We start from the raw sequence: 69,931 nt of genomic DNA on the forward strand, positions 1-69,931 counted from the left end.
AATCACTACAGGATGTGAAGCAGGTGAACCCCAGGGCAGAGGTGTATGTGAGAAATCTTCCTATAACAGCAAATCTCAAGGGTTAGAACAACTTTGGTGCCAACCTCACTTCAGTGTCCTCATCTGAAAGATGGGGATGATGCTACTACTGGCGCTGACGTAAGGATTAACTGAGATAAGGTACCTTAGCTGTTTAGCACATTGCCCTGGCTAGGGTAAGGACTTCATAAATGCCAGCCATGGATATTATAACCAGGACCTAGGAGAGCTGGATCCAGAGTGCTGGACTGACACAATCCTACGCAAAAGACAGGGACCCCTGTTTCCCCCAAAGGTATTGGAGATTTAAGGAACTTGCTTCTTGAATCTAAGCTAATTGATTAACAATGTAAAACAAATATTCCTCTTTGAAGGCAGGGAGAAAGGAGGGAACAAGGGTGGCTTCACTTCTAGTGGGAAGGGGTTGGGGTGGGCATGTTGTCCCCCAAGGCCAAACCTCACACCCAATCCTTCCTGGGTGTTCACCACTTGTCTCTTTTGTTATGGTGGAGAGTTAGTTCTATGTGGATGGTTTGCACATGACATTTCCTGTTCATGTTGCACTTTCCATGTGGACAGTTCTGCCCCTCTCCCCTCTGGTTCCTATCTGGGTTGGTTGGGGAAGGGTCTGGGTCTCTCTCCAGTTCTTAATTTCCAGGAGAAGGGGAAGACTCCTACCTCTGCCTGTTTAACTGGGCCTGGTGTACACCAGCACCCCTTCCCTGAGGAAGTCACCATTGGGATCACCTAACTCATCTCCATTACAGCCTGCACCCCATTGGTCTTGCTCATCTGAGTTGGGGGGCAGAGGTCTCCCAAAAAAGTAGGCAATTAACAGTAATTCTCTAAACTGGAGCTACTACCCACCCACTCCTGTGGACACCAGCTTCTTTCAGATGTACAGACCTGATTCTGCACTGACCCTAGCCTTCAGGAACCCTGTAGGATTGAGCTTCATTTATTGTGTCCTAGTCCTCTGTGGCCTGCTAACTCCTGGATAACAGGTGTCCCCTCACCGTCTGTGCCTCAGCTTCCCCAGAAAAGGTAAATGGAGGTGGGCTAAGTGTTGGGAGATCCTGGAGCCTGTAGACCTGGGACGCTCCCTCTTTTTTCCTTGTATAGTCAGTGCCAACACAGTACCTGACACTCAGGTGGGGCCTAGAATGTCTGTCTTTAAGCCAGTTAGAGGTGATAACCTAGAGGTGTTCACTTATCTGAAAACTGTTCCCAGAGTAAGTATTTTGCTTTCACTCACATTGTGTGTTTGTTTGGTTTGGCTTTGAGGAAGGGTGCTGGGGAGGTGAGAAGAGAGGAGAGGACAGGAGAGGAGAGGCTGAACACCTACCCTACGGAACCATCCGTTGCATATATGGGGGTGCCAAAAAATGTATACACATGACTTGTATTCATCTTTTGTTATCGGTATATGTTATTACAATTTTAATACAGTTTTTTCCTTTCTTAAAATGTGTATACATTTTTTGGCACCCTCTGTAGTTAAGGGAGGACACTCTCAGCATCTGTAGAAGGAAGGGAGGGGGTGTCCATGATGTCTGGGGAGGGGTCATGCCCTGTGGGCTGGGAGGTCAGCAAGAGGGGTAGAGAGGCAACACATTCCAGATGAACTCTGCCCTTTAACACCTCCCTCATTCCCCTACCCCCTGGCTGGATCAAGGTCCCAAGGCCAAATTTAGAAGGCTTGGAGGGTGGGCAGCAGGGCTGCTAGCCAGAGACTCACCTCAAGGCCCCGGACTGCCTCAGAGACAAGCTGACTGCATGTGTAGAAGAGAGGAAGCAGCAACGTGGGAGCTGGTTTCGCTTCTCCCACCAGAAGCCGAGGCCGCACAAGTGGCTGGAGGCACCCCAGTCGCCACAGTTAACTCCCTGTTATCTGGGCCCCAATCGATCTAGGGCAGCAACGTTTAACTCTAGGCAGACTTCCCCAACCGCTCTGCTCTAACCCTCCACCCCATAGTCTCCGTCTGGGGGGCTGTGTTTTCTCTTCCTGGCAGAGGAAATACAAACCCACCCCCACGATTTCCACAGAATTGCAGAAACTTTCCATTTTGGGATTATCTGCAGTTTGGGATTACATTAGCCCAGGGTTTACTCTATGGGTCCCTAAAATGGCAAGATGAAGACATCCGCAGCCATAGTAGTATACGCCTAAGCTGGGCAGATGGAAGGGACATTGAGAGTGAGGACATGCGGGCCCAAATCTGTACCCACTGGGCTTTTGTTCTCTCTTTCACCCAGTGTCTGTTGAGCGATGCTCTATGCCAGGCATCGTTTCAGGCTCGGAGTTTACAGGCCACAGTCCCAGGACACCACAATATGAGAGTACCTTAGCCCCAGGACTCAGGGCTTGGACTGGTGCAGGCGTGGGACGCAAAATGTCCTTTTTCGGATCAGTTTCCTCATCTGTGAAATGGGGACAGGAATCTCCGCCCCTTTTCTCCCGGGCAACCAGAACCCACCGAATCCGGGAAAGCGCTCTGGGAGGGCTAAGGTCTTTCAACCCGTGTGTAGCTCCAAGAGCCCTTGGCTAGGAGATCCCGGCTGTACGCGCACCTGAGCTGAGAGGCGCGGCCAAACTCTCCCTATTGGTCCTCTTAGCTTCGCGGCCCGTTTAAGAGAGGGGGCAGTGGGACGGCGGATTTCAACATAAGGTGGGTGTCCAAGCCCATGCAGTTCTCACAAAACGGGGAAGGTCCTCTTATTTTTTTTTGTAAAGTTGCGGGAAAAGAGGTAAACGAGGCGCGCTGGGGAGCTGAGCCTGGCCGACCTCATCAGAGCGCGGGGAGCTGGAGGCGCAGTGGCTGCGGCTCCGGCCTCAGAGCCTGCGGCGTCCAAGTGGCCAGAGCTGCGCTGGGAGGCGGAGGGAGGAGGGAGGGGAGCCGAGGTGGAGGGCGGGGGGGGGGGGGGGAGGAGGAGGAGGAGGGAGCGGCGAGTCCGGTCCGGGTTTTGCCAGCAGCCCCCGGGCAGCGTTCAGAGCTCCTGCCCGGGCGGGCGCGCGGCGGCGGCGGCAGAGGCGGCGGAGCCTGAGCTGGGATGTAGAGGCGGCAGCACTGGCGGCAGCAGAGGCGGCGGCGGCGGCGAGAGCAGGCGCCCGAGCCCAGCAAGAAGAGCGGCCGAACCTTGCCCCCCGAAGCCGGGCCCCGCGTCCTAGCCCTGCCCAGTCCGCGCCCAGCCATGCGCGCCGCCTGCTGAGTCCGGGCGCCTCACGCTGCGCCCTCCGCCCGCCGCGCCGCGCTCCGCTCGGGGGTGATTAGTTGCTTTTTGTTGTTTTTTAATTTGGGCCGCGGGGAGGGGGAGGAGGGGCAGGTGCTGCAGGCTCCCCCCCCTCCCCGCCTCGGGCCAGCCGCGGCGGCGTGACTCCGGATCCGGACCCGAGCACGGCGGGCGGCGCGGCTGAAGCGGAGCGCGCGGTGGCGGCGGTGCCCAGAGCGGAGCGCAGCTCCCCGCCCCGCCCCTCCCCCTCGGCCTCACGGCGGCGGCGGCGGTGACGGCTAGGACGACTCAGAGCCGGTAGGTGTCGGGCCACGGCCCTCCCCCGACCCCCCCGGAGGCCGGCCCCCTCCCCTTCCCCGCCTACCTCCCTCTCCTCCCCCGGGGCCCGATGCGCGGCCGGGGCCGGAGTTCGCTGCAAGTCGGCGGAAAGTTTGGCGGCGCGGGCTCCCCCGAAGTTCAGGTGCGGAGAGCCAGGGACGGGGAAGGAGGGGTCCTTGTTGGGAGGGGCGGGGGACGCCCGCAGCCTCAGCCTCCGGAGCTCCGGAGACTGGGAGTCTACGCTCCGGTGATCGCTCGGTGGCCGCTGCTGTACCCAAGCCTCCCCAAGCCGCAGTCGGCTCGGTCTCAGATCACTGAGTTCAGACAAAAAGAGGGGTTTTAGGATCGGGGACTGCGGGTTGAGCGCCGTAGATTGGGACTGGGGCACTCTTTGCGGGGTACCGTCTCCTCCCCAAGTACTCGAGCTGTAAGGCGCTAGGGTGGCGGGAGCCCGGGTCCTCACATCTCGGTGTTGGGCGGGCGCTCCGCCTGCGGGGGCGGCTGATTGGAGATCCCCGGCGCGCACTCCCCCCATCAGACCCCATTCGCAGCCCAATGTTTTGGCGACGGTAACTGCTCTGAGTGCCCTGGACCACGCGTGGCTGAGTCTCCCCCTCCACTTGGAGGGGGCAACGACCACTTCTACATTTTTCCCTCCGGCTCTTCGCCCCCGCTGCCCGCTGGTTGCCTGGCGGGCTGATCAAGTTTGACCTTTTTTTCCCATCAAACTATCACGGCCCCCCTCCACACGCCCCGCGGCCTCTCTCTCCTTTCCTCCTCAGCCTTGGGGGGTCTTTCAGGCTGTCTCCCGAGCCCCGTGTAGCCAAACAGCGTGGAAAGCCCGGGAGGGAGAATGGGGTGTTCCTCTAGCTGCGGAGCTGTGGGAAGCGGGTGTCCCAGGCGTCCTCCTCGCGGCTCTGGCCTCACATTTACCCATGAAGTTCGGCCCCGATTCCCCTCTTCCCCCTGGGTTCCCCAGAGCGAGGGGCCGAACCGCCGCGAGAAGAATGTGTTAATTTTCTTGCTGGGGGAAGTTGTCCTCGCCCAGAATGGGCTGCTTTCCGGCGGGGAGCGCGGGGTGCGCCTGGCTTTGTTTATTTGTAGGATCGACCGAAAGTGAGTGACTCCAGTTTTTAAATGGGGGGCCGCCTCCGGGACCTGTCAGAAGAGCCTGAGGCGCCCAATGAGGGAGCAAGATCGCATTTTTTTTTTTCCCTTCAGGAGTCGGAAGGGGTGCGCAGAGTTGGGCTAGTGCCATGGGCTGCAAGGAGGCACCGGCAGATTGGGGGTGGGGGTGGGGGGTCTGTACAGACTCATCCGGAAAGACCCACTCTCTCCTCTTGTCTCTCGCGACAGGGGCTCTGTAGGCTTCGCAGCCACTGTCTACTTTGCCCCCTGGACCCTGGGTGGTCTGAGAGTCGCGTCTTCGGATTTGGGGGGCTGCAGGAGGTGGTCCGGCGAGCCAACCTCTAGACCTCCGCCTTTCCCCGCGCGGCGGGCGCTGTTGCGAGCGCTAGGTTTTGTGGCCGGCTCTGCTCCCCCACCCCACCCCCGCCTGCATTTGCGCAGGAAGCGCCAGGGAGGGGGGCATGTGTGATCGTTCGGCCCTCGCCCCCGCCCGAGCCGCCCCAGGGCGGCCAGCAAACAGAGTCCCTTTCAAGTTTTCCGCTGGGGCCGCCTGGCGGGGGCTGCGTGCGCGGTCGCTGCGGACTTGTTTGGAGCGCTATTTGAACGCCCGGCGCCACCTCAGCTGCCCTGGCCCGCGGGGGCGGGGGTGTCTGTCAGTGCAACTGAGAGCATTTAAATTAGACGTTTTTAGGGGGCATACTGGCCTCAGCTTGCCCTGATCGCCCTCCCGAAAGAACGCGGTACCCTGGGTTCCAACGGCCATGGGAAACCCAGGAACTGGGACCCGGAGCCTCCCAAACCCCTTTTTGAAGCGATGCGGAGAGACTGAGGCCAGCATTACCTACAACTGCGTAGTGTTGATTTAGCAGTTTCCCTGGATGAGACTCAAGCAAGAGCTGTGGAAGGGGGGGTAGTGGCCCGCTCTGCAGCTGTCACCCCCCTCCCAGAACGGAAATTGTTCTCTCCTTGGGGGTGGGGAGAGGGGTGATTTTTGCCCTGGGAAGAGGTGGGAACAGCTGAGGGAGGTTGGTCTCTGAGTCCAGCCCTCGAGATCTTGGTAGAAGCTCCTACCTCCCACCCCCCAATCCTGGCCAGGGCTGAAGCCTAATGGGAAGCCCCTAACCAGCCTTGCATCTCCCTCCCCCATGCCACCTCTTTCCAAGGTGAGGGCAGAGGTTCCTCTGCAGAAGACAGACCCTTGGCTGCCTGGCTGGCAGGCTGGCTGGCTGGCTGGCTGTCGTTGGCGCCTTATTTATGTGTGTGTATTTGGGACCGGCTGTTTTCTCGGCTCAGCAGGTGACCCTGGCCCGGGCCTCCTATCTCTCCCCCGACAGAGCCTGTTGACTTACCCGTGGGCCAGCGGCCTTGTCTATATCACGTGAGGCCTGGAATGTCCACCCGGCTGGGCTGGGCTGGGCTGGGTGGGGGAAGGGAGGGGAGGATTCTGCATTCAGGGCCCAGGCCAGCACAGGCCTATGTTCTGTGGGCTCCCACTGTGACCCCCAATTCGTGCTGCCTCTTTCCAGCTTTTTGCCTGCCTCCTACCCATTTGGCAAATGTGAAACTGAGTCTCATAGGAGAGTGGGGGTGGGAATTAAATACCCCACCTTCTCTAGGACCCCACCTATTTATTATGGGAGGGTAGGATGGAGATGGGGGTCACCTTGGGGGGTCAGCTGACTTTCCAGGGTATGAGATAGGGTGGAGGAATGGGGGATACTGATAAACCAGACCTAAGCCTGCTTTCCTAGAGCCCCTGTCTGGAGGGATGACCAGGAAGTCAGAATTCCCCAAGTGTGGTGCTCTGGAGCGTGCCTTAATTGACCAAGGATGGGGCAGGACTCACTCATTCTTGTTACTGTTAGTACCCACTCTATATGTAATTCACTTGTTCATTCATTGGCCCTATGTGTGTTTATTGAACACCTACTGTGTGTCAGGCCCCACCCTTCTGGCGGTGCAGAAATGACCATTGACTCCGCCCCTGCTCTGGAGGCAGGCCCAGGGTGGAAGCTCCGCCCTTTCCCTGCCTCCTGGGGGCCCTGATTGGGGCTTTTCCATTTTTTTCTTTTCTGAGGCTCTCCCTCTCTTATCCTCATCACCTGGTCTGGTCTCAGTCTATCCCCCTAGCCTGTATGTGTGTGTGTGAAGTGTCCTTGATTAAGTGTATTAATAGTTAAACTCTCACTCATAGCTGGAACGCACCAGACCACAAAAAGCCTCCCCAGTTACTCACGCGCTACTGCCCAACAAGAATATCCCACTCAAGTTTTTTTTTTTGTTTTTGTTTTGTTTTTCCTTTCTCTTACTTCCCCTTTTATTCCCCCCGACTGGTAGCCCACCTCCCAGGCTGCAGGCAATGAGAAAGAACTGCCCCCCTCAAAGACCCAGGAATCGCTAACCATTCCACCTGCCCCCCTAAAGCCAAAGCGGACAGCTGCTAGATGAGGTTGTGTGGGTTTAGTCTGTTGGCCTGGGATGTGGGAATCTGGGCAGTGTGTGTGCTTATGACTCAGGACATGTATATTTGTGAACCTGTGTGTTGAATGTGTGTCTGTCTTGGGGTGTGGGGGTCTGAGCATGTGTATCTGTGAATCTAGGAGTTGCGTGTGTCTGCATTGCATATGTACATGGGTATGAATCTGAGCGTGTATATCTGAAGTTGGATTTGTCCCTGTAAATCGGGAATATGTATATTCTGAGTTCTTTATGCTTAAAATTTTGTAGAGTGTATGTTCGTGTTTTGTGTATATCTGTGTTTTGTATAATCTGGGAGTGTCTGGCGCTCCCTGAGTGGTGTATCTGAATTAGGAAAGTGTGTGTGAACCAGGGAGTGGGCATGTCTGAGCTGTGCGGGCAGTGGTCTGTGTCCGTCTTTGGTAGCTGGTGTCTGTGTTCTTTTCTCTCTGTCACTGTTTGCCAGTCTGTCTTTCTGAGTTTCTCCCTCCCTGGTTGAGACCCTGAGTGTGATTGTGTGTAACATCGAACCTTTCCCACCTGGTCCTTCCCCTCCCCTGCCCTCTCTGGCAGTAACTGGGCAGCCTCCCCGTCTGCCTGCCTGCTGGGAGTTTTGGAAGCTGTGGAGGGAGACAGGCTGGGGCCAGGGTGACAGCGCGTATCCACGGCGATGGCAGCCTGTGATTACGGGAATAAAAGGATTTTAAGGTCATGGGTGTATTTTTTTTGTTTGTTTTGATTTGAATCCCCCCCCCCCCCCCCCGCTTTGGTAGAGCTGGTGGCAGCAAAGGGCCAGAGCTCTGTGTCTGCTGGTTGGGAGTCTGTCCCCGTGCAAGTGAACGTGGATATGCGGGGCTTTCCTGGGCACATGAACACATGTGTACATGCATGAGCAGAACCTGTTAGAGTGTGTTTTCTACCTGCCTGCTCCCTGTGTGAGAGTCCACAGGGCTCTTTCTGGGATAGAATTCCCAGGAAAACTTGAATCCGGGTGTTACATGGAGTTGAACCCTGTAGTCCTCTGTGTGCTGTGTCCCCAGTCCCCGTCTGCCATCCTCCTCCACCCTCCTAGTGGGGTGTCTCTGGCCAGAGACTGGCTAGGCCCAGTCACCTGGGCCAGGCCACATCTCAGGGTGTCAGTGCCCCTGGCCCCGCTCCAGCCCCTGTAATTGCATTCTGCCGCCTAATCCCCCGCCAGCTCAATTAGATCGCAAATTCTTCTTCATTTCCTGCCTCTGATGCTGGCCTCCCTCTGGGCCTGAAGGGCCTGGAAGGGAGGGAGGGAATCCTGCCCCCCCCCCTTCCGCCAACACTAGGGGCTCTTGGGAAGGTGAGATTAGTTCCTGGCATACTGGCCCTGTGGTGCAGGTTGGAACCCTGGGGGCCAATTGGGCAGGCTCTGCTGTCCCTTTTAGGACTAGCCTTAGTATCCCCACACTGGGGGAGGGGGTTTGTGTTATCTGGTACCCAGGCTCTAGGTAAAGCAGGCAGGTCACTCTGGCCAGGCCCCTGGGCAGTGCCCTCACTCCCAGCTCCCACAGTTCTCTTGTTCCCAGAGCAGTTGCTGGCCGTCCTCTAGCACAGCAATTGTGACCTTGTTTTTGACTTTTTCATGGTGTCAATAGGACCACTGAATTCCCCTCTACTGGGTCCTCCTAACTCCCTCCCTTTACCTCACCCAGACAGGTGTGTTTGAGCACCGGCTGTAGAGTCAGACCTGGCTCCAAATCCTGACCATGTATGTCACTGTCTAGCTGAATGTATGACCTTTGGGCGAGCTGTGTTCTCTCTGTGATCTTCCCTTATCCCTGAAATGGGTTAATAAGAGTGCCTGCTCCATAAGGCTGTTTCAGATGGACACAGGGATGGTTATGCAGTGTCCATCACCAGTGGCTAACCCATAGTCAGCATTCAATAAAAGTTGGCTTTTATGGTGACAAGGACTTCGTGTCCCCCAGTGAAAAGGAAGAAAAGAGCATGTGGCTCACACTTAGTGTTTCTGTCTCCATTCTGCTAATCATCAGGTGTGCGTCCTTGGGTGTATCACTCTGCCTCTCTGAGTTTCTCTTCCCCATCTGTAAAATGGGACTGATAATAGCCCTGACCTCACAGGGCCATGGGAGTGTTGTCTGCATGCAGGTGCTTGGTCCCAGCCGCCCCAGCAGGTTTTCAGTGTATTACTTGCCTTCTTTCTTTCCTGGGTGGGGTGGGGCTGGTGGGGTGGGGCTGGTGAAGACACAGGCTCAGGGACAAGGGGACTGACTGACCAAGGTCATGAGGCTGGTAATGGGGCTTGGGTGGGGTGGGGGAGCTAAGGGATGACCTGATGGCTTGCTTGCTTGTTTACCGTCTCAGCTGAGCTTTGAGGCATGGCCTTCCCTCCCCGCTGGTCTCTGTGGAAAGTGGTGGCTTGGCTGATTTTTTCCGGAAAGGAGAAGCTGGAAGTCTACCCCCTCCTTCCCCAGGAGGCACTGTGGCAGTGGCCATGCTGACAGGCCTCCTGGCCTTCTTGCTAGGGTGGCTGGCAGCTTTGGAAGGCTGGCTGCGCACAGATCAGCCAGAGAGAAAAGGGAACTGCAAAGGTCCCCTGCCACCACTAATCCCCACGGCCCCTCCCACTCTCAGCCTGTCCTCTTTATGGGTGGAAAGACAGAAAGGAGCCACAGCAGGAGAAAAGCTGGGGAGACTGGCTCTGCTGGAAGTGGTGGAGAGGGACTGGCTGTTGGGGGGGTGGGCAGAGGCAGGGTCCCCGTATCTCCCTGACTAGTCTCCGTATTTCTATGACCTCTGTCACTCATTGGCCTAGGCTCTTTAATATTTCATGGCCCTTAGAGCCGGCCCCCTACCCCAGTCCACAGGCCCCCTTTGTCTGCCTGCCGCTGAATTGCTGAATTACTGACCCGAGGCTGCCTCTGCCTTCCTCCAACTGGCCCTGACATCTTCCCTGTCCCTCCTGACCTGTCTGTGTGACACCTCTACTTGTCATACCCTCCATCTCTCATACCCATTCTCTCACATCTCTGACCATCTCTTTGCCCTTTTCCTCCATTTTCCTCTTTTGTTGGCCTCCTCCTTCCCAACGGAACAGAGAGGAACAGAAACCGTGGCAACTGGTCCGCCTGCCTGCCCCCCTCCTGGGTCCACCCCTTCCTGCCCCCTCCTCCCAGCTGTGCTGGCCGTGAGAGCTGGTTTTATTTATTTTTCTGTTTGTTTGGGAAGAGGGCAGTGGCAGTTCTGGGCCCTGGCTGCTGTGCTCTGCCTAGAGCAGCGGGCAGGCCGGCCGTGCTGGCCTCCCAGGAATGTGGCCGGGACGCCCCGCGCTATATTTACTCCCCTCCAGCTGCTGGCCCCAGCAGGGCAGAGCCAGGCCTGCCTGGTGGCCCCAGGGGAGCCCGATACCCACCCTCCCCTGTCCAGCAGACCCCCACATAGTCCTTGGGCCCCCTGTTCCCTCCCTTCCCTGTGACCTCTTCTGACCTCCTCGGACCTGCCCAGCCTGCCAGCAGGAGCACTCTGTGTGGTGCCAGTACAGGCATATAGTGTAGGCTCTAGGGCCTGATTTGTGTGGGGTAGCACCTGGTGGCCCCCACCCCCCACCCAGGGGCCTAGCCTAGGCCTGTAATCTGGTGGCCAGAACTATGTAAAGCATCCTTCCGGGCCTCTCCCCACCGGGCCTGGTCCTTGCTCTTGCCACATCCCCTTCAGCTCTGCTGTGATCCCTGGCAGCGCTGGGGTTGGGGCAGGGCGGGGGCTGGGCGGGGGCCTCACCCAGCAGAGCAGCTGTGTTCCCTGTACTGCTGTCCCACTCCCACATAACTTGCCCTCTGCTGGACCTCCCAGGTCCCACATGTGCACACTTAAGTGTTTGCACATACATGTGCAATATGCATGAGCACATGCTAGATTGTACCTTCCATGGAGGTAGGGCCATGCCTCCTGTCATTGACTCCCTCATTCATCAGATGCTTATGGGATTCTTTGAGCCTGCTCCTTGCCAGCTTTGCAATGGGATGTGGCAGTGATTCCTTCCTGTACCCCCGGTGCCTGGCACCAGCCAAGTGTTTGAAGAGCTCTAACAGCTGCTCTAATCAATTGCTGTCCCCCGATTATTACAATAATGATAATAATAAATAGTAATAAGTTGTTGTAACAATGGCAGTGGCTAACTGGCACTGTTTCTAGCCTTCGCTTTCTTTAATTCTCACAGTAGCCCAGTGAGTTGGGTGCTGTTAGCATCCCCATATACAGATGAGGAAACTGGGACTGGAGAGTTTGTGACGTGCGCCAGGACTTGCAACTGACAAGTGAGATGAAGTCCTGGCAGAGCCCTTTCCTGGCTGTGAACACCATGAGGACATCCATCGTGCAGGTTTTCCCTGCACCTTCCACAGTGCCTGGCACACAGCAGGAACTCCCCAAATGATTGTTGACTACAGACTTTACTCTCTTTCCTTCTTGAGGCCCCCATACCCCTGTCAAGGTTCCTGGCATGTGGTGGGGAGATGGGCTGATTAACCAGTTGGGTGAATGAAAGAATGAATTAATGAATGACCAGATGATTAGCTATGGGAATGAGTGGGACGGGGGGTGGGGGGGTGTGCTTGTGATCAGACTGGTATGTAGAAATCCACTGTTTCTGTAGAGGAGCCTAGGAAGTGAGGTGGGGGACAGGGCTGAGACATGTGGCCAGAGACCGAAAGGTTGCTCGGGTTGAGCCCTCGAGGCAGGTCACATCATCTCCTTGGACCTCAGTTTTTCCATCTATGGAATAGGCTTGGGAGCCTTGCCCTGGCTAGCTGCCAGCTGGCCTAGGCTGGGGCTGGCCTGGGTGCCTGAGAGGTGAGGGGAATGGTGGAAAGGAGGAAGCAGTGGGTGGTGAAGACAGGAAGATGAAGCGTGGAGCTTAGCTTGGAACCTGAGAAGCAGAGAGACCAGCCCTGACCTGACGCCCGTCCTCCCTCTGAGCTGCAGGGTGGGGGTGCAGGCTCACAAACCTTTAGCTACCCACTTTTGCTCTTGTGAGGGCTGAGCTTCCTGACATCTGTGGCATCGATGGCTGTGGTGCCCTGAGGAGCTGGCCTGTCCTGCAGGACTAGACCAGCTCTTCCCAGCACTGCCCCCCCCACCCCAGTCTCACGTCCAGTTCCTGTTGACCCTGGTGGGAGAGATCCAGCGCCTCACTTCCCCCAAAGCTAGATGGGAAATTGATTAGCTAGACCCATAGCAGGAAATGAGGGTGGACTTGGCCCCCTTTCTTCCTGGAGTGTCAGATCTTGGTGGCCTAGAATTTTTAGTCATAGGAGTCTAGAATTATAGAATACTTGGAGCAGAGGGATTCTCAAGTCAGGATTCCTATGCCTTTGGGATTCTAGAATCGCAGAACCATGGGTTTTACTGCTGGAGCGAGTGTGAATGGTCATGTTTCAATCATGTTCGACGCCAGGGGACATTGAGGATCTGAGGGGAGGGGCCTCCTTGTGGTACCCTCAGGTGACATGAGTACATACCTGAGACAGAAACCCAGTTCTACCACTGGTCTACTGCTCTTTGGTGATTTAGTCGGCGTGGGAGTGGGTTCTGTGGGCCGAGTGAGGCAGCAAGGGGATGTGGCTGGCCTGCAGGCACAGGAGGGGTCCTCTCGGGGTACCCGCCTGCCCAATGCCCACGCTTCCTGAGGCACCAGTATAAGGAGGAAATGCAGGCTGTTGGTTCCAGCGACAGCCGGCAGGGCCGGGCTGCTTCCCAGCTCCCCCTCTGATTCACGATCGCCTGCAGCTCCCCCCTCCCCTGGGGGCCTCAGCAGCCCCATCTGTGCAATGGGGAGAGGAGGCTCTACTCCATAGTCTAGTATCACAAAGACAAACAATTGGGATATTTTTCAAGACTGTTGTCACGCTGTGGGAGTGTTGAGAGCGTAGTCCGGAATAGCCAGCTGGACATTTGGACCCAAAGGACTGAGAAAAGCCCTGCTTGGAGTCCGCCTAATGCCTCCAGTAGCCTAGGAGAGCTGAATTGGTTGCTGGGGCAAAAAGTGTGGTGGAGGGTAAATGGATAGAGAAGGGACCTAGTCAGAGTCTCCTTCAGGAAGAGAGAGCAGTGGATGGGAGGTCTAGCTCTCTGGGCTCTCCTGACCACAATGTACCCATCTGTAAAATGGAGGGTGTTATTTCATGAGGTGATTCATTCATGGTCTACTCTGCGCCTGGATATATGTACTGGGTACTGTGGATACTGGGAATGTTGAAGCAAGTGGCAGAGTGGTAAGTCAGGAAGGGGGGCTCCTTGGCTGCAGACATGAGGTCGGAGTGTGATTTAGCTGAAGGAGTGGCTCTGGGAGAAGGAATGAGGTGGGGGCAGATAAGAAGCTGGTCAGTCAGGCATTGTCCAGCAGAAAATCCCAGCCGTTCTCAGGAAGTGTTTCCTCTACTGGTGTCCTGGAAGGGAGGCAAGGCACACAGGAAGGAGGGTAGCTGGTGGCCAACAAGGCCCCCCAGCCAGTCTAAGGGGAGACATCCCAGGCCTGGCACCTGGGCAGGCGTGCCCCTCACACCGGGGCAGGGTAGGGACGTACCCCTTACTCCCACGCTCTGAGGCTGAAATGAGGGTTGGGGCTGGGGTTCCAGGAGGGTCCAGGCCAGAGTCCAGATTTCAGAGCCTTCCCCAGGGGCCTCATGGTGCCCCTGCCCTGTCCTGAGCTGCCGCTGAGGGGGTGGCAGATGCTGTTTCATCGGCAGGGGCGAGTGGGAGGCCGCCGGAAGGTCCTCCTGGGAGGTTCCGGGGGGCAGCGGGGGCGTCAGCAGCTGCCTCCCAGCCAGAGCTGGCTCACAGTAGCCTCCCAGGTCCCTCGGTCCCCCCGGCCTGGGGGCCTGGGCTGGTGCTTCGGAATTGAGACTGGTCCCTCCTGCCTTTGCTCCCCCCACTGCCCACCAAGCTTCGTGGTTCTGGCCCCCTCCCTTCTCTGGCCGCGCGTCTGCAGAGCCCCCCGGGGAAGGCAGGGGAGGAGGAGGCACAGCGGGCTCAGAACAGCGGGTGCCCATGCAGCCAAGTATTTGCACGAGCTGTCAGAGACAGACAGGCATGTGGGGAATTTGGTGCGTGTGGGGCTGGGGGAAGCAGCCGGGTGGGTGGGCAAGCGGGAGGTGGGGAGCTGGGCTGCCTCCCCCGCCTGTTGAACCCTGCAGAGACCACCATTCTCCCAGCCCAGACCAGAAGGTATATATCCCTTCTTGCCTGTACCAGTACAGTATGGGGAGTGGGGCTATGACCCTGGCTGGGGTCTGATGACATTGGGGACAGGAGTGCCCCGTTGAGGGCTGGAGCCTGGGAGAGGCTGTCTGTCAGAGTATGGAGCCAGGCAGGAATCCGGGTTGTGCCCGACTGTGGCGTCCAGGAAATAGCAGCTGTCTTGCTCCCGTGTCCCCCCAACCCCCACCCCAAGCCTGGCACAACTTGTTTCCTGGCCAGGGTCTGACTGGGGCAGATTGGAGGAGCCTGGTATTGCCCAGCTTGGGCAAGGAACAGGCAGGGTGGAGAGGGCCATGTTTATAAGCCTAAAGGTACTTGGGCTGTTGGGGAGGGCCTCCCCCAGTTATTATTTTGCTGAAGCAGGTTGTAGTCACTTTGGACGAGGGAACCTCAGTCCTTATCTCCCTGGACAAAGACCCCAATTTAGTTACCTTTGTGGTCTGCTTTCCAGTAGTGCCTGTTAGGCAGGTCGGGGCCTAGAACTGAGGAATACTTGGTGTTTCGTAGCTGAGAGCCCAGAGAGGGGAAACACTGGCCCAAGGTCACACAGTGGACTCCCCAGCCTTCTTCCTACCCTCATGTGGGTGGAGCCAATGGGAAGAGGTGAACATTGGGGGTTTGTCGGGGTGGGGGGCTATATTTAGTCAGTCCTGCAGAGCCAGAGGGCCCCTGGGAGCAGCTGTTGGTGGTGGGGGTGCAGACAGAGGCCTGGAGCTGCATTTAGTCTGGACAGAAATATCCTCCCCCCACCCACCCACCCACTGCCTGGGCGGCCAGGCTGCGGGCTTGTCCCCTGAGGGGCAGCTTGCCTGGGCCTGGCGGCCGTCGGGACAGGCAAGATGACCCGATAGGCTTTTCCCAGCTCAGGTTTCGATGAAACAGGAACCGGAGCCGCAGCCTGGGCTGTGGGGGCCAGGGCAGCCGGAGCCTGGGGGGCCAGGGCTGCCTCCAACCCCCCCCCCCCCAACTCCCCCTCTTCTCCCCATGATGCAGCCTCCTCTTCTCAGAGGCCTGGGGAAGCAGCAAGTTATTTATCAAGCCAGCCTCCCTGCCGCGTCTGCCTGCGCACCCCCCACCTCTTGTAGTGGCGGCCATGAGCCCAGCAGAGCAGGGTGAGCTGGGCAGGCGGGCGGCGGGATGAGCTCAGGAGACGTGAGTCACCCCATCTCCAGCAGCCCCACGAGGCCCTGCGGCCTGGCAGGCAGAGCACACTCACGCCCTCCCCACGCGGCACACCCAGGGGCACACACTTGGGACAGACACAAGTCACTCAGCACACGCAGTTCCACACGACCTGCACACACAACTGACACGCGTCGTATGGGCTTAAAACACCTATGCCATGAACACTCCAGAAGCACACATGCTGGTACAGTCACAGCCCCGGCCTCTGGTGTGTACACATACTGGCACATATGTCAGAAATGAACATACACAGTCACACATGCTCCATAGGCAGTTAGTTGTGTGTCTGCCCTCTCCGGTCACAGGCTCAGGCAGTCGTCCTCAGGGCACATCTCATACCCAGATGGTGCCAGAGTTGGGTCGGAGCACATGCCCACAAACTGGTTGGGGCTCCTCTCACCCAAATGCCCCCGGTTTAGGCTCACAGAAAGGAGGCCTGACCCTCGTTCATGTAGAAGCAGCTGAGTTCTGTATGGTGGGCATGAGAAGGGAGGTGTTTTCCCCCATCTTTCAGGCTGACTGGCCCTCTTTGGGGAGGACGCACAAGTATCAGGCATGGAACTGTTAAACCTACCCGCCCTCCAGGGTGTGGACCCTAGCCCCTGGCAGAGCAGGTTGGGTTGTGGGTAGATTTGGAGGGATACAGAGGAGCCAGGAGGAGGAAAGCAAGGAGAAAGAAAGCTGTGGAAAAATCGATATTTCCAGGAGTGCCAAGTGGCCAACTGCTTCCCCCACTTGGGGTGCGGTCCTTGGGAGATTGGGGGTGCCAGAGATTGTGGGAGGAATGAGACCTCCTTGATTTAGTGGGTTGTACCCCAGGAGTCTGCTCACCTGGGCACCCACTTCCCTCTGTCCTCTTGGTTTCCAAGCTCCTCATTATCTCTCCTTGGTTCTTACTGGCCTGCAAAATGGTGCCGAGCTGTCCTGAGTACAAGGAGGGCTGCTGGGCTGGAGGGATACCTGTAAGCTTCTGCTGCCCATTGGGGCTAGGGCCTGCTTTCCTAGGACTGGGCAGAACTGGGGGCATACCCATTTTTCGTATACTGAACAACATACCGTTTTTCAGATGAGAGAATTAAGTCTGATGGGGATGGCTTCATGGTCATGAAGGGCTTTGGATGCAGTCACCTGACACCTAGACTACAGATCATTCTGGGCCCATGGGACTGAGGCAGCCCAACAGGGACCAGGGGGCAGGTGGCTATAAGGTCTAGGGCTCAGGCTGGCTTCCACCTCCTGGCCACACAGGTCTCTCCCATAAAGGCCTGGACAGAGGGAGGGAAGAGGGGCCCAAGCTCCTGAGGAAAACAAACAGCAGTGGCCAGTCAGGAGGACTCGATGTCCCCTGGGCCATGGACTCTGGAGTTGGACAGGCCTGGGCTCCAAACCTGTCTTGGTCACTGCGTGCTGTGTAATCATGCTCCAGTCTGCTAACCTCTTTGGCCTCACTTTTGCCATCTATAAAATGGGTATGAGCATTATCTCTGTGTCTCAAAGCTGCAGGACCTGAAGTAGATGGGTGTGGTTCTCACCATGTCATACCTGGATCAGCCTCCCCGCCACCCCCACCCCACCCCCGCCACCTGTTTGCCCCACTAAAGCTGACATTTTCCTGGGAGTGGTACCCCACAACACATACTCTTTAATTAGAATGTCTTGGATTTCACCTTCTCTAGAGCTGTTCTCAGAATGGTTGTTGAAGTGTGGGAATGGAGAGGCTGACCTTGGGGCCACAGGGACGGGGAGGGATGGGAACGGGTTGGACCCAGAGCAGAGGAACCTAGGTCTTCTTGGGTGTCTGGACATTCCTGGGGGCTTCACAATATGAGAGGAAACAGAGCCAAGACTTTCTCTGTCCCCCCATCCCCCCACCCCCAACACACAACGATGCCACAAATTAGCCTCAAACAGGGATTTCCAGGTGGCAAATGGGGCCTTTGCAGGGTAGTGAGGAGCTTGACACATGTGTGTGGAAGAGCTGTCAGGACTATTAGGAGACTGAAGTGCTGACAGAGAGCAGGCAGGGCTGGGGAGCCAGGGAGTGAGGAGGAAAGGTTGGCAGGAAGTATAGGTAGGTTCTTCCTGAGGCCAGAAAAGGAAGTGCAAGCCTGGACCCCTAAGTGCTGCCGTTCTTGTAGCCTTCAGACCCTTCCTGTGTGCTCATCTCCCCATGTCATTGCAGGTAAGCGGGCAAGGGGGGAATACTCTGGGGCTGGGGAAACTGAAGCACAAGGGATGGACTCAGACTTACAGGCAAACAGTGGCAGAACTGGGGTTACAACCTAGGTTCCCCAACACTCCTGGCTTGAGCTATCCTTGACACTCTTATATTGGTTAATGACAGTAAAAATGCTGTCATTTATTGAACGCCTACTGCTGGCCCTGCACTGAGAACTTCACATGTGTCCTCTCTAGGACCCTGATGGGGGTGGTCGCGTGCATGCATTTCACAGACCTGGGAATGGGCTCAAGAAGGTCAAGCAGGAAGATCTGAAGTCACCTAGGCTGGACCCTGCAGAGGGAGAGAGAAACTCTGACTCCAGAGCCCACGTGGACCCTTTCATGGTCTGCACTGTACCTCTGGGGGCTCCCACCCATCCCCCATAGTCACACACAATGAGTAATGTTCCTAGTTGGGCCAGCCCCCTCCCCACCTGTGCGCATGACTCCCCTGGGGTCCTCTGCTATCTCAGGGTACTCCTCAGGTTTGGATGCAAGGGACTTGGGGCTGCTGACCCCTTAGGCCTGGGGAGGGTGAGTCCTGTTGGCCTTGTTTCTTCAGGGGAAGTGGGTCACTAGGAGTGGGGTACGGGGCCAGAAATGCCCCGGGGAGCAGATTGCTGCCCCTTAGGGAGCTCCTCGTAAACAAGTTCTGGGAAACTCAGTCGTTAGGGTCACCTAAGCAACTGGTCAGGGTCACACACCACCCCCATCCCCTACCCCCCAACCTCCCACGTTCCTGGGGCCTCCTTTCCTCTTTCTGGGGAGCCCTGCAGGGAGTTATTGAAAGAGTGTCCTTGAGCTGGAGATACCTTTCTTTCTGTACACAGGGACCCACCCACCCTCTCCCCGATCTGTTAGCCAGAGAGCAGCAGGCACAGTGTGGCCCTGGGTTGGGGTCCCCCCAGTCACTAAAGGTCAGTGAGTTGGGCTTATGTTGGTGCTGGCCTCAAATAAAAAACAGACTCTGGGTTTGGGGCCCGGTGCTGTGTGGCAAGTAACTTTCCCTTTCTTTCACATCTGTGAAATGACTGAGTCTGCCCTGCTTGTTCTCTGAGGCAGGCGTTACGTCAGACAGACACACCCACATGCCCTTTGACGGGTATCCCCAGGTCTCCTAGGTTCCTGTAGCCCTCATGCTGCTACAGGATCCAGGGGAGAGCAGGGTGGGCTCCAGGGTTAGGCCAGTCTGGAGTTTCGTCTCACCTCCACCATCCACAACTGGGGTGACTTTGACCATTCCCTGCCCCAGTTGGCTCTGAACCTGTGTCCTCTGTGTAATGGGTGGACCATGGTGCCTGCCTCTTTGGGATGGCGTGGACAGAGCACCTGGCACAGACTCAGTCGGTGGTGGTGACAGTGTAAGCCCCCTCCCCCCAGCCTGTCCTGGTTGAAGTCCCCCCAGTCTTGGTCTCAGGGATTTGGGGATGGAAACAGTGCCAGTCTGCTGGCTCAGCCAGCTTGGCCACTGACCTTCAGAGCACCCAGGCTGTCAAGGCCGCCTGATTGCCTGCTGGGCAGGCGGGCAGACGGGGGAGCACCAGGCAGCTCCTCGCCTAACACTGCCTTCCCTGCTCCCACTCTCCTCTCCCTCTCTGCGCCTGTGTGTGAGCTAATTAATCTCAGCCCCTTTGGGAAATTAGAACGCCGCAGCCGAGTGCCTGTGCTGCTCCTGGGCCCTGCCAAGACCCACTGTGGTTTGGGGGCATGGGGTTGGGGATGGGGGCAGGAGGAACAGGGCCCGCCTGGGTCTGTCTCCCTGAGCCCCCCACCTCCTGGCTGGGGGGGTCTCTGACTTCTCAGCCCCCTCCTCTCCCAGACAGCATCCATAAGGACCCTGCTGAGGTGAAACCCCACCCCCAGTGCCTCTCTGACCTGGGGCTGGTGTGGTCACCCCTTCATCCCACATTCCATCTCATTGTGGGGTCCTCTTGCCTGCCCATCTTGGACTGACTGAGACAGATGTAATTACGGAATTTTGCTTGGGAAATTAATTCAAAAAAGTTAATTAATTGGCGGTTCCGGAGGTGGCGGGCTCCACGCCCAGCTGGTCCTACTGACGTCAGTGCTGACCCACCAGAGACATGCAGCTTCCTGGGCTGGCTGGGGAGCAGCGGCCCCAGTGACCTGGCTGGGCTGCCCTGGGACAGGCAGCAGATGCACAGTGAGGAGCAAAGTGTAGATCAGTGTCCTGACCCAGAGTGGGCACCTGGAAGGGGTTTATCAACTGGATTTGCTGAGAGGAACTTGGCATGCTGAGACTTCAGCCACTTGTTTGTATGTTCAACAAGCCATTGTCAAGCTTCTACCGTACACTGACCCCAGTGTCTGAAGTGCCCCCAGCCAACACAGGCCACTGAATGTTTTATCCAGTTCTTCCGAATCCCTTTTCTTAAGGAAAACCTCTAAACCTATACCTATAGGCTTTTCCAAAGTGCTCAAGGGACATTATTGGGCCCATTGTGCAGATGAAGCAACTGAGGCTCAGAGAGGCTGTGACTTGCCCAAGTCGTTTAGCTGTATCCTTCAGCAGGATGGAGTAAGGCGTATATAAAGCTTAGGCTTCTTCCCAAGGGATGAACGCTCCCAGAGGCAGCACCTTCCAAGTGTGGGTGACGGGCCTTGAAATTGACTCGGTTCCCCAAGGAGGGGGCCAGAGAACATGGCCAAACTGCTCCACCCTGGCAGCCCAGCACCATTGTGTCTCCTTCCCCTCACCCCATTCTCAGACATTTGTGGTACCATGTGTGCTTGTAGGAGGCCAGCAAGGTGAGGAACATGGGCTTTCAGAAGGTTTAGGCCTGGGTTGTGTGGCCTTGGGCAGGTCCCTTAGCTTCTTTGAGCCCCATGTTCCTCATCTGGGAAACAGGGATGATCATATATACCCCTCAGAGAGCTGCGCTGAGACACAGGGACATCTGACTGCTTGAAGCTTCTGGCCTTGGCACCAGGCTGGGTGGGAGAGCAGGGAGCTGATGGGACTGCGCTGGCTCCAGGGCCTGAGAATACGAGCTGGTTTGGGGAGAGGAGCCTGGTGATGTGCTTGAGACGGGACCTGACGGACACAAGAGGAGGTGATATTTGTGAGGCACCCAAGAGCCAACAGCTAGCAGCCCAGAGCCTGAGGCCTCTAGGGGGAGTCAGTCCATACAGTATCTGCTCCCGGATTTGTTTGGTGCATTCTCTCCTCTCCAGGATGTCTCCAGGCCCCAAGTGGGCCCTGCAGTGAATTGTGTAGGCCTTACCTCTCATAGTGGTTCAGAATAAAAGTGACCGTCATGGGCCGGCTGAGCTGAGCACTGCATCCCACATCACTCGGATATGGTCTGTAGTTACTTCAAGGACTGACCCCTAGACTTGGGTTTAAGTGGGCCACACCCACTCCCTGAGCATCCTTTGTGGACCCTGTCGGATCAAAGGGGAGAAGCTTCCTCTGCCCACCTCTCCTCCAGCCCTCCCTAGTACCACCCCCCAACCCCCCACCCCAGCATGTTAGGCCATTGGCTGAGAGCTCCGGGTTCCTGCACAGACTGTTAAACCTGTGTGTGTGTATGTGTGTGTGTCTGTCTCCATCTCCCCACTAGACTGGGAGCTCCTTGAGGGTGGTGTCCATGGCATGTCTCTGTATCCCATGCCCAGAGTGAATGCTGGACTGGGGTCATAGGGCTTCTCTTTTCCTATTTTACAGATGGCCCAGTTAAGACCCAGTGAGGTTGTTGCTCAGCCAAGGTCACACAGCCTTTTGAGGTCCAGAGCTAGCCTAGCCTAGGTGGGTGAGGGGTTGCTGGTGCCATCTGGGGTCGTCCTGCAGACCTCAGGACCTTTCCAGACTTCTTTGGGCCCTGCAGCTCCTGATGCACTTGGCAGGCAGTGTTCCAAGTGTCCAGTCTTGGAACCGTGTGCTCCTGAGAGCTTGTGGAGTGAAGAGATCTGCCCTCATTAGAGGGCAGGCCTTCGTCTCTCGCAGCCTCAGTTTCTTTATCTGTAAAATGGGAATCCTGGTATTTCTCCCTGGTAGTGCTTGGTGGGGAGGTGGTTAAAAGAAATAATGTATGCCTGGAATTTAGTAAGAACTCCTTAAGTGTTCACCATCATTATTATTACTATTATCACTGTTATTTTGTTACCATCACATTATTATTCACGCTCCCAGGGCCCCAGCAGCCTCAGCAGACGCAATGTCTCTGGGCCTGGGCAGAGCTCTGGTCTGCAGAGAAGTTGCAGTTTCTAATTAGTCACCACCCGCCCGAGGAGAGAGGGCCTGAGTCTTTATTTTTGCTGGAGGATTTCACCTGCCCAAGGCTTCCCCAGTCCGTCATCCATTGGGCTGGGACTGTGCCCACCACAGGTAGGGGGCCTGGCTCCAAGCAAAAGCCTCCCCAAATTTCCCCTGCCACTCCCTCCGCCTCCCAGACCTCCAGGGCCATGAATCATTTATGAGGCAAAAATGAAACCAATTAAGGACAAACTTTGAAAGCCTCTAATTGCTGCGCCTGGTGGCCCGAGGAATGAGGGGAGGCAAGCCTGCCCGGTGCGGAATCTCCTTGGCCCGGGCCTTCCCAGGCTGCCTGTCCTACCGCGTCCCAGGGCGCCACGGCCTCCCGGCTCCCCGCCGCCTCCCGGCCGGTCGCGGACATGACTGTGCGGCTCCAGCTGCTGCGTCTGCCACCCCGGCGCCCGCCGGCCCGGGTCCCAAGCCGACTAATTAGGGCCGGCTCCCCTCCCCTCCGCTCGCTCCAGGCCCGAGGTGATGGCGGCTGTTCCTGCCATTCTGGGGCCTGTGCCCCAGAGCTGGCCACATTTCTCAGGGCGGGAGCCAGCCCTGCTCGCCTGGCTTAACCCAGACAAGCCCAGGACGCCCTGTCCCTGAACTGGCAGGCGGGGGCTCCCTGCACCCCCGCCATGGGGTGTAGGCGTGGGTAGGCTCCCGGCACTACTGGGTACATGGCTTGGACAGTACCCATTCAGTCTCAGGGAGAGATGCTCATCCCAGCGAGAGTGGAAGAGGCTGGGAGAATGACTGATTAGAAGAAAGTTGGGGGGGATACAGGGGAAGGGAAAGGATGGGGTGTGGTGTGGGTGTTGAGCCCCTGAGGTGTCGCCTTGGTGTAAGGGGATCCAACTCTTCCTCTCAGCTTTGCCCAAAACACAGTGACATGCGGAATCCTTAGCCTCAGTTTCCCCATTTGTAAGCTATCAGGACTGACTAGCTTTCTCCTACATTTGGGATTCAAGGAGCTGGGTTTCATATGCCCCCCCATACCCTTCTCTTGGGGGCTGCTGAGGGAGTAGAGGTCAGGCCCTGGAGTATGAACCAGCAGGGCCTGCTTCCACTGCCAAGAGCCTTGTGCACCAGTGACCAGCTTGCTCACTGTGTTGAAGGCCAGGCAGGCCCTGGGCACTCAGGCACGTTGTTTGCTGAAACCGAATTTCTGTGCTTGTGTTTTTCCATAATTATATTAGCAGGTGGGATTTTTCCTCGGGGAAGCGGTGGGAGGGGGAGTGCCATGGCAGTGTCCCCGCCCGCTCTGAGCGTGAGCTCACACTCGGCTCTGCCTGCCCGCCTGCCGTAATGATTTTTTAATTATGCAGCCAGTGCTCAGAATTGCTAATCCACCTCCAGCCCAGCATCCCCTCCTGCAGCTCACACCCCAGCCCCTCACTGGTGTCCCCAGAGTGATGATGCCCAGGACCACCGCCACAGTGGGAGAGAGAGAGGATAGGCTAAGAAGGGCCTCAGGGGCACCTTCTCTGGCTGTGACAGAACTTGGTGGTGGTGGGGGCTGTGGCTGTCTTTGTTTCCCCCACCAACACCAACACTGGCCTTAGCACGGCTTGCACCTGCTAGGACAGATACAGCTCTGGAATGGGGCAGGGAAGTGATCAGTGCCTACCCAAGTGATGTGGCCACACCCCTTTCAGGGACATCAGCCTCTCTCTCTCCAGCCTTGTGTGACCCCCAAGGACGCACACACACAGAAGTGTGATCTTTGTCACACCCACACTCACACTTTGCTTCCCTTCCCCACACACACTCAGCCTCACAGGTACACAAGCACAATAGCATGCTGTGTGTGTTTCTCATACAGAGCCTCACCTGAGGGCCAGGGCACCCTCAGGAGACCCCATTGCTGCCTTCTGTGCCCTGCGGTAGCTGTAGAACTCTGTGTTGGCCCTGTCCCCACTCTCCTGTCTCCTTACCCTCCCACACCCACACCCCTCCCCCACCCCTGATGGGACACACTCAGGTCTCCCTGCTCCCACCTGGTGGGGTAGCTGCCTGTGGCTGGGGCCTGCCTGAACCTCCATCGACCTGGCCTGGGGGAGGTGGCGGGAGGTAGGTAGGGGGAGTTCTGCAGCACTATGGCAGCGGCTCCTCTCCAGGCGCCCAGCTGTGGCATCTGTCAAGGTCAGATAGCGACTCCGGAACCAGCCGGCTCGGCCCCATGGCCCCTCTCGCCTCATTATTTTTGTGTTCCGAGGCTGCAGCGACACCTCCCTCCCTCTCTCTCTCCCTCCCTTCTCAGCCTCCTGCCTCTTGCCTGCCTCCCCCACGCCTCTGCAGGGAGGATCTGCGGTCTGGGGGCTTTTGTTTTCCAGTTTTTTCCATGTTCAGGCTCAGGCTCAGGCCAGGCAAGCAGGTAGATGCTGGCCAGAGCTGTTGGGTCTTGAATGGCAGACAAGGCAGGTACCTCCCTCATGGCTGGGACAGGTTCTGGGCTAGTGGAACCCTGGGCTGGTTTTCAGGGACAAACTGAACCTGGGTGGAGCCTCGCCCCACCACAACCCCAGCACACCTGTGGGCAGCTTCCTGTTTCCATAGGGGCCCCAGCACCTGGCATCAGTTCCTGTCTGCACCATAACCATCCCAGTTGGGTCCCAGACTCAACATCCCAGAACCCCTCGGAGGCCCTGATACTATTCACAGTGCCTGCCTGTGCACACACACCACATATACTGGTATACACGTCGCAGAGATGTGTTGACCCTCACGGGCCAGAAGAACCCACAAACATCCAGCTACCATGTAAACCACCATACTTGTACATACATTCACTCTCGGGCAGACAGATACCTCACAGTACAGATAGACACACTCCACTTGTACACACAGGGAGGTCACACAAAGACCTCCACCTCCACTGGTATATAAGGCCCGTGTGTACATCAGTGCTCAAACCCACAGAGAGTGACATCTGAGACTGTACACGTGCACTTGGGCATACCCACAGCCCCCCAGACACATATTGACGCACATAGCATGCGTAGGTATCTGACACCTCCCAGGCGGACACACACCAGATAGACTTGTCCATAGTGCTGCTCCTCATGATACATACTCCAGCGTGAGCTCACTCCCTGGGGCCTAGTGTTCCTTGAGCACAGTTACACTACCCAAGGGGCTTTTGTCCCCTAAAATGCTGAAGTAAGCTTGAGTTGAGGCATCCCCCTTGATGCACTCTGTGTCCGGGGAACTTCTGGAGAGAGGGAAATGACGGTTGACAGATGGACTGCCCTTACCACCTTTCCTGCCTCTTTATATACACCACCCTGAGCCCAAGAGCACTGAGATGGAGTGGGATGGCGGGCTTCCGGGTAGGTCACAAGCGACTTGGTGGCCGCTGGCAGAGAGGGCAGGCTCAGGAGGGTGGCCTCTCAGGCAGTGTCTTTAGGTCCTTCTGCCCACCTCCAGGCCCTGGTTAGGGTGTGTAAGTGTTGGTGGGGGTGATATGTGGGCAGACTCCAGGCCCCCCAGGGTCTCTGGGGTAGCCCTGGCCATCCTCTCACTTCCTCCTCCAGCTGTGGACTGCTGTGACCGCCCCTGAGAGGGGGAGGTAGCTGGAGGTTTAGCAGTGGCAGGGCCCCCACCCCCCAGGAAACTCAAAACCCTGGGCCAGCCGCGGGTGGCGGGTTGGGGCAGGCACAAAGAGGGCCTCTGTGCGGCCTGGCTGGGCTGCCCACAGGATTCTGGGGGAGGAGGCAGGAGCCGGTTTCCGTCCCATTCTGCTTCCTGCGGAGGCCGCCGGAATGCCCGGAGCTCTAGCCCAGCCTGGCCCGTCCGGCCCACCCGCAGCCCCTTCCCCTGTCTTTTCCTGGGCCTTAGGGTACAGCTGCAGACTTTTCTGCAACAGTGCCCTAACGTGTTTTGACCAGAGCTTGAGAGCCTAGGCCCATGGGAACTTAGGGTGTTCCCCTAGGCTGAGATCTATCTAAACAGGACCTCATCTTCTAGCCAAAACCCCTCCCTCCGTGTGCCTCGCAGCCATTGGCCAGTGTCAGAAAGCCAGCCCCTGGAGTCACACAGACCTGGTTTCAAGTCCTGGCTCTGCCACTAATTGACCTTGTGACCTTAGGCGGATGAATTGACTTCCTTGTGCCTCATTTCTCTCATCTGCAAATGGGGATAACACTAGTTAGAGTTAGAGAATTCAGTGAGAAAATGCATGTAAAATGCTTAGCACCTGGCTGAGAGTAAGCACTTATTATTAGGGTCTGTCATCATCATGTCATCTGGGAAGAGAGAGACAGGAGGGGGCCGGATGCTCCCCACCCCAGTGAGCCTCACATCATCTGGGCTTAGTCCCCACCCGTTGACCTGCCTCGAACCCTTCTCTCTAAACCCCAGTTTCCCTATCTGCAAATGACATCATGGGCCGATTCAGGCCCTCTGGGGCCCTGGAATTTGGAGGGTGGGAGGGGACCACTATCTGGAGTGTTTTTCTGTATTTCTACCTCCTTCCCCATCGCCCCTCTAGGATCATGACTCCTGCAGTATGGGGTAAGGAGCAAGAACCATCCTCCATTTTACAATGGGAAACTAAAGTTCAGTGTGGGAGACAGTCTTGGTCAAAGTCAACAGGAAGGGAAAGGATGGAGGCCCAAACCTAGACCTCAGGACTCCAGTCCTAGCCAGTTCTGACACACACCCCCAAGGCCCCAGAAGTACAGACTCCCCCCACCCCCCAGTTCCTTGGCCTCGGTGTCTCTGAGCGAGCTTTCCCTGGCTTGCCCCGTGGTGAAACCCACCAGGAGGGAGGTCCTAAGTAAGTGTGTGGGCCCTAATCCCAGGTTGGTGTCAGCTCAGACATCATCACTTTGCAAAACCTTAGCTAAGATCCCAGGGGTCCTAAATGGGGAGGGCATCATTTTCTCTACATCACAACTGCTTATCAAATTGCCTGCTCTAAAAGGGGAAATAATAGTACCTCAGAAAGTGCATATGAAGATTCAGTGAGACAAAGCATTAGCAGTGTCTGGCATACAGGAAGGCCTCCATACATGTTAGCTCTTACCCTCCTGGTCCCATTTACAGATGGGGAAACTGTCTCAGAGGCCATATGCCAAGCACAGAGGAAGGGCCCTCCTCATCCTTTGACTCTTCTAGGGAAAGAACCTGGCTGTTGAAGGACTTATCTTTATCAGAGGTGTCCTAGCTCTGCATTTCACTCCCTAAAACTCCAGGTCAGGGCAAACCTCCTGTCCATGAAATGGGCGGATCCCTTCCTCCAGCTGTTTTTGGGAGTTCTGTAAGGGAGGACAGCCCCATGTACTCCTGGGGTTTTCTCAGCAGCATGTGTCAGTCCTCAGGCGAGGCTGTTGTGCCTGCCCTGGGAGGAGAGGCATAAGAGGGCTTGGGAGTGTGGAGTCCAGGAGACATGATTGAAGCCCCCCATTTGGCAGTCAGTTTGGGGTATTAGTCTTAGGGAAACCCCAGTGGTATTGAGGTCCTGTCCCACCCCAGGCCATCTGCTGGGTGCTAGCAGTGGTCAGTGTGTCCTGTTACGTATGTCCATGGTAGCTGAATATGTGTCCTGTGCTCTCCAGCTGGGCGGCATTTCTCCTAGCCTCCAAGACCAGTGTCCCATGTGTGTCTCCTTGGGCCTGAGTGGGGCTTTTTTTTTCCCTCTGGAAACTCCCCAGGCTGAATCATGGAAATCAGAGATGGAAACCCCCACACACACACAAACCCTATTGCTCAGCTCAGTTCAACCACCGTAGCCTGTGGTCTGCACTCCCCACCTGCCATCAGTCTGTCCATCTTCCCTCCCTTGGAGGCCAAGGAGACCATCCCACCAAGGTGGGTGGAGGAGTGTGAGGGGGTGGAGCAGGAGTGAGCATGGAAGTGTGGGGAAGGGTGCGATGAGCCCAGGGTGTATAAGTCCGCAAAGCTGGCCTGCCCAGGCTATGGCAGCTCAGGGCCCTGAAGGCCTTCCTCAGCAGGAGGGATAAACCCGGAGGCTGTTTCAGCCAGCCTAGGAGTAGGGGACGGCTGGCCTCGTCCTCATACTCTGCCTTTGGTAGTGGTGAGGGTTGTACAACTCTGTAAATTTACTGAACATTGCTGAATTGCACACTTATAAACAGCTGAATTTTACAGTATGTAAATGGTACGTCAGTAAAGCTATTTAAAAAAAAAATCCTGCCCTTGGTCTCAAGGCCCTGCCCTGTGGGGACCCTGCCAACCTGACAGCCACACCTCGAACCCACTTCCCCATTTCTTAGGCACCCTTTCAGGCTTTTGTCTGCTTTGGTGACCTCTCCTTATTCTTTTTTTTAATTATTATTAGTTTCAGGTGCACAAGACAAAGTAATACTTAGACGTTTATCATTTATATCCCTCACACTGTGTCAATCTCCCTTCCCCCATCCACTGTCCCTCTGACATCCTTATTCTTAACTCACAGGCTAGTGGTCCCTTCCTCTAAGAAGACACCCCCCCCCCGCCCCCAATCCCATTCCCCACTTGGTTCTCCTCCTGCTGTCATTTCACATTGGGTGGCCCAGCTGTGCACTCCTCCAGGAGGTGGGGCTGTGTCATGCACTGTCTCCCAGTAGCACAGGGCATGGGGCTGCTTTGGGTAGGCTGTGGGGCTGTGTGTGACTGAACATCTAGAACATCTCACTGTGGGCCACCTGTGTGCATGTTTACATGCAGACACCACCATCCCACCCCAGAGTGCACCCACCACCACCACCACATGTCTGGCCTGAAGGGCTCCGGACAGAGCTCTGCTGGGGGTGAATCCTGGCTCTTCTGGGGCTGAGTGGAGTGAGGCCATGGCCACCACCTCTGATGACCTCATTGCCAGCTGGTATTATGATGTCACTGGTCAGCATACCAGGTTCCTGCCTGGGTGTCTCCAAGCCCCCTAGGTGGGGATACACCCATGGGGTCTGACAGCTCTCCCCCTGACCACGTAAAGGTGACAGGCACAGTAACAACTCAGGGTAGCAGGGTCACCTTGCCTTGGACTACTGTCAATTGACCAGGTGAGCAAAGGCGGTCATAGAGTAGGGTAGTGACTAACAGTTGAGCTTTGGGTTCAAGTTCTACCCCAAACAGCACCTGCTATTTGACCTTGGCCTGACAGCTTGAACCTCTCTAAGCTTCCATTTCCTCATCTCGAAATTGATTAATATTTTTATCTCCCAGGTTCTGGGGAGGAATCAGGGAGGGAGTGAAGACATGTAAAGCACAAGAGCACAAGACGTGGGACACAGTAGGTGGTCAATAAATGCTAGCTGCTAGGGTTAGTCAGTCAGGTATGGGAGCGAGAGTATCACTTGGTGGTGGGAGATGATTAGAGAGGGACAAGGTCTAAGCCTTTTTGGGATGGCCAGGGTGTTGGGGGGTAGAAGCAGGGGGAGGCCCCAGCTTTGACTCTCCCTCTCTTCCCAGCACAGCCAAAGAGCTTGAACCCACAGGAGGTTGGGTTCCATGGCCAAGCCCTGAGGCCAAGAACCATTGACCACCCCCCCCAGCCCTTCTCCATTTCCTCTGCCCAGGCCTCAGGCCAGAGTAGGCTGGAGCCCTAAAGAAGTGGGTCTCATCCCAACCTCTACCTCTGCTTCCCTCTCCTGTGGCCATGTCCAACCGCTTTCTCTTGGTCCCTAGGTCCCTGAGTCTGGGATTCTCCTCGGAGTTCTATTTCCATGTGTCTCAGACCGTCAAGTTTCTGAGCTGGGTTGGTGCCCTGGGTTTCTCTGAGCCCATCCGCCCAGTCTCTGCTCCACATGATCCTGTGTCCTCTGGCCTTGACCCTTTGCCCTGTCCTCTCCAAGTTCCCCTTTCTCTGACCCACCCCTTGAGGCTTCTGTCTCATGATCTCTATCCCCACCACCTGTCTCTGTTCTTCTGCCCCCATGTCCCCCTCTGCCCCCCAGCTCTCCATGACTGGTTCCCCCCTCACCCCCCGCCCCCTGGGCTCTGTCCCCGCCCGTCAGCCCCTGGTCCCAGCTCCCGGCCGGCCCGGCTCCTGCATGGACAAAGGGGTCCTTTGTGGGCTGACCGCGCCTGGCGGGGCGGCGGGGCGCTGGCTCCGCATTGCTGATGAAACGGAGCCCTTTGTTGTCCCTCCTCAGGCGCAGTATTTCTTTTTGGGGGCTGGATGCGTTCCTGGCAGGGCCGATGATGGATGCGCCCGCCGCCGCCCGCCTGCCCGCCAGCTTTCCCTCCCGCTCATTCCCGCTCCGCTTCAACGCAGCCCCAGCTCCTCCCCTGCTGCCTTGGCACTGCCAGGCCCTTCCTGGCCTGGAAAGGGGTTGCTGTGTGCCCTGCAGTAGAAGGCTGGGGACTGGGAGATGGTCTTCTCTTGTGTCCGCCTGTTCCATGAGTAGGGCAAACGGGTCCTGTGGTCGAGGGTCCACTGGGACCAGGGCAACCGCTTTTTCCATGGTCTGAAGGAGATGAGCTAGGTATGAGGGCAGATTTGGAACAAGCTTAGGGACCAGGCCTTGGGGACTAGATGTTGGTATCTGCCCACTCTGGAATTTAAAGACGGTTACCCTGTGTGCCAGTGTGCCTTGTGTACCCCCATCTTCAGTTTCTGTGGCTGACAAACCACAGCGTTCTGCCTGCAGCACCTGTTCAATGATATATCACGTCCTCTGGTCCCAAGCTCAGCGTGTCCCAGAACTTGGGGGGCTGGGAGAGGGTAGTCCCTGAGGAAAGACAAACAAATGGAAGATCAGAGAGATTCAAAGAGAGGGCCAGAGGTGAACAGAACATGGGTTTGGTCCCCACCATGAGAGACTCAGGATGGAGACAAAAGCAGGGAGGCTCAGCCAGAGCGCCAGCCCTGAATGCCGGCCGGCTGTGTCGGAGGGAGCTGACTTCTAATTGACCTGCCAGCCCCGCACGCAGAGCCAGATCCTGGAGCTGGGAGGAGGGAGGGGAGAGTAGAGCAAGAGCAGCGTTAATGCCGCTATCGATTTCTGCCACCAGCCAGCAGGCCGCAGAGGCGGGGGACTCGCACAGGGGCTAGGGCGCAGACTGCTCCCCTCCCCAGCTTTCCAACCTGCAGGCGCCTGCCTTCTCCTGTCTGGGGGGCTGCTGGGAATGTGGTCCAAGGCTGGGGAGTTGAGCTTGGATGGGCAGGGACTGGGTGAGTTGACTTGGGGTGGTGGTCTCTAGCCCTGATCTCACCTGCCCGAGTCCTCAACACCTAACCAGGGTCGCTGATGCTCTGAGGCAGGGAACCGAAGAACTGGCCTGGGCTTGGCCGTTCGCAGGTGGGGTGGAGCACAGCTATTCCTGGACATGCATGACCCCCTTCCTATTACTGCAATTCCTGACGTCTGTGACACCCGCAGCCCAGCCTGGACAGGCCCTCCTGGGTTTGTCCTGATGGAATCTGCCGGCTTGTCCAGTCCTTCCTCACCTTTCATCTGCCTTCACTAGGAAGGCGCCTAGGTGGGCTGGTGCCCACTGGGGCGGGGCAGGCAGGGTCTGGCTTTCTGCTGCCTGCCACTTCCCTCACCCTGGAGACAGTGTGTTTCCCTTTTCTACACTCACTCCTCCTTGTTGCCACTCCTTAGCAGTCCTGGGGCAGGTGCCCTGCCTGTGCAGGGTCTTGATTTCCCCCTCTGTAAGTCCAGAGGCTTGGACTAGATGACTTCCCGGGACAGGCTGAGTCCTGTGACTGGGGGATGGTGGGGTTGCCTGGGGACAAAGATGCAGTGTGTGCTGCCCCCAAGCCCAGGGCGGGGCAGGCCCAGCCAGATGTGTGCCTCCCCCTTGAGCCGCCAGCTGCTCAGGCTGGGCCCAGTCCTCCCACCTCTCTCCCGGGGGTTGCTAGGCTGAAGCAGGCAGACAGGGAAGGGACGCTAGAGAGCCAGGGCTTATGAGGAAACTGCCACTCAGTCCGCTCCATCTGGAACAGTTCCTCCCAGAGCTCCTGGCCAAGGAGCCTGGCTGCTCACGTGCCCTGTCTTGGGGCCTGAGCAGAATAGGCTCTGTCTTGGGAAGGGTCACACCTACTCTCAGTTCCAACTTGCACCAGCCAGAGGTCCCTCCTGCCCACAGCCCAGCTCTAGGCTCTCACTGGGACCTCCACCCATCTGGGAGTCAGACTGGAGCACAGCAGTGAGGCCTGAGTAGAGACAAAGAGTGGGGTCTGAGGTTTGAGAATGAGAAGGAAGTATGTGTATGCCTGTATGTGCACAAGAGTGTCCCCCGCTCTTGCCGAAGGCTTGTTCTCTAGCACAGTGTCCTGCCTGCCCTCTAGCAAGACGATACATGCTATTTTAAATAGGGGTTCTGACCTTTATTTGGCAAACTCTGTTAAACAAAGGCAAACCATTTCCTTTACCTGCAGGACTTGCCAGAGCCTTGAAATAGTTGATCTTACAGGAATATCCAGTGAGGATCCAGGGACAGCTTCCCACATTTTGGTCTACACCTTCAAACCCTTCAGAGGCTATTCCAACCCCTCTTCTCTATAGTTGGGTCAGGAGAGGAAGATTAGGAAGCAGAAGGTGACTCTCTGAGGTTAATAAACATGTCCAGCTCTCTCCTACCCTCAACCCAGGAAGGACTGCCTCCCTCCATCAGGTCTACCAGACCCTCGCAGGGCAGGTCTGGCTATGGAGACTGGGCTGAGCCATTTGGTGTACCCATGGCTAGTCGATTCTTCTCCTAACCCTTGTCTTCCTCCTCTGTAAAATGGGGTGTTACTAGCTAGTACGTCGTAGGGTTCTTGTGAGTCTTAACTGAGATAGTACAAATGAAAAATTCCTCATGGGGTGGGGGGATTTATTAAATGCCTAGACAGATTTGTGGTTGTTACAGTGGCAATATGGTTAGTGGTGGTGGTGGTGGTGGTGGTGGTGGTGGTGGAGGTGGAGGTGTTTACCGCTGCCCTGACCCTGTATCTTGCCCTGACAGAGTGAAGATACTTCCACGGGGACACCTGACCATGTGCCTGCTCTGAGCTTCGAGGTCCACCAGGCATCTCTCTCGTGGGCAGCAGGGCCCAGGCTTGTCTGAGGGCCTCCCACGCCCCACCCCCTACAGTTGGCAGGCTCCCCCAGCAGCGGGGTCTGGGCCTCGGCCCCACCATGTCGAGCCTCGGCAGTGGCTCCCAGGACACCGGCAGCAGCAGCAGCAGCAGCAGCAGCAGCAGCAGCACCAATGGAAGCAGTGGCAGCGGCCCAAAGGTGGGAGTGGCCGACAAGAGTGCAGCGGCGGTCACTGCCACGCCAGCCTCCGCGGTGGCGGATGATGCACCACCCCCCGAGCGTCGGAACAAGAGTGGCATCATCAGCGAACCCCTCAACAAGAGCCTGCGCCGCTCCCGCCCTCTCTCCCACTACTCTTCCTTTGGGGGCAGTGGGGGCAGTGGCGGTGGCAGCATGATGGGCGGGGAATCTGCTGAAAAGGCTGCTGCGGCCGCAGCTGCTGCCTCCTTGTTGGTCAATGGGCACGACCTGGCAGCGGCCATGGCTGTGGACAAAAGCAACCCTACCTCAAAGCACAAAAGCGGTGCTGTGGCCAGCCTGCTGAGCAAGGCCGAACGGGCCACGGAGCTGGCAGCAGAGGGACAGCTGACGCTGCAGCAGTTTGCGCAGTCCACGGAGATGCTGAAGCGCGTGGTGCAGGAGCACCTACCGCTGATGAGCGAGGCGGGCGCAGGCCTGCCTGACATGGAGGCCGTGGCAGGCGCCGAAGCCCTCAACGGCCAGTCCGACTTCCCCTACCTGGGCGCCTTCCCCATCAACCCAGGCCTCTTTATCATGACCCCGGCAGGCGTGTTCCTGGCTGAGAGCGCGCTGCACATGGCGGGGCTGGCCGAGTACCCCATGCAGGGGGAGCTGGCCTCCGCCATCAGCTCTGGTAAGAAGAAGCGGAAACGCTGCGGCATGTGTGCGCCCTGTCGGCGGCGCATCAACTGCGAGCAGTGCAGCAGTTGTAGGAACCGAAAGACTGGCCATCAGATTTGCAAATTCAGAAAATGTGAGGAACTCAAAAAGAAGCCTTCCGCTGCTCTGGAGGTAACGGCGCCTTAGAGGGAGGTGTGTGGGCTCTTGCATCTGTCTGGCAGTCCAAATCCACTTGTAATTCCCAACCCCACCTTTCCTGCCTGGGCGAGGGTCTGGGGGACACCCAGCCAATCCCTGGGCTTTTGGGTCCTAGGCCAGACTCCAAGACACCAGTTCACTGCCTCACAGGTCAGAGCCACATCCCGAGATCCCATTAGGTTGTAGTTTGCGAGGCAAGCATAAAACTCCAGGCAGAAGCCTCGCATTTCCAGCTAGGCCCTGGAATTCTGAATCCCTGCCCCCAGAGTTCTAGGTCAAGTATTGAGATTCCCATATGTGTCCTAAGTTTCTGACTTTCAGATGTGTCCTAAAGCCTCCCGTTTGTGACCTAAGATTCTGGGACTCTCCCCTGTCCCATTTGACGAGGTTCTGTCTTGTGGACTTTGTGGCTTTAAGGAGTAACCCTTTCAATAGCCACTTTAGGGCCCAGCCTTCCCCCAAGGCCACCCAAGGATAGAGTAGCCCCAGTGCTGACCATCCTGCTCTGAGGCCTGGAAGAACCCTGGGTCTAGGCACCTAATTGACAAATTTGGGGTGCCTTGGGGCCCCAAGATCAGTCTGGTTGCATAGCTAATGGCCAGGGATCCTATGGGCCTGGGATTAGGGGGTGATCTTGGGGTATGAGCAAGGTGTGTCCACTATGGGATTGGCTTAAAGAAGGCCAGATGATTCCCATACTGCCTTCTCTCCACACTCAGCTATGGTGCCAGACCTGGGTACAAAAGCATCTTAGCAGTCCGCTGTACCTGCCCCATCCCCACCCCTCTATGAGTGGGCTTGACGCAAATTTCCAGAATGTTTAGAAAACAATAATGGCACCCCAACTGTGGCTACCTACTCCCCGAGCCCCAAACCTCATATATTTGCTCTCCTGCCCAGAGAACACACCTATATGCACACAGGCACCCGCTCTTGCCTAGTGTAAACACACACATGCGTGCGCACACACACGTCCCTGCCCAGTGCACATAGTCTTACTATAGACTAAGCCTCTTAATAAACACAGCAGGTATCCTTCCTATCCTTCTTCTCCACCACGGCTCCAAACACACTGCATATTGGCAGAGCTTGAAGTGCACATCCATATATGTATCCGGTGCACACGCTTACACGCTCATTCGCCAGAAACGTGCACACAGCTCCCAGATGCAGCACAGCTACCTGGCGCTTGCGACCTTTGGACCAGGGAAAGGGGTGCTCCTGTCTGGAAGGAGGGCTCCTGGGCACAGTGGCTCAGGAGGGCTCAAGGTGCTCCAGGCCCTTCAGCATCCCACTGGGTCAAGGCTGTGGCCTGGCCAGGATGGCAGGAACTCCACGGGGTGGCTGCCTTTACTCCATGCCCATCCCTCCGCCATGAGGCCGTCCACGGGGAAACGTCTTTGCACCAGGCCCAGCTGGACCCTGACTGAACTCTCTCCTTGTTTTTGTCTCCCGCCCCCGCCAGAAGGTGATGCTTCCGACGGGAGCTGCCTTCCGGTGGTTTCAGTGACGGCGGCGGGAACCCAAAGCTGCCCTCTCCGTGCAATGTCACTGCTCGTGTGGTCTCCAGCAAAGGGATTCGGGCGAAGACAAACGGATGCACCCGTCTTTAGAACCAAAAATATTCTCTCACAGATTTCATTCCTGTTTTTATATATATATTTTTTGTTGTCGTTTTAACATCTCCACGTCCCTAGTATAAAAAGAAAAGAAAAAAAATTTAACTGCTTTTTCGGAAGAACAACAACAAAAAAAGAGGTAAAGACGAATCTATAAAGTACCGAGACTTCCTGGGCAAAGAATGGACAATCAGTTTCCTTCCTGTGTCGATGTCAATGTTGTCTGTGCAGGAGATGCAGTTTTGTGTAGAGAATGTAAATTTTCTGTAACCTTTTGAAATCTAGTTACTAATAAGCACTACTGTAATTTAGCACAGTTTAACTCCACCCTCATTTAAACTTCCTTTGATTCTTTCTGACCATGAAATAGTGCATAGTTTGCCTGGAGAACCCACTCACGTTTATAAAGAGAATGTTGATGGCGCTGTGTTGAAGCCCCTCTGTATCCATCCACATGGGCCGAGCTGCCGTGATGAGCTCACAGAGGGGGAGGGAGCCACCTCCCCACCCCCGGGCCCAGGCCAGGCCTGCTGTACCCACGGTCCCCACAATGAGATCCCCCACCCCAACAGTGAAGATTTTGCAAAAATGAAAATTCTGTTCGTTTATCCATTGAGATCTGGGGAGCCCATGTTTCAATAGTTCTGATGCTGGCTACTTCTCTTAAAGAAAATAAGTCCTTTTTTTTCTGGCCTGGCTGATGGCGACAGAAGAAAGGGCTTCTTTGCGTGGTCCCCTACCAGTGGGGATGGGTACCCAGGGGGCCCCCTTGCCTATGGCCAGCTTCCTGCTGATGAACATGCTGTTTGTATTGTTTTAGGAAACCAGGCTGTTTTGTGAATAAAACGAATGCATGTTTGTGTCACGAAGCACCGCTGGCTTCTTGCTCTCCGGTTTTGGGGGCTGTTGCTTGGCGAGGGTTGTCTGGGTCCACCTTGGGAAGGAAGAAGGATCACCCAGGGACATATAGAGTAGGGATCTCTTGGGAAATGAGGCCCTCTGGACCCACAAGGAGGGCAAGCAGGAGCAGCCAGCCTAGCTGACAGGATGGAACTGCTATTCATCTGGAAGTGGCTGGTACCTCACTTGTCTGATCATACCTCGTACCCTAGAACTTGGACTTCCAGAGACCTTCACTCACCGGGAGCCACCTTCTCTGTTTACCTAAACCCCACAGGGCCTGATCAGTGCAAAGGAGTCAGCACTTCTCGGGGTGGGGCCTGAGCTGCCTGTTCAGTTTCTTATTTCTTATTTGCAGGGATTTTGTGCTCCCCCAACTACTGAGGTGAGTCCCCAGGGAGCAGTTTTAGCCCAGGTTCGTGGGGACCTCGCTATCTATGCCCAGCACACACAGAGACCCTCCACATATCCCTCTTCAGGCCTAAAGCCTGCTGGATTGGGACCTAGGAGTGTCCCTAGCTTTGTCTCTTGTTTGACTATCCCAACTCCTGAACGTTTGTTGGCGCAAGGTTGTCTTGGGACCTCAGAAGCCAGATGTCTGGGGAAACCACCACAGAGCCACATGGTCTAGGCCAGGGCAGCCTGAACAGGAAGCGGTGGCAGCTGCATACCCCCTCCGCCCCACACATCACAGGCTGGCCTGCAGGATGACGCCTGTCATCCACTTAACAGGCAGTATTCCCACCCAGCTGCTTTAAGCCTGGCTAAGACGGAGGCTAGACTTGAGGAAGGACTTCCTGACGATGTTGGGCCTGGCTTCAGGTGGGTGAGGGCTTTCGGGATGAGAGAAGGGGCAACTTCTAAAGCTGAATGGGCAGTGAGGTGGGGGAGATGGGCCACTTCGGCCATTGTTTCTAGGAGGAGAAAAAGCAGCCATGTTGGGAGGGAGCTCTGACCCTCAACCCCTTCCTGTGTCACAAGCTCCTTTCCAGCACCAGGAGCTCAGCAGCCTGGCCTGGCACAGTGGGGGCAGGCGGGGGCGGTGGGAGGCAGCTTTCAACTCCATCTCTGCCTGGGAAAAATTCCCTTTCATGTGGCTGCCTGTGATCTCGCCAGGCGGCTCTGGGCTCTGGGCTCTGCCGAAGGGGGGTGTCCAGCTGGGAGTAGGGGGAGGTGTTGCAGCCAGCGGGAGGGCAGGGGGCACCCTCACCCCCTGCACAAGGCAAACTGCCGCACCTTAGAATTTCAGGGGATTGGGTCCTCCTTGGGGGTGTGGGGGTGGGAAGCCTAGCCCGCAGGGGGCACCCAGGCAGGAGGCCCCTGCCTGCCCCCACCTGGCTGCTGGCAGCACATAGGCCACAGATGGCCTCGGCCAGCCCTCGTTGGCATGCCTACAGGTGTGGGGTGGACAGCTCCCTTGCCAGCCCCAAGGGCAGGGGGGTGCTGTGACTCAGCCAGTCTGTACCTTGTAGTGTGCCAACTTATAGCCCAGCCATGGCTCCTGGGCCCACCTCCCAACACAGAGAAGCCCTAAGCTTGAAGCCCCTCACCTCTTCCAACTTCAGCCTCTTATACTCTAATTTGTGGAAATGGTCGGCCAGTTCCTCTGTCTGGTGGAGGCCCAGGTAGGGGTGGGGAAAGCTGGAGGCTGAACACGTGATACATCCTCAGTTACCTCATCTGGGAAATGGGGACGCTAATAGTCTCCCATAAAATTGCCTGAGGATGAAATGAGATCACTCTAGGGAGGGGCCTGGCTCCTCTTAAGTGCTCTGTCAATGGTAGCTGGTGTTGCTATTTTAAAACTATTCACCTAAATCTCACCAAGATGTCCCCCACCTTTTGCCCAGCATGTACGTCTGCCCTAAAACCTTAGCCACCCCACCTCCTACCTCTCAGAGTGGCTTAGCTGGCCTGACCTAGTCCCTTGCTGCCCTTATCCCTCCACTTGGACTGGGGCGCCTTCCCCCCACAGGCCCCAGTTTCTCTGGCTCACTGTCTCTGAATCTGTCTTGATGGTATCTGTTGGTCTCTCTCTTTTCTGTCTCTAAGTCTCCATGTCTCTCATGTCTCCACGTCTCTCATGTCTCCACATCTCTGTCTCCCTGTATCTTGTACCTCTGTGTCTCTTTTGTAGGCTCACCCCTGCTGCTCTCCTGTCTGACAGAGACATACTTAGAAGCGGGCTCCCCTGTGGAGTTGGATGGCCAATTCCCCTCCCCAGGGGTGCCCTCAGCTCCACTGTTACAGATTGGAGCCTGACCTTCTGGTGACCCGGGAGCCTTCACCCTAAGCACCCCATACCCACACCTGGGTGGCAGGGAGTGGTTTGAGAGGCTGGGGTACACACGGGCTGGATATAAACCCAGGCTCCATGCAGCTGTGTGTGTGCGAGAGAGAAGAAAGAGAGAGAGAGAGAGAGAGGTGCTTTAAGGCCCTGACAGCCATGTGAGACCTTGTGCAGCAATGGGGCTATGTATGACACTGAGTGTGACATGAAAATAGGTCTGTGACTGTGTGGTAGACTATGACGTGAGACCTCATGTGGCCAAGGGTTAGTATATGATGTCAGCAGCTACACTGTGGGATATTCTGGGACATTGCATGTGTAATCCTGTGACATTATACGATTCTGTAACAGAGCCAGTGTGGTCCACGTTGTGCAACTGAATGTGTGACTTTGGGTGATTCTGTGTGTGTGACATTGGATATGCAAAACCGATACTCTGTGGCATGCATGACCCTGTGACAGACACTGGATGATTCTATGTCGTTTGTGACATTGTGTCTGTGAGAGCATCATGGGTGTGGCCCTGGGACTGACATCAGGGATTCTCTGTGATTCTGTGGTGCTGGCTTGGACCACCTGTGACCCTGTAACACTGCCCATATAAGCCTGGGTGTGTGCGCATGATACTGTGTATCGGTGTGCACCTGTGAGCCACTCAGTGACGCGGACACTGTGTGCCTTGTGTGTCTTTGTCTACGGCATTTCCTGATAGCCATGCAACTCTGGTGACAGAGTGGGGGTCCTGGCAGCCCCTCTTACCCCCAGCCTGGCCCTGAGGCCCAGTCTGGGTGGGGGAGCTGGCGTGGGGTCAGCAGGCACAATTCCCACGGCCGCCACAGCCCCTCTCCCAGCCGCACCACTGAGGGCTTCAGCTCCACAGAATATCCTGGCAACCCCGGCCTCTTTGTTCTCTGTGGCCGCCAAAGGCCTCCCCTACCCCAGCCTGCCCAGCGCCTGCCAGGCGTCCCCCTTCCCCCCACTGCAGTGGGGCTTGGCCTGACCTAGTCCCTTGCTGCCCTTATCCCCCCACTTGGACTGGGGCCCCTGTCTCATGCCCCGAGCCTGATTCAACACTCCAGATTGGGCCTTTGACCCTCTGCTGTGAGCTTGCTGTGGTCGGTCATGTTGTGCAGGAAGAAGGAAGCAGGACAGCTCCTATAGTATACCGGGTGATTGTGGGCCAGGAGCTAAACTATCTATATGGGTACTTCCCCTTGGCCCACGGCTAGGTGGAGGCTGTCTTCAGTCTGGGATGGTTTCAATTTGTCAAGTGAGTGTGCTGCTTTGGCTCCAGAAAGTCAGCAGGATAGGGATTACCTATTTTACAAATGAGAAACTGAAGTCCAGAGTATGTAACATGCCTAAGTCACAGAGCAAGATGGTAGCAGGGTCCTGATTTGAACTTGGCTCCTGGCAGCCAGACTCCTGCACCAGGCTGTTTTGGGAGGAACAGCCGTCTCAATGTAAGGGAAAGGGGATCCAGGAGTCTGGACACAATGGGTCCTCCTCCTCACTTCTTGGTCACCATATGTCAAAGTCACTCTGTGCGCGCATGTGCATGTATGCGTGCGTGTGTGTGCGTGTGTGCCTGTGCCCTTACTGGATGACCTTGGCCAAACACCCTTGCCTCTCTGTTCCCAAGAAAGAAGGGCAAAATAAACAGAGGTTGTGGGTGGGGCACTTGGCAGGGTGCTTTACAGAACAACGAGATCACCTCACAGTGCCAAGATTCAGCATCTCCAACAGGGACATGGGGCTGGTGGCCCAGGGGGCAGACTCTGACTTGGGGCTTCAGCCTCTATTCCCAGGCTACGCCTAGCTCTGCTGTCACAAAGAAGGAGGTGGTAACGGCCACATGGCTCTGCTGCAGTCAAGGCCACTTCAGCCTGACCTGATTGCAGTACCAGCTCCCACTCCCGCCCAGGTGCCAGAGATGAATGAATGGAGGTCACTGCGCGGCCCGCCCTGGCCCCCCACTGCCCACCGGAGGCCCTATGCCGATAGGCACAGCTGAGGACAGCCAACATGGGGGAGGACAAACAAGGTGGGGGAGGGACAGGCAGCCAGGCACCAGCGTGTTAATAATACAGACCTTGGCCCAGGCACCCTGCAGGCAGGTAATCGGCACAGAGAGGCCCAACTGCCCCCCAAGGTCACACAGCCCTGCAGGGAGTCCTGTCCCAGAGGTCCACATCCCCCTGAGGGCCCCTTGAAGGCTCTTCCTGCCACACAGTGGAGAATGGCTGGGAAGATGGGGGGGGCTGCAGGAGGGTCCCCTGAGGCCACCGACCCGGCTGCCAGAGCGGACACTTTCATCTCTCTTCGCCTGTCGACCTGCCATCCCTCAGCGGCATTAAATTCCCCTCCTGCCAGAGAACAAGGGCTGCCTCAGATTCCAGGCAGCAGGGCGTGAAGATGGGGTGGGCCCAGGGGAAGAGAGCCGAGCTGGCCCTGGGGATTCCAGGCCTGGGTGCAAAGCACCTCGGCTGGGGGGCAGGGGGCTTGGTCTGCGGACTCCAGTGGCCGGTTAACCAAAATCCGATTCGGCCTGTGTCCTGTTGCTTTCTCCCTCCTAATTGATGCCTTCCTCCCCCTTCAAGTGCTATCTCCTCAGGAGCCTTCTTCACCCCTGCAGGCCAGGTCTGGTATCCTTGTGCCACCCCCATCACTGCACTGGGTGACATCACCTGGCTTCAGGGGTGTGGTCTGCAGCTCAGTGAGGTTGCATTGGCACCAGAAAACCTCTGTGGGCTGAATAAACACCTCCTCTTTCTGGGCATATTTTCCTCGTGCCTTTCTAGCCCCAATTGGAGTGCCGTCCACTAGTGAGGGGAAACTTACTAGAAACAGCTCCTTTCCCGAGGCCCCTGGAAGGTCCATACTCTGCATCCCGACGCTTGGTTAGAGGTGCTAACGATATCCTCCTGCCTCACAAGGCATAGAGCTTGCAGCCCATATGCCAGGCGTTGGGCCAGTCCATTGCATATACTAGCTCCCCTCACAACCACGAGGAAGCCATTGATCAGTTGAGGTTGAGGCTCATAGAGACAGAGGCAGAGACACACAAGCCCATAGAGCCAGGTTCCTCTGGTTTCAGAAGCTGGTCTTTAAACACCTGGTGATGCTTCAGGCTCTGACTGGAAGGAACCCCCACCCCACATGCTGCCTATAGTCCTGCCCAGAAGTGGGATTAGGGGCAAGCATGACTTCCTTAAACTTTTCTGCACTTTCTGACTTCGTTTTTTACTTTTTCCAGTAAACTTATATTGCTTTTCAAATTGGGACACCCAATAAAGTTAGTCAACCAAATGTTCTTAAGCCCAGAAAGGTTTGAAAGCAGAGGGCTGTATGTGTGAGGTGGGAGGGGGATGGAAGGGTAACCCATGATCACTGCCCCCTCCCCTGGAATGACAGGGTTGGGGAGGGCCCAAAGTGGGTGCAGCCTGACTCAACAAAGACCCCTGCCCCCCACCTCCCTGGTGTCTCTCCACCATGCTCCCAGTCCCTCACTCAGCTCTGAATCCTGCCCATTGCCTGTGGCTGAATTTTAGCTCTGCTGAAGTGGGATCCACAGGCAGCTGCTGGGGTCCAGGGGGAGTGGCTTTGAGGGTGAGGGCAAGGGCAGTGCCTGCTGTTGATAAGGCGACAGAGCCTTTGGGAGCCAGGACGCAGTGAAGCCATGGAAACGCAGCCAAGGTGTGAGGCTGGCTCAGCTGCTTCCCCCAGGTGGCCGCCTCCCAGGCCTGGCGGGGGCCCAGTAAGACAGGTCCACCCACTCCCTGACCTTCTGCCAAGCTTGGGCAGGCGGCTGGGCAGGCTGGATGTCACCCCAGCTCACTTTCCCCAGGGCCAGGCTTGGGTCAAGCCTTGGGTCTGAGAGGAGGGCTGAGGACAGAGGCAAGAGTGCTCTGAGTCCTGCACCCCATAGTCCCCAACCCCATTCAGTCCCTCCCACCTTCTACTGCCCCCTCCTTTCCTATAAATACGTGTGCATTATTTACTTTAAGCATTTTGATAAATCATAATAGCAGAGACATCTGCTGTCAAAACTGCAAACTGCATTTGAGGCTCAGCTGGCGGCCAAGGGCTAGAGTCCGGGGGTGCAAAGGCTCTGAAGGTCTAAGGGGGATAATATGGACACGCCCCCTTCTTCTAGGGTTTCGCCTTGAAGGGGACCCAGACCCCATCCTTTGGGACCCCTCCTCAGTAGCTGCTGACCAGAAAGCCTTCCCAAGGAGGCTACCCACCCCCTCAACTCTTGCCTCCTTCCTGCCTCCTTCTGCCTCAGAATTAATGCAGCCGTGACAGCGGCTGAGAAGTCCCCGAGCGGAGATTAACTCCTGGGGCAGCGCGGGCGGGGTTGACCATGGAAGGCTGAGGGGTGGGGGGCTGACGCACAGGGCTCACAAGATTAATCGCCCTGCAGCGGCCTCATCACGAGGGTGCCTAGTGCTCCGACTCCCCCATCCTCAGGAGGGGCGCTGGGTCCCGTGTCAGGAGGCTGCCCTGCCTCCTACAGCCCCTATTGCCCCCAGTCCAACCAGTGGGAGGATTTGGGGAGCTGAGACTGAGTTCCTTTCTCATTTTCTCTCCCCTTCCTGGTGGCTCTCGGGGACCCTTGAGGACCCAGCAGCAATCCTGTGGCCTCTTTCCCTCCTCTGTTCCCAGCTTGGCTCGGCAGCTGGGTGTGGGGGAAGCTCTGACCCTTGTCTGTCTAACCTACCTCCTCCGGTCCCACTGGCCCCACTGGCCTGCCAGTTCCCTAAAGCAGAGCTAGGGGGTGGGGAGCTCAAAAAGGAGTGCAGTGGATCTGTTGGCTCTAGACCTGATGGGCCTGTTATCCAGCCAGCAGCCCCTAAACCATCCCAGTGGGTCTGTGGAGGTGGTAGAAAGGGAATTCTGAATAGATATAGAATAAATATGCTGGTTGATAAAGCCCTGGGGTCAAAAACCTGTGTATTGGCCTTTCTCAACCAGTCACCCACTTACAAAGTCTTTTAGGGGTTGCAGCTAGTGGGATTGAGATTAGACATGGGAGTAAAATTCCCCAGGGAGGCAGGAAGTGCCTAAGGGAGGCTGAGCTGTGGTTGGAATCAGTCGACTCTGCAAATCTGGCTGGAGAACCCTCTTCTGTACACCCACCGTCTCAGGCGCCCTCATCACAGCACTGCGGTGACCCTCCTGCTTACTCGCTGGTCTTCCCAGCTAGAAGGTGAGCTCCAAGGGGGAGGAGCTCGTCTACCTGGCTCACACTAGGTGCTCAATAATGTTAAATAAATGGATGGATTAGAGGTAGAGGACATGGGTTGGCCCTCTATGTATAAGGAGCTGGAGAAAGAAACTGTTGGGTGTGAGTTGGAGAATCCCAACTGTAGTGCCATAGGCTGGTGACTGCCGGGGGTGGGGGGGAGGCAAGAGAAAATGGGAACTGCAGTTGGGTACCAAGTTGACCCTTACAGACTGTGTGACCTTCTACAAGGGGCTTCCCTCTCTGGGCCTTGGTTTACTCATCAGCAAGTAACATCATTTCCCAGAGATACTGAGGATGGAATGAGAAGTCCTGTGTGAAAGGTCTTTGTGAACTCTCAAAACTTGTACCCCTTGGTGAGCAAGAGATCTGAATGGAGCAAGGCTTCTTGGAGGAGGGGTGAGTGGAGCTGAGCCTCCAAGGACCATGCTGCTTGCCTAGGAGCCCAGGAGACTGGTACTCCTAGGGAAGTGAGGAGACCATACTCGACGGAGCTCAGAGAACTGTGGCGTCAATGTCAAGCTCCAGGATGAATGATATATTTTGTCTTGGGGACAGTGGGAGCCAGTGATGGTTCTGGAACCCGGGCAGCCTTTAGAGAGACTTAAGTCTGGAGTGAAGCCTACAGTCAACCTGAGGATGTGGGGCCAATTTCCAACTGCACTTGGGCCCCTGGGGCTGGGGTGGGAGTCAGCAGGAGGCCATGATCCCTACTATGTTCCCTTCCAGGAGAACCACAACATATCCTGTGTTAGGAAGTCGGACTCTAGGCTTGACAAGAAGTGACCTGTCAGTTTGGAGGCCTTGACGACTCATTACAAGATGGGGAATCCAAGTTACAGAATGACCAGGCTGGTTGAAGGGCTTCTGGACCCATTCACTTTCTGGAGATGGGGATAAGGGGACATCTGGGCCAAACCTCTTACCCCCCAAGACCCTAACCTAGAAGCTGTAGAGTCCTAGGCTGGGAAGCAAGGAGCTAGGATTTCCAACCAAGCCCTAACCCCTAGCTGGCTTCACGATCACATGACCAAAGGTATAGCCAGCCCTTCCTGTGACTAGCTTTTCCAGTCAGTGCAATGGAGTCCCTTCCAGCATCAATCAGCCAAAGTTTTAGGCCTTTCCTGGGCATTCAGGCCTCAGGAGGGAGCTGTAATTTCGGGGTCCTTAACTCCAGCCCCCTCTACCACCCCTATGCTGGGTCCCCTCCCTTCTCTTGCTCTGCCATCTACACCCCCCTCACCCATGACCCTGTGGCCAGCAGCCTCTGCTGCTGTCATCCGTTGTCATGGGAACCTCACAGCTCTGACCTGGTGGTGCAGGAGAGAGCTGGCCTGGAGCTCCTAGCAGGGGGAGCTGAGGGGAGCAGGGGGTGAGATGGGGGTGCCTGTCCCTGACAGCCTGCCTGGGTGTTGATGCATCCCACGGAAGGGAACACTGGAAAGGTGACACGGGTTGGGATGGACTGGGGTGCAGGGTCTCAGGGCCGGATTGCTCCCAGTCCCTAAGGTCTTTGCTGTTTTCCAGGCTGGGCCCCCCCAACCCAAAACTGGCTCCAGGCTGGCGGTGGTAGGGAGGGGTGGCGGGAACCTTCCCATTTCCCTCACTGCCGATGTTTGCTCAGAGCCCTGAGCTCAGCTCATTCTCAAGGCTAAAAATACCAGGGAGGCGGCAGCAGCAGCTCCCCTGACACCCTGTCCACTGTACCCCCCCACCGGCAACACACACATACACACACACACAGAGCCCCGGGCCAGGTGCCGAGGTGCAGCTTATCCCACACAGTGCTATATGGTCCTTGGAGTTTCCTGAAGTCCCTCCCCATGTAAGATTCAGATCTGGTGCCACTTCCACCTCTGACCCCGATTAGCTGTGTGATCTTGGGTTAGTCCTTTGTCCATTCTGGGCCTTGGTTTTCCTTTTTGTGTAATCAGGGAGCTACAAGGAAGGAGAGGCTCAGGAATGGATTAGACAGTCAAGCCCTGGCCGCCCCATCTCAATGAACTACCACAGAAGTCCTGGCAGCACCCTGAAGTATGCACTGGGTCATAATCCCCCTTTTCTAGATGAGCGCACTGAGGCTGGAGAGGTAAGCGTGGCTCCAGGGGTGCTAATCGGGCCTTTTGGTTCTAGGATGACCTCTTGTCCTGCAGTGCCAAGGTGAGCTTCTGGGACACCCAGGCATTTGTTGAAAAGTGAGTCTGTGCTCCCACAGTAGGGAAGGTGTTATGGCCCTCAAATCTTAAAGGGGTTCCCGATTCTGAGAACGTGACTGGGACTGGGGAGCAGTCTACACCGCCCTCCACCCAGGATGTGGTTGAAGTTTAGGTGAGTGTCCACACTGTACATCTGCCCAAGGCCTGGCCGGGGCGCTGCATCACTGTCCACACTGCTTATCCACATGGGCCTGACCAAGGGTTGGGTGAGCAGCCATGCTGCCTGTCTACCTGGTCCTGGCTGAGGCTGAGGGTCCTCACTGCCCACAAGGAGCTGAGGTCAAGGTGAGTAATCCACTGCCCATTTGCCCTGGGCCTGTGTCTTCTTTGTAGCAGCCCTGAGCTCAGACTTCATTTTGGGTTCCCTCCTGGAAACCAGAATGTTTGCTCATCTGCTCTGCTTTAGATGAGGCCTAGTTTCATCTGGGGACCAATGGGGGAAGGAAAGATGGGTGCCCCTGTTATTTTCAGGACCCTCCTGGGGCCCATGGAATCCACCATGGAAGTTACAGCCACAGGGCACTGATGGTCTTAGAAAACCAGACCCAGATCTCCAGGACCGCTAGGGGATCTCTGCTGCTTATCAGACCCAAGTCACTGAGTCCCAATCCTCCCCACTTGCCCTGTCACCCAATTCTGCCGACACCCTGAGAATCACAGGGCACACTTCCCCACAGACCCAAGGTCCCAAAGCTTGGATCTGGTGTTTGCAGGACCAGGGCATGGATTTTCAAGCCTGCAGTGCATAGAGTGGGCTTTGAATCATGTACCCTAAGTTTGCAATGCCAGCTCTTCCCTTCAGTTACTATGTGACCCTGGGCAGACACTTTATCTTTCTAGGTCTGTTTGTCCATCTGTAGAACAGGTGTTTAATAGTACCTGTCTAAAAGGGTTGGTATGAGGATTAAATGAGATGTTCCTATAAAGTGTCTGGTTAAGTAAGCACTCGATAATCATTCTTTCTAGAGGCTGGCAGGGAAGGGGCATACTCTGAAAGGGTTCTGGAACATTTGTTCATTAATTATTCAAGTGTCAAGACTATGTGGGTTGCTGGGTCTCAGGGCCTGAGGCTCCAGCTGGGGTCCCCCACTCTGAACCAGGGGCTTCCAAAAGACAAGTGTTGCCCATTAGTTTTGTGAACATATTTTCAGCCCATAAATGGATGCTCTTAGGTAAAACATTAATAAACTGCATCACATTGGTGGGGAAAATTAAATGTAAATTAGATAATTAAAAATGAAGCTGATGCCCGCTGCTTGATGCTATTACCTCTTATTAAAAGTTATGAGGTGGACTTGGGTGAGGTGGGAGGCTGGTTGTGGGGTTCTGATGGGGTGAGGGCTGCAAGAGATCACCTACTGGGGCCCAGTTTGGTCTTTGGAAGAGTCAGATGGGCTCTGGAGCGCTCTGGAGGTACGGAAAGCAGACCTCTGCGTGTGGGCTGAGGTTCTGCCGCTTATGGGTCCCTGGGTCAGTGCCTTCCCTGCCAAACCTATGTTTCCTTATCTGTCAAAGAAGGAAAAGAATAGAACCTACCTCACAGGACTGAGGCAGGGGTGATATGAGATAATGTCTAGAAAATACCCAGCCTGGGGCCTGGCACATAGTAGGTGTTCATTAAGTAGCTGTGATTACTAGTGATATCACCACTATCATTGTGATTGAGTCCCTCTCAGTGGCAGTCCCTGAGCTAAGTAATGACTTTACAGACAAAAGCTTCTGCATAAGCCACCCCTGCTAGCACTTGAGGCAGGTACTATTATTCCCATTGTATCAGATGAGGAAAGCAAGGCTCAGACGAGGGAAATCAGGGATCCAAGGTCACCAGTTCTATGAGGTAGGTGGCATTGTTTATTATTCCAAGGTCACAGAGGAGGAGTCAGAGGAACAGTACTCCCCACAGCTTCCCAAACCCAGCAGGTTACATTGATTCCTTTTTTTCTGCACCTGCCCTGTGCTCCAGGCCTCGTGCTGGGTGTGGGGCCCAGAGGTGAGTCACTCTGGAGTGAGGGAGACAGCCAGAGGGTCTAAGTCCCAACGGAGTGTTCTAACCAGAGCCAGAGACCAGAGAATAGATAGGCCTGGGGAAGGGCGTCTCAGGACTCCCCGGAAGGTGCGATCTGGTTCAGTATTATAGGAGACTGGTAGAGACTGGAATGGAGGATGGGCAAGGCAGGTAGCAGGACCAGCTCGACCGAGTAAAGGCAGGGAGGCTGGAAAGCCGGTGGCCAGGCCTGTGGTGGGCTGTGGAGGGTGCGCGATGAGGGGGTGGGAACACGGAGCGGGTGAGTCACCATTTCTGGGCCAGGCAGGCGGCGGCTGCGGAGCGGGGGGCGCATTCCTGGCTGGCAGGGCGGCCGGCACTAATGTCTTTCCCACATGGCCCCGAATTCCCGGCTCGGCACGATCACACGGGCAAGACGCTCCCGCGGCCACCCCCGCCCCAGCTGCCTCCTTCCCACAGAGAGGGGAAGGGGGGAGGGAGTGTGGTGGAGGCAACGGAACTGGCCTCTCCTGGGGCGCGGTGGGGGGCTGCGGCGTGGCCTCCCAGGGGCCGGCGCCCTGCGCACGGTGAGCGACTACGAACAGCAGCGCGGTTTTAGTGAAAATAAGAGCAGGGTCGCCCCGTGAAGCCGGGAAAGGAAGAAGGCCAGAAGGACCATGGGTGCTTGGCCACGTCTCTGCTTTTCTGGCCCCCATTCATCAGCCCCAACCCTGTGTAAGGCCCTGGCCAAGAGGAAGACTGGTTGGAGTGAGCCGGGGCCGGATTGGCGACGGGTCATCCGCAACTTCGGCAGTCGCAGATCCAGCGCCATCTGCCCCTGCTCCTCCTTCCTGACCCTTGGGCCCTGGTTGGGGTGGGGGACTATCTGAGGCTGCGGGACATCCGGTGGGGGACTGGGGCGGGGGTTCCTGGAAGAGGCCACACCCAGTCCCTCATTCCGTGGGGCGGAGGACAGCCCTAGCTCAGACATGGGGACTATGAGCCACTGCTCTCCCACGCAGCCTCTGTCACAGGGCCAGTCCCCTGGGGGGAAACTGAGGCTGCGAGGGAGGCCCACCCAGAGCTCCCTGTCTGCTGAGGGAAGTTGGCAGTTGTCCCTCCCAGCTGGGCTCAGAGGCGCTAATGAGAGTTAAATGTGGGGCGTGAGTCACCTCAGAGGGGGGGCTGGAACCACCCCCAGATGTGGATCCTGGGTGGAATGGAGGTTTGTCCAGACCGCTCAGCCTTTCCCCCACTCCCCTGTGCTTCCTCCCCTATCCGTTGGCAGGATGGGGCATGGATTCCTGGCCTAGCAGATCAGGTCCTGTCACCTGGGCCAACTTCCCCCAAGTGGCGGGCTGCCTGGGAGTGGGGTGGGGCTTATGGAACCACCAGGGGATTCCAGATCCCAGGATGGGGCCCAGTATCCCAGGACTTGGGGGATGGACCAACACCTGGCATTATCTAGTGGCTATGAGCCCTGGGGTATGGTGATGTGTCTTGGGATGGGGGGTGGGCAAAGGGCCCAGGCCACCCGGAAGGATCCCTTCACCCCCTACCGCCCATCTGGCCTCACTCAGACCACCAGGCTCTGACCACACAGGGTGCCTGTCCACACCCCCACCCCAGTCCTGACCTCAGGCCAGTACAGGGACTTAAGGCTGCAGTCCTCAGGGCAGGGCAGTCTGCGTGTGTGTGTGTGTGTGTGTGTGTGTGTACATGCATGTGCCCGTCACTGGGTCTGTTTGTCCCAGTGTGTGTCTTTGTGACTGAATGTGCAATGGTGTATATTTATGTGTGACTGGCTGGCTGTGTAGGTCTCAGTGTCGCAGGGGGCTTGAGAGGGAATGTGCGTTTCTGCATGACTGTGTCTCTGTGTCCCTCTATGTCTCTGTGCGGGTTTTTCTGTGTGACTGTTAGTGTCTGTGTCAGCCTAGCCCCATCCACAGGATCCCTGGCTCCTCCTTGAGCATCCTACCACCACCACGAGGAGCCACAAGGTTAGGGAAGTGGATCTAGAAGGGGGCTGGAAGGGCATGCAGTGCCTGCTGTTCCCAGAATGCAAGGGCCTGGCTGGGTGGGCAGCACCAGGGGGTGGGCGTGGGCAGCCACGGGAGAGAGAGAAAAGGGGACAGGGGAGGGCCCCTGCTCAGCAGTCCCCTCCCTGCTCCCTCCGCTCCCAGCCCAGCGCCTCCTGGCAAGAGCTTATTTGCATGGTATTTACATTTCATTTGCATCGCGTTCAATTAAAAACCTGACCAGCTCCCGCCTGCCTGGCGCTGCCCGCCCAGCCTGATAAAAACATTGGTTGGGCATTGCCTGCCGGCTTTGCTCACCCCCCCCCACCCCAAGGATTGACTGATATGGGAGGGGTCCTCCCCTAAGTTAGATCAGCCCTGAGTGAGAGGGCTGAAAATACAAATGGAGAGACTGAGGTAGGTTCAGAAAGAACTGTGGAGAGCTCCAGGCTAAAGACCAGTCTTGGACAGAGCTAGAAGAATATTAATGGTAAGAGCTGCCCCTTTATGTAAGACTTGTACCAGGAGTGGTGCCAGCACCTGGATGCAATATCCCATTTGAACTTTGCTACACCTTGAGGTCAGGCCTTTCATTTACCCCATTCTACAGATGAGAAAACCAAGGCTAGAGAGAGCAAGCCCAAGTTTACTCAGCTGACTTAGAATTCAGATCTCTGTTAGTATGACTTCCAAGTCCATGCTCCAAACTGTGGGCATGACTGCCAAGTGCACACTGCTTCCCCCTCCTCCTGGTGAATGAGCTCATTACTCCAGAGTCATTAACTCTAGGAAGATCTACTGCAGTTTTCACCCTTACCTGGGGGCTTACCTGGCTGGTGCCTGTTCTTCTGCTTCCTAACACTGACAGCCACTGACGGGCTACAGGGTGGAACACTCTTCCTGTAGAAGTCCTTCCTGGCACCTGGCCATAGTCTTTTCTGTTGTAAGACTGCCCTTCTTGGCAGTCAGAGCTGGTGACTTTGTAAAAGGGAATTAAGGACTCTGATAATGAAACAAACTCTGGGGGAAACTTATAGCCAGACCAAGGGTGAAGGATGAGTGGAGAGATCAGGCAGGCCCATGGAGATATTCAAGGCTCCAGAGCAAGCTCAGGCAGGCGGAACCCTCAAGACCCTCAGGTCCTGGATCAGAAGATTTCCTGGAGCTTCCTCTCACCAGCCCTGAAGTGGGCTGGTGGATGTCATCTACATAGGAGGGAACTCTTGGAATTGGGGAGAGTAGGGATCCTCAGGCTACCCATGGAGGAGTCATCCAGGGCCCAGAAGCCAGCCCTGTAACTGGGTTGACAGGCTTCTGGTTCCCGTGCCCCACCCCCCAGGGGCCATCTTTCCCCTCTCGCACCACAGTTAGGGCTGTAGAGAGATTCTACCTATTCCTGGTGCTGGGGGACCTGCTCAACCAGCAGACTTCTCCTCTCTGACCACAGTGATTAATTCAGGGATGGGCACGTGACCCGGGCCTGGCCAATCAGGTGGAATCCCTGGGTTTGGAATTATTGGGAGGGGAATTATTCTGATGTGATAGTGTGGGAATTTGAGGCCACCACCACTTGGGGAGAGCTATCCATGAATGAATCCATCAAAGAGAAACTGATCCTTGTACCTGAAGCCAAATACTCTTCCACTTGAGCCTCAGAATGAACCAATAGGTTCCAGTTTTTCTTAAGGCAGTATGTGTTGGGTTTTCTGTCACTTGCAACCTGAAGACCTGCCTTGCCCATTTTTGCCTTTAAGCCTTTGCCCATGCAATTCTCTACCTGGAATGCCCTCATCTTGCCTTCTCTTCATCGGTCACACCTGTGTTTAGAGGTCTAGCTCACCTCTTTTCTAGGAAACTTCCATTCTGTACCCATCTTTCTTGGCTCCATTCACCTGGTAGTGTTACCTGGAACTTCTGACCCCCAGCCTGGCCCTCAGTGTCTATGACGAGAACTGTTATGTTAATTCCATTTTCCAGGGCTTGTCTCATTGCCCCAAAGTGGACTGAAAATTCCTAAATGGCATGAACTGAGTCTCCTATTAGGGAGAGGAACGGTTAGACACCTGGCTTTGGTATCAGGCAGACTCAGTTCAAATTCTAGCCCTTCTGTGTAATCTTTGAACTATTCCCTCCACCTCTGTGCCTTAGTTTCCTGTTCTTTAAAATGGGGGTGTTGTGAGGATTGAATGAATCTGCATGAAAAGAGGTACTTAGCACAGTCAGTCCATAAATGTTTACTTAGCACCCACTCTGTGCCCAGAACTAAGGATCTAGCTGTGAAGCACCCACAGGCACGGCAGGGTCCCTGTCCTCAGAGCTGCTGAAGGTGGAAGTTGGGGCAGTGGCCCCAGCTGGAGCAGCCAATCAGGAAAGTGGGAGCAATCCTCCCCAGCCTGCTAGTGCTCCTCTCTGAGAGTAGGGGCCCCCTCCCGTCCCCCTTTCTTCCAAGGCACTGGGGCCCTTGGTCAGGGGAGGCCAGGTCATCCCCTCCCCCTTCTTCTCCCCTCCCGTGTTGTCCGTTGGAGCTGGTGCTGCTCAGAGTTAATCTCTTCGCCCGTCAGGGGGTGACAGGAGGTGTCTGTCATTCGGAGCTGAGGCCGTCAGCCTCGCTGGCTAATTGGGACGCAGGCGCCGGGAGCACGGGAAATGGCCGGAGGGAAGGAGCGGGAATGAGGGAAGGGAGGCTGCCCTCACCTCCTTCCCGCCAGGCTTGGGGCTGATCCACAGGGCTCCTTAGGGGTGGGGGAAGGCCAATCAAAGGAGGAAGGGGCTGTGGGATGGGGACACTGTGACCTTGGGCATATTGCTATTCCTCTCTGGGCTTCGTATTATTATTATTCATAATGACAACAGCAAGCCTTTATTGAACAATTACTGTGTAAATCAGTTTCCAGCAGGCTGATGAAAATCTCCAAAGGTTCTCTATGGCCCTTGGAATAAAAACCATACTACTTCCAAGGTCCTTGAGGACCCCCAACACCCTTGCCTCTGCCCTTCCTGCTCCCCCTGCTCTAGCCACACCAGCCTCCCCACAGGGCAAGCTCTTTCCTGCCTCAGGGCCTTTGCACTTGCTGTTTCTGCTCCTTGGAACACGTCCTCTGCCTCTTACTATGATTGACTCCTCTTTATTATTCAGGTCTCAGCTTAAATGACATCTCAGACACAAGGTCCCTGACCACCTTATCCAAAATCACCCTCCCCTACCTCCAGTTATGCTGTTATGTCACCCTATTACATTATTCTGTTTATATTTTCACAGGATTGTCATAATGTGAAATTCTCTCATTTACATATTTGTGGTTTATATTCATTCTCCCTTTCTAGAACGGAAACCCCTGAGAACACGGGACTTTGTCTCTTTGATTTACTGCTGAAACCCCAGTGCCTAAAACGAGGCCCGGCACATGGAAGGCACTCAATAAACAGAGAATGATTAAATAAATGAAATGCACGCATTCTGTGAAGGACTTCATCCAACTGAATTCTCACAAGAATCTTAGAAAGTTGGTGTTATCTCCATTTGAGGTGAGGAAACTGAGGCTCAAGGAGATTCTGCGAATGTAAGTTAACAGGAATTCCCCCAGGACTGAGCCCCTAGAGGCATAAGGCTGAGGGGATAATTGTGAAGGTCTCTGGCAGCCTGATTGCTCGGCCGAGCATAGTCCAGGGATGGGGGCATACACACAGAGAAGAGGCAAGGGGCCAGGAGAGGCCACACCAGGGTAGAAGTTTCCTCTGGGAGCTCAGCTGAGGGCACCCTAGGGAGCCTCCTGGTATGAGGGCTTAGTCCATTTGGGCTGCTGTAACAAAAATACCATAGACTGGGTGGCTTCAACACCAAACATTTAGTTCTCACAGTTCTGGAGACTGGGAAGTCCAAGATCAAGGCGCTAGTAGGTTCGGTGTCCAGTGAAACCTTGTTTCCTAGTTCCTGGATGTCCTCACATGATGGAAGGGGCAAGGGAGTTCTCTGGGGTCCCTGTCGTAAGGGCACTAATCCCATTCACGAAGGCTCCACCCTAATGACCTAAACACCTCCCAAACCCCCCACCTCCTAACACCATCACATTGGGGGTTAGGATTTCAACATATGAATTTGGGGGGACACAAACATTCAGTGTGTTACAGAGGCAAAACCCAACATACTGTGCAGCGTGGGGGTGCATGGAGTTAATGATACACTGGGGACCTGCACACAGGCCTGACACTTTCCCTGTCCCAGGGCAGGGGTATGAGCTGTGAGTGACGGTGGCCCTGCCAGTCAGGCATCTCAAAACCTCTTCCTCCAGTCTGCATTGACCTTTCATGTTTTCTCCTGCCTGTCAAAGTACTGGCTCCTAGGCCTGCCATTCAAGGTCTGGCACAATCCAGGCCTTGCCCCTCTCTCCCTTCTCTTTTACCCCTGCTCTCTTCAGGAACCCTGAAGCAGTCCCTGCCCACTGTGCCTTCAGTCACATGTCTTGTCACTTTCTCTACTCATCCTTTGAAGCCCAGCCCCTGTGCTGTGCCTCCTCCAGGAAGGGCTCCAAGGACAGTGTTTGTGCAGTGGTTGTTTATAGGTCTGAGGATCTCTGTTAGGCTATCAGCACCCTGTGTCACCCGCAGTGCCCATCCCATGGCTGGCACAAAGCCACTCAGTGAACATCCTGCTTCCTTACTTCCATCCAATGACCCCAGGTGAGCCCACCATTCTGAGTTCCTGCATCTCTGGTTCCTTTTCAGCTTCTGGGTGCCTCCAAGCCTGAAATCTCAACCTGGAGTGGAGGGCAGGGTCATATGTGGGCTCAGGATGCCTCTGCAAATCAGTCCTTAACTGGTGACACCTCATGGCCAATCAGACCCCAAGACACTCATTACAATGGTGTCTGGGTCCAATCAGAGGTCCAATTATTGGCCTCTGTTAAGTCACGTGGGTCACACCTTATCATCCAATCACAGCAGCTCCCTCCTCCTACATCCCCATTCAGGGTCTCTAGGAGGTACTGACCTGGTTAAAAGGTCCAGGCTGAGTGCAGGTTGTCCACAGACTCACCCTCTCTTCCCCGAGGATCACAGAGCTACAGTTTCCTTCTTTCCAGTCTTTGCTAAAATCCCATTACTGGCACCTCTGTCTCTTCCGGTCCCACCCCTCCTTTCCCTCTAGCCCAAGCAGCCATGTCATAAGGGTGTGTAGGTGTGAGGTGAGTTGTCGGGGAGGCAGACTGGCCCCATGTGAAGAGAGGCTGGAGTATGAGAATGCAACTGGGGGTAGCCCAGCCATCACCAGCAGCAGCAGCACTGCAGTAATACCTCCTCCTTTCCCTTCTGCTCAACCTCTGTCATTGGTGGCAGGCACCCAGACCCCAGATGTTTCCTGCTGCACTGCTGTGTGTACCTGCACACGCATGTACACACTGGCATCTGCCACTGGCTTCCCTGCCCTGACCCACCACACTTCCCCCAGGAAAGGATGGAGGGGAGGGAGGATGAGGTCAGCAGGAACCTTCCCATCTCTGCCCTGTCATTGGAAGTAGACAAGCTTAGAGGGACCCTCAATGGGTACTCCCCAAAACCCCCACCCCTGTTCTAGGTCATGAGTGGGAGAGGATACCAAGAGGGGGAATAGGGTACCAGGACCTGACCTCTATGCATTTTGATATTATGTGAATAGTATGTAAAGCAGATGCAAATATTATGCAAACCAGAACTTTTCTTTTTCTAGTCAACAGCTCTGACAGGCTCCCAAATGGGCTATATGAGGGCCCAGAGCCCAGAGGGAGGTGTAGAGGTGAGGGCAGGCATCTGCACTGCTTGCCAAAAGGATGCTACATTGTTCAAGCAGTACTCGAGCACCTACTGCATACCTGGCACCATGCTGGGCTCCTGAGGATTCAGATGAAGATGGAGGCACATAGGAAAGTTGAGGAAGGGCAAAAGCCACCTCCACAGGACTTTGGGTGAAGGCCTTTTGGAGACTTCCTTGCATTTAGCAGCATATGAAACCAGGTAGAATGGTTCAATTCCTTTTGGCCTCAGCCAGACTGGGGTTTGATTTCCAGTTCCACCACTTAATCACTGTGGGATGATGGGCTAGGCACTTCACCTCTGGAAGCTTTTGTTTATTTACTCTGAGTTCCTATGGCACAAAATGCCAGAACCAACTGCGATGGTGTTGATTGTCCAAGTAGCTGTCTGAGGGCACGGCCTGGGTTTGTTTTTCTCTGTCCCCACCACAGCCTTGCCTGGAGGATCGCTCAACTGATTGAATGAATGATATAGAATGCTCTCGACTGCCCTAGAAGGCAGGGAGGGAAGGGTCATCTTGAGACCACTGTGGGTCTGGGAGGGTTACCCCAGGATGGTGAGTTGGGGTCCTGGGACGAGGAGGAGTCCCAGTAGTCAGTTTAGGGAGGGAACAAGGACTGGGTGGGTCTCTTCTCAATGACCCCACCTTTTCAACTGCTCTCCAACCAAGGTGTTGGGGGTAGATGGGAAGAGGAGGAGCTTGGTTCTGGTTGGAAGAGGCAGCTGCAGGTGAGGGGAATGAGTAGAGTAGCAACAACATCCATAATAATATCCCAACTTTATGGAGCACCTACCCTTTCCCAGGCTCCGTGATAAACACTTCCTGTGTTACATCATTTTCAAACCTTACAATGACAATCTTCCTTTATCTTTTTAAATGCTTGAGGAAATTGACAGAGATGCTTGCCCAAGGTCACTCAGATGGTGAATATCAGTACCAGGATTTGAACCCTGGCATTCTTGCTCCACAGCTTTACCCTTTAACTCTAAGCAACTCCTTCATGCTCCCAAAGGCCAACCTAGGTTCAAATCCTGCCTCTCTCACCAAACTTCTGTTGCTCTACCTCACGCTCATATCCACTTCATCTGCCAAAATACACTTACATCGCTAATCCAGCAACCTCTCCTCCACCTCTTTTCCCCTCCAGCCCCATCCTCTAGCCCTACTCCCTGGTCTCCCTGCTTGCACCTTTGCCTTCCTCTGATCTACAGAGTAGCCAGAGGGAGCTTTTAAAAATTTAGGTTGGACCTTGTCACTTCTAGATTAGAACCCACTTTGCATAAACCTTGACATGTCACCTGCTCTGCAAAGCCCTGCTCTGTCTGCTACCCCTTTGGGCCATGTCCATAGTGGCATGCTCCACACCCTCTCCTTTGCTTGGATGGCTGCGCCTGGCCTTTCAGGCCTCAGTTCAAATGTCAACTCCTCAGAGAGGCCCTCCTTGACTACCATAGCTAATATGGTCCCCTCCCTGAAGTTAGTCTCACATGACCTATTTTAATATCTTCATGACTCTTCAGACTCTGAAATGCTCTTGTTCAACTTTTTGTTTTCTTGATTATAGTCTGTCTCCCTGAATTAGATTCTAAATCCTAGGAGGCTGGGGATGAAGCTTATTTGCTTTCTAGTGTTTCCATAGTTTAAACAGTGCCTGGCACATAGTAGGTACTCAATAAACATCTGAAAGAATGTTGTCGGTGTGACCTGGATGAAGAAGTCCTAACCCCCCTCTACCTCAGCTTCCCTTTTCTGTTGAGCTCTGCCTCCTCTCAGCCTCCCAGGGAGCGCTCTGAATGAGATCAGAGATGGCAAAAGGCGCCCTCCAGGAGAGGGAGGGCACGATGCCCGCCTCGGGATGAGGTCAGCGCGGCAGACACCTCTCCGCAGTGCAGGAGGCAAGCAGAGCCACAAAGATCGTCTTGGCTAGACCCATGCCCCGGCATGAGATCCTAGACGGGCAGGGGAGGGGGTGCAACCCCTTCCTCCGGTGGGAAGCTCCTCCCGGCGGGGCCTCCTTTTCCCCCCTCCCCGGGGAGGCAGGTGGAGCTGCGTCCTCATCTTTGTTCCCATCTGGAGCGCGTTTGGCGCGGCGTGGCGGGGGCGGGGCTGCGCCCCCGCGGTGCCCGGAGAGACGGGCCCGCCCGCTTATCTGATCTGCGGCTAATTGAAACTCCCTGCTCGCGAAGGTCAGCTCGGTCCCCTGACAGCTGCCGAGCCGAGTCGGGCCGGATGGAAAACCCGGGCTGTGCAGGGCCTGGCGGGGCGCGGGGGGGAGGGGTTGTGGGGGGCTGCCTCTGCGGCAAAGTAGACAAAGGCGGCCCCTCCCTCCCCGTGCGCGCTGCTGGGGGTCGCCAGAGGTAGCGGCCTTCGCCCTCACCCAGCGGGGCGCTCCGGCCGGGGTCACATGACCTACAGCTACAGGGGAGGGGGGGCGCCCTTAATCCCCACGCGCCCGCCTACCTCGCTCCCACGCCGAGGCCCCATCTGGGGTCTCTGGGAGAGTCACCCCCAACTTCCTGCCCCTACCCCGCCTCCACGCCCCGGCTCTGAGACTTCCTGCCTCCCTGGCTCCGGGCAGCTCAGGCTGTGGGAAGCTGGCGGGGCGGGGGCGGCCAGGTCCCCTCCCCCTGCGCGCCCGACGGGGCTCTGGGGTCCGGGAGGAAGTGTGCGCGGTGGGGGGCACGGCCTGGCCCCGGGGCGGCCATCCGGTGGGGCAGGTGCGGCCTCAGCCCTGGGAGGGAGGGTAGGCAGGCCTGTTGCTAATGGTGCTGGAGCGGGGGAGGGGGACACCGCGGGGAGCCCCATTTCCAGGGTTCCGGGTGCGGATGTGACTAGCTCCAGAGACTCCATCCCAGCCTGCCACGCCCCAGGCGGACCCAGGCCTAGCTCAGTGGGCACGCGTCTCCTCCCCTCCCACCTGTGAGTCTAGGTTGAGGTTCTGGGGAGCTCCCAAGGTGTAACTCCCAGCCCCCAAGCTGACCGCGCCCTTGAGCAACACCTTTTGGGCCTAGGCTTTTCCAGCCTGGAAAAAAATAACCCCAACCACGCTACCCTTTTTTGGAACCACGTGACTAACAGTGTTAAGCGTTTAAGGTACTTTGTCTCAAGTGTCACAACAATTCCATTTTGCTGACGAGCAAGGTGAGAGGCAGAGAGGTTGTGACTTGCCCGAAGTCACATAGCTAGTAAGTTACTTAGGCGGAACTCGGCTAATTCCGAACCCGGGTTTGTAGCCACGGGTGGTCTGGTTTTCGCCCCAGCTCTGGAGTTGTGCGCCTATATAGGTCGATCCCCCAAGGTATTCACAAGTGCAGTGAGCTCCTCCGCGGCGTCTTGCCGCACATGTTCGCGTCTTGGAGCTGGGCACGTGTTTCCTCGCGCATTCCCGCGTGCCAGAGCCCCGAGGACAGAGGCATAGCCTAGCGCGCGGGTGCCCAGGTGCGCGGTTCCCAGTTGGGACCCGACAGTCATACGGTCAGAGCCGCCGGCGGAGTGGAGCGGGGGCGGGGAACTCCGAGTAGAGTCCACGCGGGCCGCGGCGCCTGGGAGGCCGCAATCCGGGCGTCTGCAGCCGGCGAGGCGCGGGGTGACGCGCGGGGGCCCAGCTACCGTGACCTCCTCCGCGGTTTCCATGGAGACGGTGCACTATAAATAAAAAAAAAAAAAAGGAGGAATTTCAAACCCGTTTTCTACCGCGCTTGGCGGGAGGGGGGAGGAAAGCTCTCTTTGAATCGAGTTTCCCATTTCACCTTCCCAGGCGGTGGGAGCGCTTCCCCCGCAGCCCAGCCGGGAAATTGCCGCCCCTCATGCCGCGTGGCGCCCCGGGAGGAAGCTAATTAGCGCAGCCCGGGAAGCTGGGGACTGGGGACCTGGCCCCAGGGGGCCGGGACCCGCCTCTTGGGTGGGGGGAGCGCCTACAAACTGCCACCCCCCACCCCAATATCTCCAAGCGCGCACGCAGCCCGGCGCAGGCCAGGGCACAGGGCGCAGGCGGGAGGTCGCATCTGCAGCTTTGGCGCAATGAATCAGGCGCGGCCGCCGCCGCCGCCGCGGAGCGCGTCTGGCATCCGGAGTCTCCCGGGATCGAAAATAATTTGGGCAAAGCGGTGGGAGGTGTATGCGCGCGCGCTCCGAGGAGAGGGCGGGGGAGCAAGCCGGGCGGGGTGCGCCGGGCGGGGGGAGGTGCCATCAGACAGCCCCGCTGTGGTGAGAACAGAGTTGACACTTCTTTCCTTTCCACTTACTGCGGCAAGTACTGCGAAGAAGCTTAACCCTCTCGCTGCTTGGAGGGTTAGAGGCGCCGCGAGCGCCCTCATGAGGGCGCGGCAGGGTTGGGGGCCATGTGTGTAGGCTCGTTTGAGACCGGTCATTGCGGCCCGACGGGTTTAGCTCTCTGGCTCCTCAGACAGGCGCTCCCACCTGAACATTCCTTAAGGCATCCTTCCCGAGAGGCTTTTCTTGACTCCCTCCTTTTACCTTTTCCAGACTGGTAGTGTGAGCACAATGATCTGTTTCCCTACCCCATACACATATGGGGTGTGTGTGGGGCTTTTTCTGTAGTAGCTTTCTGGTCTGGCGACTCTAGTTTTGTGACCCTCTGGCTCGGGCACTGCGCAGAGGCAGGAGTGGGAGGTTAGGGCGGAAGGTGCAGGAATAAGAACCCCACCCTCCTTCATCTCCCGCCTGCACTCTGGGCGCCCTTCATCAAAATGGCCGGGTTCCTGTTTTTGCTTCTGACGGCAGAAATGTCACCGCTGCTGCATTAAGCACGCTCGGTGGGAACTCAGTTTGGATCGAGGAGCTGGCGCTCAGCCCTGCCAAGCTGTCTGCCGCAGGGGGGTGGGGGTGGGCTGGCTGGCCAGTCGGCCTAGCTGGGGTCAGCCTTTGTCTGCGTCAGTTCCCACTTTCCTGACTCTCCAGCCCCCCCCACCCGCCCAAGTTTCCCCCATCCTCAGCTGTGCTGGTTGCTCCCACCCCACTCAAATTTTTGTTAGGGGGCATCTGTTCAGACCCTTGTGCCTGTCAGGGATCGCAGGGGGAGATGACTAGGGGCAGAACTCACTTCTAATTCCTCCCCACCCCCATGATGGGGAGCACTTCTGGAATTCACAGATCTTATCCCCATTAGAGGAGGAATTGTGCATTAGGTAAGAGTGGTACCTAATAGTAGTTGCCTCTGAGGATCCACAGACTTGTGACCTGAAGTTCCCCCAGCAGGGATTGGGGGGGTGCTTGTCCACTTCCCCTACTTTCCTTCTGGCCTAGGGCTCCCACTACCCCAGGAATTCTCCAACCTTGGTGCACTGCAGACCCACCTGGCCTGTGACCTTGCAGATGGGGGGGAGCAATATGTGGAGAGTCTGATGCAGTGGGTCTAGGGTGGTCTTGTCATCTGCATGCTTAAGACCCCAGTGGAGGCCCTGGCTCTCACCCTGAGACATGGCCCCCTCACCCAAGTGTTGGAGCTGGGAGTCCACAAAGATCCGAGATCATTGCATGGACTGGGGAGACAGAGAGAGAGGAGAAGGGTCTGTCTGGGGTCATTCCATAAGGTCGGGAGCTCCATGGTTAAGAGAGTGGGCTCTCCTGGCTCTGCTGCCTGTGGAGGGTGGATGAGCTAAACTGTTTGTGCCTTGGTTTCCTTACTTGTAAAATGGGAATAACACTGATAGTCCCTAACATCATTAAAACAACGTGTGGCTTCAATGCACCATAGGAAGTGCTGAGTGCAGGTCCAGGTACTTAGTACCTGCATGATAAATATAAACTTTATTATCATTTTTGTCACTGTTAGAATCAGAACTGGAATTCAGTTCTGTGGTTCAGACACTACTTTTGGGGGCAGAGAGTCTGGCCCAACTTTCTCTGGTTCTCCAAGTTTGGTCCTTTAGGGGATCCTCCAGGTCCTGGGCAGGAAAGAGTGAGAGTAGAGTAGGAGTCAGTCCCCTGGAGGTGGTCTCATCTGTGGGTCTCCCCCACACAAGCACTAGTGCTTTGGGCCTTTTTCACCCTCAGAAATTATTGTCCCCTCCCAGCTCCAACAGTTACAGATGCCCTTTTGGCATTGGCCTGGTAGGTGCTTGAGGGCTTGTCCCTCCTAGACCTATGTCCAGCCACACTGCTTTGTCAAGTATCAGATCCTGTGATGGTGGGAAAGAGGCCAGGTAACTTAGCCCTACCCCCTCTTGAAGGGATTGGTTGTGGGACAGGGCATGGCGTTTTGATGTTGGGCATTCTGGGGACGGGATTAGGATAGGAATAGGATATCTAAATTGGAGAGGTCTTTGGGAATGTGGGATCCCACCTCTCACCTTTGGAAAAGCAGGCGGGAGGGGAGCTGAATGAGGACATAGGACCAACGTGTGCCTGGAACATAGGGCTGACATCTGTTTTATTCAGGGGCTTTGGGACTACTGGTTTCTGAAGTGTCACCCAGGAATCCTGGTAAAAATGCTGGAAGGACTTCCTGAAACCTGGGCTATGCAGTGGAGATTGTCCTCGGGTGGTCCCTAGACACAAGAGCGTTCAAGTCTGACTTGTGGAGGGGGTGTGTGTCTACTTGAGGCTGGTGGATGGCGGAGATGACTTCTGAGAACTCCTTCTTGGGCTGTAGGCAGCAGAGGGTACCAGTTTTGGGCCCTGTTCTCACACATACTTGCCCACACATCCACTCTTGCTCATTCACACTCACCCAGGCTCACACTGGGCCATATGTTTCATGCACATTCATGTACCCATGAACGTTTGTGTATACACATGCTAAAACACCACATGTGTAACACACTGTGCACAAACACACACAGGTATGCACTTGGGCACCCAAATGCACAGACACTAACATGCATGTGCACATGGTACCCTAATGCACCCATGCACACATTAATACCTGTCTAAACACACGTGCACACGTGGGAAAACCCCTAGGCATTTTCACTCTCATCAGCTAATTTGTGTGTATGTGGATTCTCTGTTTCCCACGAAGATAGGGCCATCTTTGTTCATTGCCAACTACCCTGGAGAACAGATTTGTTCAACCTCAGGGCCCGCATGCCTGGTGCTTGGAAGGTGTACAATTCAGTAGTCTCTAGAATAGATGAATAAATATATAAGTGTATTTAGTAAATGTATAAGTGAATGATAACCATAATAGTAAAAGCAACTACCATTTGTTGAGTACATGCTGTGTGCCTGATCCTGTGCTAAGTGCTATCTTTATAGGGACCATCTTATCGAAGCCTCATAGCAACCTATTAGCAAGTACTATTATAATTTAGGCCTATGGGAACTGAGGCTCCGAGAAACAGTTACTACCTATATTAGTCTGCTAGGGTTGCCCTAACAAAGTACCACAGACTGGGTGGCTTAAACAACAGAAATTTATTCTCTCACAGTTCTGGAGACTGGAAGTCCAAGGTCAAGGTATTGGCAGCCTCCTTTTGAGGGCTGAGGGAAGAACTGTTCTAGTCCTCTCTCCTTACAGATAGATAGCCATCTTTCCCACGTCTCTTCACAAATTGTCTTCCCTCTATGCGTGTCTGTGTCCAAATTTTGCCTTCTTGTAAGAACACCAGCGGTATTGAATTAGGGCCCATCCTCAAGACTAATGACCTCGTTTTAACTCAATTATCTCCGCAAAGGCCCTATCCAAATAAGTTCACATTCTGAGATACTGAGGGTTAAGGATGTCAACATACGAGTTTTGGGGGACACAGTACAATCCACAATGCTACCCAAGGTCACACATTTAAGAAGTAGGACAAGCAGGATTTGATCCCAGGTCTGGAATGCCGGAGCCCACAGTATCACCCCATCATCCTACTATATGGTGGAGGCAGCGAGAAAGTCTTAGTGATTATTCTCCATGGTTCCCCGTCTCCCTCCAGCATGTGGGTGTCTAGTGCCTGCCTGCTCACATGAAGGAGTTGGCGCTTTGCAGTCCTGGCTCACTGGCATGCTGGTAGCTTTAATGTTCCTTCAGCCATGACATAGACACCCAAAGCCATCCCCCAGGACCCTGGTGGCCACTGCTGCCCGACAAGTCAAGGCTGACAGAAGTGCCTGGAGACACACACAGGGGGCCAGGGGTCTGCCTGACTAACCCCACCAGCTGCCATCTCAGATACTGCCGCCTCATTTCAGAGGCTGCTGGCTTTGAAGTGCTCAGCCCAGTCAGGCGGGAAGCTGGAGCCAGTGTGGGGGCGGGGGAGGGGGCAGTCACGAGGCCTCCTGCATCAGCTGGGGCAGCTAGGACCAGGCACGCCTGTGCTGAGCTACGTCCACAGCATGAACCTCTCCTGTGCTGCAGGGAGGCAGGATGGTGGGGCTGGACCTCATTCCCTCCTGTTCCTGTGAGCTTGAGTGGGGGGGGAGGGGTCGTTAATAAAGAGACTTGGTCCCCCGAGACCAACAAGGAAGACAAAACCCCCAGTCTGAAGGGAGGCACAGCCTTAATTCTATGGGGGAGCCCAGACTTGGGAGGCAGGACCTCTGTCTTCAGGGAGTTTTCAGTGTGAAAAGGCCTAGCTTTTCTGAGCCTCACTTTACCCATCCAGAAAGTAGGATGATGGTCTAGTTTGCTGTGAAGGTTCTGGGAGTCACTATGGTAGCGAAGGGTGAGGATTGCGTCTTACCCCATGCATCTTACCCCATGCATAGCTACAGCACTTAGAGGAATAATGATGGTGATGATGATAATAGATAATATTTACTGAGCACTTATTGGGCCTCAGGCTGAATGCTGAGTGTATTCTTTGCCCAATTATCTCATTTAATCTTTCTATGAAATCTGGGAGGCACCTGCCATTATCATTGCCATATTATAAGTGAAGAAATGGAGGTTCAGTGAGGTGGACTTGCCCAAGTTCACACAGCCAGACAGAGAGAGTGGGGGTTTGACTCTGCTCTGAAGGTTTCACAGCAGACCCTGCAACTGTATGAGGATGGGGGTGTCAAGGTGGGGTATAGGGGTGAAACTTTACCGTGGCTAGTAATTGCCTTGGTTTTGTGGTCCCCACCCTCTGAGCCTTGTCCTGGCCTTGTTGGCAGTGACTGAGGCATGTCCATGGCGGTGATGATGTGGATGTGTACCCTTCATCCCGGTGAACCCAGTGCCTGCCTCCACACTTGAATTTGGTCCTCACAGCAGCCCTGTGAGGTCAGCAGGGTGGGAATTCTTGTTTTGCAGATGAAGATGCTGAGATTCAGAGTGTCAGAGTCAGTCTCCTACGCAAGTTGGAAGGGTGAGGCAGGTCTCAAAGTCAAGTCTCCTGACTCTATGTGGATATTCTTTCTGCTAGAGGCAGGTAAGTGTCTTTAGGTCGTTTCAGAACAAACCCTTTGTGTCCCCTTCATCTCCTATCTCTCGGGCTGCTGGAACCATGTGACAGGATAGGGGCAAGGAAGGAGAGGGTACAAATTCCCAAGAACCAGCTTCCAATAGCAACACCAATGTTAACGGTTGACATGTACTGAACCCTCATTTTGTGGCAGGCATGGTGCTTATGTGTGTTTGTGCAGCCTTAGAATGCTTTTTAACACAGTATTTCAGGCAGCCACTATCAGCCAACACGAGTAGGTACAGGAATTCAGTTAAAATAAGCCAACATTAGTGAGCACCTACCATGAGCCAGGCACTGGGCCGGGTCGGAGAGGTGCAGGGGAGAACAAGGGCAACGTCTGGGGAGCAGAGATGTGAGATGACTGTGGTAATGCAGGGGAATGACTAGACCATGGGGACACAGGCACAAGGCCCCTAGTGTCTACCTGAGGGCCTAGGAAAGGTTTCTCAGAGGAAGTAATATTTAAGTTGAGGATTGAGAGTTCGATAGGATTTAGTCAGGCAAAGAAAAAAGGTTGGCGGGGAAAAGTCCTAGGCTGGGAGAACAGCCTAAAACCACAGAGGCCTGAAGGTAGGAGAACAGCCTATCCTAGGAACTTAAGGATGCTAAATATGACAGAGGGTGGAGTACGAGGGGAGAGAGGGGAAGTCAGGGCGTTGATTCAAGGCTTTGCAGGCCAGGATAAGAGGTGTGGTCTTGATCCTGCGGCATGGGGGCCCAAGGATCCAGCTTCCTGTCCCTCCCTCCTACCTGGTGCTTTCCTATCTCCAAGACCCTCTCACAACAATCAGACTCATCCAATACCTCTGAGCAGGGGTCACCATGCCCATTTAGCGTGAAGAAACTGGTCTCAGAGGTTACAGGGTTGGTCAATTCTACCTGGCTGGTAAGCAAGCCATTGGGCCTGGGTCCTGGACCTCTTTAGGCCAGTACTGAGCTGAGGGCCTAGATTATTTGCAGGACATCATTATGGATTCTGGGATGATGGTATGAGGTGGTGTGGGGACACAGTCTGGTTTGGGGAAGCCCTGGGGAGGTAAAGGGAAGGTGGGGATTCCTCGTCCCCAGAGCTCCAAGCTGGAGGGGACTGCTGCCGCCTCCCCCTTGCAGTTCATTCCCAGTGGCTGACTGGGGGTGAGTCAGCCTGGATGAAGTCACCCGCTTCCGCACAGCCTGTGCCCCCTGACCTGGGAGGCGCCTGCCAGGGGCACCAGCCGAGCCAGAGGATCAGGCTGGGCAACTCTCCAGGTTGCTCTGTCGCAGCTGATTTAGGGGGGCTGGAGGTGTCCGGAGCCATCAGAAGCAGCTGGGCGTCTGGGGCTGCAAGGCCCATAAGTCATGCCGCTGCCCGCCCTTCCCTGCAGTGGTCCCCGAGAGGTCTGTGATGAATCGCCGGGGACTGGGCTCATCAAAATCAGTTTATGCCAAAGGGAAATTAATTTCTGTCTCTCTGAGATGAGGTGTGGGGAAGGAAAGGGCAGCTCCAGAGGCAGGCCTGTGACAGCACCGCAGGGAGGGGTCGGATCCTGCAGCGTGGCCACAGTGGTCCCTGGGCTAGAGGCCCTGTCTATTCTACAGAGGCTTCAAAGGAACCTCCTAGTATTGCAGACAAGAACCCAGATTTTATTCTGCATTAATTCTTTTCCCCCTTCCTCCGTTTCTTCCCTGTTTATCTTAAGTATTTATTGAGCACCTGCTATGTACCAGGCACGGTTCTACGGTGGGACACAGTGATGCACAAGACAGTGAAAGTCCTGTTTTCATGGTTGGGTAAGACAGACTGGTGATAGATAAATAAGAAAATACTGGACAGGGAAGAGTGCTAGGTGAGCATTAAAATACGGTGGTGTGGTCAGGGAAGACCTCTCTGAAGAGGCGACAGGTAAGCTGACACTTGAGCTTTGAGAAGACGATAACCCTTCAGTTGTGAAGCAAAATTTCTGAAAATCTAGTCCCGTTAGGGGTGGGGCTGGGGCTGGGGCAGGAGAGCGCACTTTGGCGGAAAGAATCAGCAAAAAGGCAGTAAAGGCTGGGAACCGGTCCTGTGAGGCCTGGCTGCTGACTGCATCCACCTGTGCTGCACAGCCTGGGGCCTGGCTGTGTGGGTGGCTGGGGGTAGGCTGGGAAAATGGCACTGCTTCCTGGAATGTCTCTCTTACAAGGGGGAGAGTTCAGTAATTTAATATATTATTTTTTTTTTATTAGAAACAAGCATGGATTGCTTATAGGGGAATTCACAAGACTCTTTAAAGATAAAATAGGAGATCTCAAAGAAACTATGGGTGGGGCCGCTGGCTCTGACTCAAGGATCTGCTTTCACTCTTCCTGAGCCTCAGGGCTCCTTTGTGGTGAGGCATCAGCAGTTGTGGGGGCAGCCCTTTCCCAGCCCAGCTTTGCTTGAGCCCCTCTCTGTTAGGGGTCCTCTATGACTCTCCATGGCCCAGTAATAAGGACAGTTCTCAGTTCGTGAATAATTTGCCTTAGGCTGGGCATAGTGTCAGTCTGAATCCTCAGAACAATGCTGTTAGGTGGAAAATATTATTCTTTCCATTTTTCAGATAAAGAAACTGAGCTTGGAGAGGGGAAGAGACTCATCCAAAGTCCTGCAGCTGATCAGTGGCAAACCCAGGATTCAACCTCCCAGTCTGAGCCACTCGTTGCCACTGCTTCTCCTGTAGCCTCATCCTGTAGCCACAGCCTCACTCTTACCTGCTTTTGAAGCGCTTTCCCATTATCCTGTGCTCCACAGACTGAGCAAACAGCCCCTTTGGTGCTCCCCAAACCTGCCGCAGAGGTTCCCACCTCAGAACCTTTCCATGTGCTGTCCCTTCCATCTGGAGTCCTCTGTCTCCCATCTCTGTTGAAACCCTGGTTTTGTTCAGCTTCTTCCTCTTCCATGAAGTCGTGAGCTTAATCCCACAAACAAGGGGTTGCCCTTATCTGTCATGCCCCACAGTTCTACTTGGGCTCTGGGCCCTTATCACACATATTTTGTGTGCCCAGGGATTGGAATGTGACAAACTAGGATTTAGGTTCAAGTTTCATTTCTGTCATATATTGACTCTGTGATCTTGGGAGGCCAACGACCTTTGCAAGTCTAAGTTACTTCATTAGTAAAGTGGGCCTATAGTGGGGAGCAAATAGATGATGAATTAGAAACACTCAGCATAAGGTCTAGTTAGCACTGAATAAATAGCAACCGTTGTTACATAGCCTCTCCCAGCCTCAGTTTCTTCATCTGTAAAATGGAGGAAATACAGTAATTAAATGCTGTCTTGTAGTGTGGGCATGAAAGATGGCAAAGGGCATCCAAAGTGTCTGGCACACAGTTGGTGCCCAACCAGAGAGGGCAGATCTGCCCACACAATTTCCATAGTCATCATCACAACAATAATTAATTTTTTTGATATGGGCAACTGGTCTTTTCTTCACTCTACGTAAACCACTTTTGGAAAACTTTGCTGCTTTTATTGATGTGTAACTTATTATTTAAGTACAAACAGCGGCTGCACATGCAGCTTTAAACAAAGCCCTCAGTTGCCTTCCAAATGGACTGCTGCCTGAAGTCTTTCCTGAGTAGAAATCTGGGAGCTCCCTCTGTCCAGTCATGCTCCCACTCCCACCCTTCCTTGGTCATGAAGCAAATTCTGTGGAAACTGCCACTTAGTGGCTGGGGGTGGGGTGGGGTAGGGGAAGACCCCAGATCCTTTCATAGAGGGAAGCGTCATCTTCAGTCACCTTCACAGGAGAAACCAGGTCTGAACAGCATCAGCAGAAAGATGGGATGAAGGGATAGGCAGGGAACGCTACTCTGAGGTGGGGGAGGGGCTGTCTTAAAAGGCCACTGGGGCCTCTGTCTCCAAAGACCTGCAACCTTTCCCACCCATTTTCAGAGCTGGGAAGACAGACTGAAGTTCCAGTGGCTCCCATCTTGGGGCTATTTCTCCGCGGAGGGTGAAGGGGGTCCTACTTTAGAAGTACAGAGACAGCTGATGGGAGGCTGGGGCTTGGTTGTGTCTCATTTGTGGGCCACAGCCAATGGAAATTGAGTTTCTCAAAAGAAGGTCTGTCTGTCCAAAGGTTAACCCTTAAGTGTGAGGTCCTTGCAGTCTGGCTGGTCTCCTGGGTGTCCAGGTGTCCTACTGGTTGGGGTTTGAGCATCAGTGTGGAAACATTGGACAGGAGCTGGAGAAACTGTCCAGTAGTTTGGCAGATTGGATATAAGAAGAGAGAAATGGAACAATAGGCCCTAAGAAGTCTCTATCTTTTGGGTTCATGGTGCCTGAAGATTGTAAGAGACCTTTGCCTGGAGGGACATGGAGACCAGGGAGCAGCTTGGGCCTCCAGGTATCCCTGTGGGGCCTGGTAGCCCCTCCTTCCCTCCTGAGTTTTCAATAACGCGTGTACCCAG

General features: G+C 55.6%; 1 protein-coding gene across 2 annotated transcripts; it reads left to right on the forward strand.

Moving 5' to 3' along the window:
• The first annotated feature begins 3,005 nt into the window (after nucleotides 1–3,005).
• CXXC5 (CXXC finger protein 5) lies at nucleotides 3,006–36,613 on the forward strand. 2 transcript variants are annotated; one of them, XM_033096107.1, is made up of 3 exons: nucleotides 3,006–3,567; nucleotides 32,990–34,095; nucleotides 35,588–36,613. In XM_033096107.1, the coding sequence occupies exons 2-3, from the start codon at nucleotides 33,163–33,165 to the stop codon at nucleotides 35,630–35,632; spliced, it is 978 nt and encodes a 325-aa protein (XP_032951998.1). In that variant the 5' UTR covers nucleotides 3,006–3,567; nucleotides 32,990–33,162; the 3' UTR covers nucleotides 35,633–36,613. The 2 variants fall into 2 exon arrangements, with proteins under 2 accessions (XP_032951998.1, XP_032951999.1); XM_033096108.1 differs by lacking the exon at nucleotides 3,006–3,567 and adding an exon at nucleotides 3,601–3,730.
• Nucleotides 36,614–69,931: the final 33,318 nt, after the last annotated feature.

The sequence above is a fragment of the Rhinolophus ferrumequinum genome, chromosome 24 (assembly GCF_004115265.2).
Source record: "Rhinolophus ferrumequinum isolate MPI-CBG mRhiFer1 chromosome 24, mRhiFer1_v1.p, whole genome shotgun sequence".
NCBI lineage: Eukaryota > Metazoa > Chordata > Mammalia > Chiroptera > Rhinolophidae > Rhinolophus > Rhinolophus ferrumequinum.

Bases quoted from the DNA above. Each gene is read 5' to 3' on its own strand.
- CXXC5 (XM_033096107.1), top strand. From the start codon at position 33,163: ATGTCGAGCCTCGGCAGTGGCTCCCAGGACACCGGCAGCAGCAGCAGC. The intron at 34,096-35,587 runs GTAACGGCGCCT...CGCCCCCGCCAG, and splicing joins AGCCTTCCGCTGCTCTGGAG to AAGGTGATGCTTCCGACGGG.